We start from the raw sequence: 72,089 nt of genomic DNA, 5'->3' as shown, positions 1-72,089 counted from the left end.
AGTGTCGAGGCTCACATTTCATTACAACGAGAACTATGCTTCCGTTAGTGTTTCATGTTCCCAGTTAAGATGGAGTCTGCAATCTTTATATCTTCAGGCCCCATGCTATAATATAGTGATTAGGGTGGTGAGATATTTCTATTGGAACCTGCTCTGCAAACACAGTTAAGTACATTTTTAATAATACTATCCTTATGATGTTGGAATAGGTTTGGGTTTACCGATAGGCCAAATGGTAACCATTGGAAACAGTACTGTCCAAAACGTCTCATAAATGTCATTAGCTCTTGGGATTTTTTTGCATTTAGATTTGAAAAGAACGTTGCTTTGAAAAAAAATCAAGATTTAATTCTTCCAGCATTGTTATTTTTCATGTCCTGCTTTTTAAGTGAAAGATTGAGGTGCCTCTAGCCATACTGTTACGGTACCAGCTTCCTTTAAAACATGCATGATCAACCTCCTGAATTCTACCAACTAGCTTCATCTCACTCAGTTCTAGTCAAAGCTTCTGCTGATATGAACACTGCACTTCCTTGGAGGTTCAATGAAAATTTTGTCATATCCTTACAATACAATACTACATTATACTGAAAATTGCTGATTTCATGAAGTGGTCCAGATTGAGGCATTTGAGATCATTGTCTGATTCAGTTGCATCATGTGTTGTTTCTCTGTCCCACCAGAGTGGGTGTGGTTTGAACTTCATGAATTGTGACTACACTGAGACCTGGGCACGTGGGTAGTCCTGCTACTGCTGGGTTGTTGGTAATTTTTAAATTCACTTGTGAGACATGAGTGTCAATGGCCGGCCAGCATTTATTGCCTGTCCCTAGTTGCTTTTGAACTGAGTGGCTTGCTAAACCATTTCAGAGGGCAGATGAGAGTCAACCACATTGCTGTGGGTCGGGAGTCAGATGTAGCCAGACCAGGTAAGAATGGCAGATTTCTTTCCCTGAAGGGCATTAGTGAATGAGATAGATTTTTCCAACAATCAACAATGGTTTTGAGGTCATTAGTAGAATCTACTAGATAGAGGCTTTCAAGAAGTCAAGGTGAGCTTGTATATTGGTGTATGTGGTGTTCTGTATTACTGCAGTGTGATTCTGCCAGTGCAGGGAATTGATGATCTGTTGTACAAAGTGAGACTTTCTCTGATAGGTTGTGCCATGGAGCAGTATTAGCTGAGATACATGTTTTCCAGAATAGATTGTGATATGTTGTTGCTATCTCTGTGTCCTGATTTTAACTTTTCATAAGTATCACCCTGCCTTTTTGGGACATATGAAATTAATAGTTGTAAAAGGTATTGATCACCTGATACCTGGTATGTGAGGTTAACAATATGCGAAACTTAGCCATCATCTGAAATTTGTCTTTCACTCGGTTGACTCCCAATTTCATTGATGTTTTCGTACCTGTGAACTTTCTTAACATTTTAATTGTGGCCATTGGTCATCTGTATTTTGTTCTGGGATCTAAGTTGGCCTTTGGAAGCAAATTTCCTACAATACTTTCATACTTGCATCCATCCTCAAGTAATGCATCAATGACATCGCAATTTCTCTTGCCCGGAGGATTCTTCGACAAGGCTTTAATTGGTGTACAGGCAATGACAATGCCAATGAGCCTCTGATAGTTCTTCTTCAGAAAAGTGATACTTTTGCTGCACCATCCTCTGATATAATGGTCAGTACAGTCCTGAAGTTGCTGTCTATTAGAGTTGGAGCCAAGTTAACTTTTGCCCTAAACTAGTCTCCAAGACCTTGTAAGATCCTTTGCAAATCTTTCTGATAATCAATAGAAATATCAAGCATGTTAATTCTATGAAGACCCTCCATGAAAATCATAAGCAAAATCTCCAGAACACTCTGCTTGTGATAACCTAGTACTTCATGTAGATTATGGAACTACATATTGTTTGAACAGTTGTAGTTCAGTAAACATATAATTAGATAGCTGGTCCATAAGTAAATGTTTTCCCTCTGTTTCCTTTTGTATGTCTTTGTTTTTTTTTGGAATTAGACTACAGTGCAATGTTTGTTTTTTGAAAACTGGTTTTCTTGTCTTTTTATGTTTTTTGTCCTTTTTTAAAACTTTTGTTTTCATTTATTTTTCTTTTTGCTACTCCTTTAAACTAATACTCAGGGTTTAAACTAATATGGCAGGGGGTGGGGTGGGTGGGAACCAATGTAGGAAGTCAGAGGAAGTAAAGTGGGGGCAGAAACAAAGAACAGTGAGGAGAAAAGTATAAGGCAAAGAATCCAAAGACAAAAATCAAAAAGGGCCACATTTGACAATGATTCTAAAAGGGCAATGAGTATGAAAAAATGAGCCTGAGGGCTATGTGTCTTAATGCGAGGAGCATTTGTAATAAGATGGATGATGTAATTTGGATCACAGAGACATGGTTCCAGGGCGACCAGGGATGGCAATTCAATGTCTGGGATTATGCAATTTTCAGGAAAGACAGACAGAAAGGAAAGGGAGGTGGGGTAGTGTTGCTGGCTAAGGAGGAGATTAATACAACACTAAAGGATGATCTTAGCCTGTACAATGTGGAATCTGTATGGGTGGAATTACGGAATACCAAAGGGAAAAAGTCATCAATGGGAGTTGTGCACAGACAAGAAAACAGTAATATGTGATGCTAGGGACTGTATCAAACCAGAATTTGGAGATGCATGCAATAAGGGTACATCAATTATAATGGATAGATTGGATAGAAATAGAGGATGTGTTGGTGATCATTTTCCAGCAATGTGTAGTCTCTGGAAGAGTTCCAATGGACTGGAGGTTAGCTAATGTAACTCCACTTTTTAAGGAAGGAGGGAGAGAGAAGATGGGAATTGATAGGCCTTACATTGGTCGTGGGGAAAATGCTGGAGTCAATTATTAAGGCTCTAATAACAGAATACTTGAAAAGCAGTGACAAAATCGGTCCTAGTCAGCATGGGTTCATTAAAGGGAAACCATGCTTGACAATTCTTCCAGAATTTTTTGAGGAGATGACCAATAGATGAGACAATGGTGAATCAGTAGATGTTGTGTGTCTGGACTCTCAAAAAGCTTTTGACAAGCTTCCAAACAAGATATTAGTAAGGGAAATTAAAGTTCATGGTATTGGAGGTAACATATTGAAATGGTTAGAGGGCTTAGTTAGCAGAGAGGAAGCAGGAAGTTGAAATAAATGGGTCCTTTTCAGAGTGCTAGGCCGTGACAAGTGGTGTGTCTCGGTTCAGTGCTGGGACCTCAGCTGCTCACAATGCACATTAATGAGTTGGACAAAGGAATTGAATGCTATATCTCCAAAATTGCAGATGACAGTGTGCAGTGAGGAGGATGCTAAGAGGTTGCATAGTGATTTGGAAAGACTGGCCAACTGGGTAAATACTTGGCAACTACAGCATAATGTGGATAAATGTGAGGTTATCTACTTTGGTGGCAAACATAGGAAGGCAAATTATTATCTGAGAGGTGGCAGTTTGGGAAAAGATGAGGTGCAATGAGATCTGAGTGTCATGGTGAAACAGTCACTGAAGGTTGACACGCAGATGCAGCAGGTATTGAGGAAAGTTAATGGTATGCTGACCTTCATAGTGAGACGATTTCAGTATAGGAATAAGAATGTCTTACTGCCATTACACAGAACCTTGGTGAGGCTACACTTTGAGTATTGTGTGCAATTTTGGTCTCCTAGTCTGAGGAAGGACATTCTTGCTATTGAGTAAGTCCAGTGAAGGTTCACCAGACTGATTCCTGGGATGACAGCACTGACATATGAGGAAAGACTGGATTGACTGGGTTTGTATTCACTGGAATTTAGATGAAAGAGGGGGAATCTTATAGAGACGTATAAAATCCTGATGGGATTGGACAGGCTAGATGCGAGAAGAATGTTCCTGATTTTGGGGAAGTCCAGGACAACAGGTCACAGTCCAAAAGTAAGCTATGAACCATTCAGGATTGAGATGAGGAAGAATTTCTTCACTGAGAGTGGTTAAACTGTAGAATTCTCTCCTACAGGAAGCTGTTGGAGTCAGCTTTTGAGATATAATCAAGAGGAAGTTGGCCATGGCCTTTGCACCCAAAGGAATCAAGGAGAACGGAGAGAAAGCAGGAAAGGGATACTGATATTGCGTGAACAGCCATGATCATATTGAATGATGGTGCAGGCTGGAAGGGCAAATGGCTAATCCTGCATCTATTTTCTATGTTTCTAGGTTTACTGGCCATACACCCTTCAAGAGTGTTGGTTTATGAAATACAGGCCTATTGTTTAAAAGTTGCAGGCTTGTAGTTTCAGTTTCAGTGGCTAAATGGTGTTCATACTAAATAAGAAATTATTGCGTTACATGGACTTTTTTTTCTATCTTGGTGTCAATTTGAAGAAATGAAATCATATAACCAACTGAGATCTGGACAGAGATAATAAAATGTGAGGCTGGATGAACACAGCAGGCCAAGCAGCATCTCAGAAGCACAAAAGCTGACGTTTCGGGCCTAGAGCCTTCATCAGAGAGGGGGATGGGGTGAGGGTTCTGGAATAAATAGGGAGACAGGGAGAGGCGGACCGAAGATGGAGAGAAAAGACGATAGGTGGAGAGAGTATAGGTGGGGAGGTAGGGAGGGGATAGGTCAGTCCAGGGAAGACAGACAGGCCAAGGAGGTGGGATGAGGTAGTAGGTAGGAAATGGAGGTGCGGCTTGAGGTGGGAGGAAGAGGTAAGGTTTCTTAGTATAGAGAAACACATTTTAGTTTCATGAAGGCAGTATTTTGTTGTATGAAAGTTTTGTAGCTGAACTGTCAAGCCCATTTAATTTCCCGTTGTTAAAAAAAATGCAGGCTGTTGGGTGTTTTTGAAGAAGGAGATGGAAAACTCATAGTTATAGTCTGCATAATTTGGATTTGATTGTATCGGTATCTACAGCCTTTTAATATTAAGGGATTCTTAAAATTTCTTAAATCTTGATGGAACTTTGATTTCAGAAAAGAACTTAGTTGTCTCTTCTGGCTGGTCAATGCCTTTTGTACAGATCTGTGTAGCCACCTGATATTCACAGAAGCTGATACTGTTGATTGTTTGAGGTCTTTGATATCCAGGACTTTGCCCAGATGGTCTTGAGGAGTTTTCCAAATGTTTGGCGCTAAGGTCTTAGACCCATTTCCAGCAGGATACCTTACTTGATGCAGCAAAGCTTATGTAATTCCTCATAATGTAAGAAATTAGGCACAGGAGGCTTCAAGTGAAGGTGACTTGTAAATTTGAAGACAAAGGACAAAGCAATAGTGCTTAAGAGTGATGCAGGGTGAGTGTGGCAAACATAGGTAGTTCACCAGCAAACACAGTTAGTGTAAGGAAATGGTAAAAATAAAGAACTAAAGTCTCTTTAACGAGAGAATCTTCATCACTTGTAACAATATTGATGAATTGAAAGTCCAAATAAAAATAAATGAACCTAAGACTGCCTTTATAAAGACATAATTGCAAAGTGACCATGGTTAGAACCTAAACATTCAAAGGTATTTGACATTTCAGAAGAACGGGAAGAAAAGAAAATGGAAATAAAAGAAAATTCTCACCAAACAACTGCACCTCCCAGTTGCTAACCATTTCAACTCCCCCTCCCATTCCTCAGACGACATGTCCATCCTGGGCCTCCTGCAGTGCTGTAACGATGCCACCCGAAGGTTGCAGGAACAGCAACTTATATTTCGCTTGGGAACCCTGCAGCCCAATGGTATCAATGTGGACTTCACAAGCTTCAAAATCTACACTCCCCCGACCGCATCCCAAAGTCAGCCCAGCTCGTACCCGCCTCCCTAACCTGTCCTCCCACCTATCCACTCCTCCCACCTCAAGCCCCACCCCCATCTCCTACCTACTAGCCTCAACCCACCCCCTTGACCTGTCCGTCCATCCTGGACCGACCTATCCCCTCCCTAACTCCTCACCTACACTCACCTTTACTGGCTCGAACCCTGCGTCCTTGACCTGTCTGTCTCCTTTCCACCTATCTTCTCATCTATCCATCTTCTATCCACCTCCCCCTTTCGTCCTATTTATTTCAGAATACTCTTCCCCTCCCCCATTTCTGAAGAAGGGTCTAGACCTGAAAGGTCAGCTTTCCTCATCCTCTGACGTTGCTTGGCCTGCTGTGTTCATCCAGCTCTACACCTTGTTGTCTCAGATTCTCCAGCATCAGCAGTTCCTACTATCCCAGAAAAGAAAATGAGTTGGGTTAATAAAGGATGAGATCAGTACAGTCATGAAAAATTATTTTGATTCAAAAGAATCAAGATGTAGAGTAGCCAAAAAAGAAGTTATTGGTGGAAGTAGCCTATAGATCCTGTGACAGCAGCTACACTGTTGGACAGAATATAAATCGATAAATAATATACACTTACAAGAAAGGAACTACAATAACTGTGGGCTATATCAATCTTATAGATTTAATAAATCTAATGGACAAAGGTAGTATGGAGTATGAATTGAATGTTTTTGGGCCAATATGTCGGGGTAATATGGATCAATATATTCTCCAACAAAGCAGGGAATAGGGTATCTTTGATATGGCGATTATAATGAGGTACAATGATCTCAAAGTAAAGGACTTGCTCAGTAAGAGCAATAGTAATGCAATAAACTTTCACGTTTACTCTGAGGTTGAGAAATGTGAGTCTGATACTTGAATATTAAACTGAAGAGCAATTACAAGGATATGAGGTCAGATTGTTCTAAGATGGATAAGGAAAATAGGTTAATACATAAGATGGTAAGGAAACAGTCACAGACATTTATGGCATTATTTCATGTCTTCTCAACAATGTTACATTTGGTTGAGATAGAAAAATTCTATGAAAGGGCTGTACCATTCATGGCCAACTAAGGAAATTAAGGTCGGCGTAGAATTGAAAGTAAGGATCATAATGCTGATTGGGTTACTGGCAGGTCAGAAGATTATGAGAAGTTTTAGAGACAAGCAATAGAGAACTAAAAGGATAATGAAGCAGGAAAAATTCTTGTATAATGGAGACTTAGCTAGAGAAATTTCAATAAAAATTAAAAGCTTCTAAAGTATTTAAAAAAGAAAACAGTGGCTGAAGTGGGTGTAGTTCCCTTGGAAGTTCGGACTATGGAATTAAAATTGGGAAATGGTAGAAACTTTGAACAGGAAGTTTTGTATCTGTCTCCAAATCGGAAACCACTAAGCATCCCAAAATTGAGAAAATAATCTAGATGCAAATTAAAATAATTACTATCAATAGAAAAATGTACCAGGGAAATTAATGGAACTAAAGTCTGTAAAGTCCCTTTGACCTGGTGGTCTGCATCCTAGGGTCTTTAAATAAGTGGCTACTGAGATGGTGGATGCATTGTGGCAATTTCTCAAAATTCTCTAGATTCTGAAAATGGTTCAGTGGTTTGGAAAACAACCATAACTCTACTGAAGGAAAAAAACAAGATACAGTACAAAAAGTTTGGGTGTCATTGTACATAAATTACAAAACATCGGGATGCAAATGCAGCAAGTAATTAAGAAGACAAATAACAAACTGACATTACTTGCAAGAGGGATGGAACACAAAGTAGCAAATCTTGTTACAGCACATTGGTCAGCTGGAGTAGTTTGTAAATATTTACAGATGGCTATATTTCCTTTGACAGCAGTTCAGAGAGAGCTCACTAGGATAAGTCTTGGGATGAAGGCACTGTCCTTTAAGGAAAAATTAAGTAAAGTGAGCCGCTACTCATTGAATGGTAGAAGAATGGGGTCTGTGGTGGGGCAGTGTGTGGAGCGGTGGTAATCTTAGTGAGATATAGATTCTGAAGGTGCTTGGCAAGGCAGATGATGAGAGGATACAGTGTGGAGCTGGAGGAATACAGCAGGCCAGGCAGCATCAGAGGAGCAGGAAGGCTGACATTTTGGGTCTGGGCCTTTCTTCAGAAATGATTTCCGAAGGAGGGTCCCGACCGAAACGTCAGCCTTCCTGCTCCTCTGATGCTGCCTGGCCTGCTGTGTTCCTCCAGTTGCACGCTGTGTTATCTCAGACTCCAGCACTGGCAGTTCCTACTATCTCTGATGACAGGATGTTTCCTCTCATGCAGGAATCTAAAACTAACTGGTAGAGTTCAGAAATTAATCAATTAATTAGCTTTATTGTCGCATGCACTCAAATGGGTACCGCACCATCTTAGGTAAAACGATACCTAAGTGCAGCTTCTTTAATTGCAGATTAATCACAGTGTAACTAATGTCACCACCACATGGTGCCATTTTAGGTACAGAGTACCTACATATAATCCTTAGTTACACATTAGAGAAATGAAGAAAAAGAAAGCTACATTACAGCTTCACACAGTAAAACAATAGGTCAGAAAAACAAGAAGCAATTTAAAAAGACAAACATCACGGCCTCTCTCGAAGAACCCTCTGCAGCAGTCCAGAACAGGAGGCATTTATGTGGTCTGATGGCTGGTGCCACCACGCATTAGGCTGCTACTGCCGCCCTCCACCCTGGGCTGCTGCCATCATGCTCCACCCTGAGCCGCTGCCATCATGTTGCACCCTGGGCCACTGGTCACTGGCATCCCCGCTCTGGGCTGTCAACCGCCAACCTCACTTCAGAGGCTGGGCATCTGAGGCTGAGAGTGTGAGAAGCCGGAGGAAAAGAGGGAGAAAAAAAGAAAAAGAATGAATGAGCTTTGGATGGAGCGTCTTATGCAACTGCCATCTTGCAGTAAGAAATATGAGCTGTCTCATTTAAGACAAAGATGAGGAGAATTTTTTTCTCTGAGGGGCATTAGTGTTTAGAATTCCCTTCTACAGATCCACAGAGGTTGGATCATTGAACTTGTTCAAGGCTGAATTACAAGATTTTTGATTGAAAGGGGATTCAGAGGTTATGGGGGAAAGATGCGAAAGTGGTGTTAAGGCCTGAATCACATTAGCAACAAAATTATCAAACTGTGGAGCAGACTGGATGGGCTGTTTGGCCTGCTTGGGCTCTTACTTCTTATCTTTTTTTTATATCTTAAATTAGTCTAGTTTTTCTTTCCATTTTGTGTTTACGTCACTCTTTCCTGTATTTTGAGTTTGTTGTTTCAACAGCAAATCATATTAACTATCAATTTTCAACTTCTATAAACTGATATCCATGACTTTCATGTTAAAAAGTTTTCAAAAACAAGAAGTGCTGACTTTAATATGTCCACAGCAATCATCTGACCACAGTTTGAGCCAAGCCTCAATGAAAATGACTGGAGGATAGCAAATGTGGTTCCCCTGTTCAAGAAGGGGAGTAGAGACAACCCTGGTAATTGTAGACCAGTGAGCCTTACCTCAGTTGTTGGTAAAGTGTTGGAAAAGGATATAAGGTCTAGGATTTATAATCATCTAGAAAAGAATAGATTGATTAGGGATAGTCAGCACGGTTTTGTGAAGGGAAGGTCGTGCCTCACAAACCTTATTGAGTTCTTTCAGAAGGTGACCAAACAGGTAGATGAGAGTAAGCCGGTTGATGTGGTGTATATGGATTTCAGCAAGGCGTTTGATAAGGTTCCCCACAATAAGCTATTGTACAAAATGCGGAGGAATGGAATTGTGGGAGATATAGCAGTTTGGATCGGAAATTGGCTTGCTGAAAGAAGACAGAGGGTGGTAGTTGATGGGAAATGTTCATCCTGGAGAGCAGTTACTAGTGGTGTACCGCAAGGGTCGGTGTTGGGTCCACTGCTGTTTGTCATTTTTATAAATGACCTGGATGAGGGCGTAGAAGGATGGGTTAGTAAATTTGCAGACGACACTAAGGTCGGTGGAGTTGTGGATAGTGACGAAGGATGCTGTAGGTTGCAGAGAGACATAGATAAGCTGCAGAGCTGGGCTGAGAGGTGGCAAATGGAGTTTAATGCAGACAAGTGTGAGGTGATGCACTTTGGTAGGAGTAACTGGAAGGCAAAGTACTGGGCTAATGGTAAGATTCTTAGTAGTGTAGATGAGCAGAGAGATCTCGGTGTCCATGTACACAGGTCCTTGAAAGTTGCCACCCAGGTTGACAGGGCTGTTAAGAAGGCACACAATGTTTTAGCTTTTATTAATAGAGGGATCGAGTTCCGGAAGCAAGAGGTTATGGTGAAGCTGTACAAAACTCTGGTGAGGCCGCACTTGGAGTATTGTGTATCGTTCTGGTCACCGCATTATAAGAAGGATGTGGAAGCTTTGGAAAGGGTGCAGAGGAGATTTACTAGGATGTTGCCTGGTATGGAGGGAAGGTCTTATGAGGAAAGGCTGAGGGACTTGAGGCTGTTTTCATTAGAGAGAAGAAGGTTGAGAGGTGACTTAATTGAGACATATAAAATGATCAGAGGGTGGATAGGGAGAGCCTGTTTCCTAGGATGGTGACCGCGAGCACGAGGGGGCACTGCTTTAAATTGAGGAGTGAAAGATATAGGACAGATGTCAGAGGTAGTTTCTTTACTCAGAGAGCAGTAAGGGAATGGAACGCTTTGCCTGCAACGGTAGTAGATTCGCCAACTTTAGGTACATTTAAGTCGTCATTGGACAAGCATATGGACGTACATGGAATAGTGTGGGTTAGATGGGCTTAAGATCGGTATGACAGGTCGGCACAACATCGAGGGCCGACGGGCCTGTACTGTGCTGTAATGTTCTGTGCTCTATGCTCTATAAACTGGAATTAACATTTATTTCAAAAGAGACTGAAGCTTACCTGACATGAAGCAACATGTATCTCCAATTTGATTTTTACCTTTATCAGAAGTTTCCATGCTAGACATTTTTTAAAAAATCATCAACCACAATTATCCCATTTGGAGACATTCGGCCCAGACACAGGGATGCACGAACCAACACATTTCAAGTAAACTGCTTTGGCAGATCCAGGAGACAAATTTGTAACTGGAGTTGGATAACTCTCTCTCTGTTATTTCAGGAATGATAAAGCAACTAGTCCATAAGAGGAGAGATAATGGGAACTGCAAATTCTGGTGAATCCGAGATCACAAATTGTGGAGCTGGATGAACACAGCAGGGCAAGCAGCATCTTAGGCGCACAAAAGCTGACATTTCGGGCCTAGACCCTTCATCAGAAAAAGAAAACTTCAGCTTTCCTGCTCCTAAGATGCTGTGTTCATCCAGCTCCACACTTTGTTGTCTCAGTCCATAGGAAGAATTGGAGAAGTAAGTAAACACTGAGAACCTAAAGAGATTCACAATATTTACACTGTGTCTTGGATACCCTAACCAATGATAGTCTCAGATTAAAATAGAACACCTCAATATCACCTGAAGCACTTTAACCTACATATCACTTTATCTTCCTTTTTGTAATGGACATTAACCCCTTTCAAAGTTTGTACTTGTGTTTATGTGCTTTGTGTTGTGTCCTTCATACTTTAACTTGGGTTGGCAAGTAATAAAATTCATCTTTTTCTTTTGCTCAAAAATCTCTATTTCACCTGGAGAGAAGAATAGTTGCACGTTAGAAAGAACCAAATCATGTTGTTCTGGGTGACTGAGGAGGTTAAAATTGGGGAGCAGATTCACCCTTTCTCACTTGGTTGCAACATTGTGTTAGCATCTGGTTGTGAATGTGCGCTCACACATCCCTGCGTTTCTGTACTCGCATTTTGCAGTTTTATTTAACGTGTCCACTTTATACTTGTGCTTTTACACGAGTGTGAATAATCATGTGTACAAGGGAGTATATATGTGTGTGCAAGTATGCACAAAAGCAACCATGTATGAGACACTGTACGGGTGAGTGCACGTATGGGCATACATGTTTGTGAGTACACGTGCATGAGTGTGAACATGAGTGTTATTGTCCACGTGGAGAGTGAATGTAAGTGTGAATGAGTGTAAATGCACATGATATGCATGTGGAGATTTTTTTTAACCATTGGAGGCAAATCCAACAAAGAGACACTGAGACAAAAGCAAAGTTGCTGGAAAAGCTCAGCAGGCCTGACAGCATCTGTGGAGGAGAAAACAGAGTTAACGTGTTCTGAGGAAGGGTCACCAGACCTGAAACGTTAAATCTGTTTTCTCCTCCACAGATGCTGCCAGGCCTGCTGAGCTTTTCCAGCAACTTTGTTTCTGTTCCTGATGTGCAGCATCCGCAGTTCTTTTGGTTTTTAATAAGACACCGAATATGCAAGTTCCACCCCTTCTGGCATTTCGTCCATGCTCTCGAGCATTGGAAAAGATTAACGTCACGCTGCCTTTAGGAGGCAGCAGGATATGGAGCAGATCAATCCCTTTTTGCCCATGTGACAATGAAGTAGCATCAGGAGTGGGTACTACTGCTGAAGTGCTGGAGTTAAGTGAATGTAATGAGGGTTTTCTAAGCACAGAAAGGAGACACACTGACTGCTTACACACTCAAACATGTTGACATATAGACCCGTATACGCTCTCAAAGTCAACCACGTAGTCTGCACTCACATACGTACTCTGACAGTTTTACACGTTAACAGCCACGGAACAGAGTCAAGTCTGAGCTGGCACGCTGTCCTGTCCTGTCCTAGCTCGGTCTTTCTCTCCCCACCCCAACCTTGGTCTCGATAGTGTTAATTCCTTGTGTTGTGAAGTTAATCCGCTGGTGGATTGACTGTGCACGTCCTATGAATGCGTTAACCATTATCTGCGACTACCCCTGACCATCTGCTGTTGTAGGAAATTCAAAACCCTTGAGATCTACTTATATCCACATCGTAAACGAGAAAAGATGTTTTAATTAAGGGAAATCAGGTTAACTTAGCTCTAATTTACAAGCCGTCTGCTTAATGAATTGTCTGCTGCTCCTCTCTTTGTAGATAGTAAATCTTAGCATCTCATCCGCCACAGAACAGCCAATAATTAGCTAAGCAGGACTTTCAATACCAACTCCAATTTCCTCCAGTAGTTTTAGCTAAAGCTAGACTGGTCACTTGCTTATACAAATTGCCAATTAAATTTGATTGATTTCATGAAAGGGAAATTTATTTTCACTTAACTTATTTCAATGTCTCCCTCTCCCTCCCACCTCCACCTGAGCTCCTTGATCTCTCATCTACACCCTCTGAAGCCGCAAGCGGGAGCTCCCGCGACAGCCGCCTTTGTTTGTGAGGAGTGGCTGTGATTATTAAAATTGAAACGTGTTTCTCCCTCCAACACGCCCCCAAACAAATAGTGTAAGCCCCGGGATGGGGTCAACTAGAGCTGATTACACTTTTGCTTTCCAAATGCGAAAGGAAACCCTCACCGGCGGCTTGCCATGCCAATCTGTTCTCAAATCATTTAATATCGTTCATTATCCATCTGGCTATAATCACACAAACGATTTAATTTGGTGAAGCAGAAAGGGATAAGTGGAAAAGTTACCCAGCGATTGCAGGCAGTGAAATTTTGGAAGTCAGAGAGAGAGAGAGAGAAAAGGGGAGCATCTGATTCAATCCTTTCCGTGCTGCGATTTTTGCAAAGGGCCGTGGAATCTAATCTCCAAGCATAAAACTGGATGCGCATTGAGAAAGCAAGAAGATCTTGTGGAAAAGAGACTCAACACTGCAGTATAGAACCAATAAATACTTTGTACTTTGCATCAACCGCAGTGCAATGTGTCGGAACGGAAACCTCTCCTCAGTTCAATGTTTGTGGGGCAATGAGCATCATGCATTGACCTTAGGTAAAAACCCTAAAACTAAGGCACATCTCATTTATTTACCTGGAGTAAGTGTTGCCAAAGCTCAAGATTGGTTTGAAGTTTTCAAGACTTAAAAGATTACTTCTCAGGTCACTGCTATGCGTGATACTCAGGAACAAAATAAAAATCAAAGTTATGTCTATTTCTTTTATTTCAATATGGTTTATTTGTTCTATAATATTATTGGTGCTGAAGCAAATAGGGCTGTTTCAATAGTAGTCAAGATTAATCCAGTAGGAGCAAATTACTGCAGATGCTGGAAATCACAGCAGGTCAGACAGCGTCCGTGGAGAGAGAGAGACCAAGCTAATGTTTCGAGTCTAGATGACTCTGTCAGAGCTGACGGAGTAGCATTTAGGAAATAGTGGAGGTTAATCTAGTCTAGTAACTAACAGTCTGTTCCTTTCCAGTTGACCACGCAAGGCAGTCTACTGCACGGACGAACCAATGGTGACAGTCGACAGTGTAGGCTCAAGTCAATTGATGAAGTCTCTAGGAACACAGTCAAACAGAATTGGGTCCTTAACCTGGACACAACATCGGGCGTGCAACAACTAATTTGTTCCGCTCTGGGAAACCAAACCATAGTTAAAGTTGATGAAACTTTGATGCAATGCTGTTAATATTCACATTAGTTCATATTCTGACCGCTCCCGAATCCACTTACCGCTGAACAGTCAACATCAGGACCTGGTCTTGTGGCCTTCCCGAAAGCATTCCCAGAAATGCATGATTAAGTGTGGATTCACTAGAACCATTCATTAGGGAATTTGTGTGTTGTTTAAAAAATGAAGAATACGCTGGATTGATGGTAGGAAGCAAATTGCTTATTCGAATAGCCGGTGCAGACACGATGGGTCGAATGGTCTTCTCTGCTCTGGAACTATTCTGCGGTCCTGGGATGTTCCCTTAGCTCCTAAGACGGGGAAACTCCTGAGCACTGTTCAGTGTGATTGACACCGAGTGAAAGGACTGTGTTGTGGTGACGCTGTGTGGCATATCGCGGAACTGCAGGCAACTCCAGGAAATTTTATCTCCAAATTTTACCATTTCATTTAGCTAAGAAACTACACAAGAGGCACGAAAGGAAAAGGATTTGTTCTGAGCTGTTCACATGCTTCCCTCCAGCAAAGAACAATCTCAGAAAAGACCGGAAGAGCTTGAGCACTCCACCACCAACTGAAGAACTACAGCGTAACTTCGCCGAATGCTCACCATGAAACTCTAGTGAGCATTCCGTGACCCGGTTGCATGTTGCTGCAGAGAGGGAATGCTGAACTGGTAGAGGTTCAGTCCTTCAAATGAAACGTTAATCTGAGGCCTCACCTCTCAGATGGAGATGAGAGGTTCCATGACAGTATAGTTCTGTGCACAATAAACTGTCTATCTCAATCCAATACCCAAAACCAGATGGTCATTAATACTATTGTTGCTTGTGGGAGCTCACTGTATGGGAATTGGCTGCTGCATTTCCCACAATCCAACATTACACTTCGCAACTGATTCCCTGGCTGCAAAGCACTTAAATATTGTGAGAAGTAATATATAATTAAATCGGGTCCTTGCTTCTGATGTCCACGGAGATAACAGCTTCCGGGTTTCTTTTCTTTACTGTTCCCACCTGTGGTCTCCTTTCTTTCCATAAAAGGCCGTTTTTTTTTGCCAAGGTACAGTTCTATGCTGATGGAAATGCTCTGTCTTATTAATTACTGGTCTTGTATCAGTGGGAACAGGCCATAAAACCATAGGAGCTGAGCAGGACACATTCCTTGCTTGGTAACTCAGTTTCCAGTTAGGAATCACTGCATAACAGTTTTTGAATAGGATTCTCCGCCACTGAAGCTAAGTATAGCATCCACACCATTAGACTATCTAGAGACTACCAAGCACTGAAACAGGAAGAGACCATTCAGGCCATTTTCAATATTCAACCACTTTATTATACATTTGAGTTTCACCAGAACGGTACAGGACGCTGAGGGCTGAGTGTGTCAGGCGCAATACACCACATGTGGAGTTGGTTTGGAAAACAATGGTCAGATGTTACCCCTCTGGATAATTATTGCTCAGTTATCCAATCTAAAAATCGAGGAGAACCAGCTAGCGAAACCAGACAGTGGTAAATCCTAAATACACAGCCATGCCTGTGAATTGACAATGTGAGAAAATTACATGTGCACAGCTATTCCTGTTGAATGGCTGGCCTCCCCTGGCGATAAGTTAGCATCCAATTTTCACACATATTATAACTCTGGTCAGTTGTTAGGATAAAAATGAATACTTTCTCCTGAATTAAAAATGGTGTCACTTTAATTCTTTAGCATTCATTTCTTTTTCCACCTGCCCAATTTTTTTCTCTCCTCTCCCTTCCATCTGGATCCTATATTGCTGTACTTTCACATACTTTTCTCCTTCACTTTCACACATTCATCAACACCTTTTCAAATCGACATTTCTGCCACTCCCCAGGAAGTACAGAGTACTATTATCTTCTGCTCAATTAGCTTACTGCAGTTTCAGCTTAATTGCACAAAGAGCTGAAATTTGATCTGCACGAGTGAATTCACACTCCACCAGGTTCGCTATCGTCTTATATGTTCTTGTCATTGAATCGCACCTCCCCATTTCTTTCTGCCACAGTTTCTGTTTTACTAACTTTTTTCTGTTCACCTTTTTTAAAATTGTCTCTGCATTCTCCTTTTTTCTCTGTTTTCCTTCTGCAAAGTCAGAAGGTTCAGGTTCAAATCCAATTCAGACAGCCTGAGTCAATACAGACCAAAACTCTGGTTAGTAGCATATTTGTGTTATATCCCACACTGGATATTATATACTCCCCTTACATGTTGTGTATTCTAGGCTTGTGACTGTTTAATCTCCAAAAGTATGCTGCTTATATCCATGATAATGGGAACTGCAGATGCTGGAGAATCCGAGATAACAAAGTGTGGAGCTCGATGAACACAGCAGGCCAAGCAGCATCTCAGGAGCACAAAAGCTGACGATTCGGGCCTAGACCCTTCATCAGAAATGAATCATCTGATGAAGGGTCTAGGCCCGAAATGTCAGCTTTTGTGGTCCTGAGATGCTGCTGGGCCTGCTGTGTTCATCCAGCTCCACACTTTATTGTCTTTGTTTATATCCATGGTCTTTTAGTGCAAGAACTTGTTTTTTTGTTAAACTGTGGGTTGTTTCATACATTATATTCATAGGAGAAATAACAAATCTGCCCATTCTTTCCTTTTCTTCATTCTCAAGTGACTAACATCATAGTTGCATTATCCTTCTAATCCAAAACCCATTGCTCTGCACACAACTTTGCTTGTTATCCCCACCCTGCCTGTTTTATACACCATAGTTTGTTAAACCCACACTGAACTGATGCACACACCCTCTCTGACTGTTGCACAAGCATTGCTTGTTACTGTTGTACAATCCATCACTTACACTGGCTGTTGTACACACACTTGCTTGTACACCCACCTGGACTACTTGTACACAGTGTCACCTGTGATACCTGTCCTGAGTGTTGTACACAGCCTGGTTTATCATACCTGCCCTGACTGTTCCATGAACATTGCTTATTGCAGCCCCTTTACTGTTCTACTCAGGCTTGCTTCTAACATCCTGACTGTTTTACACACCATCGGTTGCCACACCCATTCTACTGTAAACAGTTCAGCATGTCACGCCTGCTCTGACTGTTACACAGCATCACGAGTTAACCTTGCCCTGACTGTTGCATACACCAGCACTTGTTACAAACCCTCTGTTTTCAACAGCCTCACTTCTAACACCCACCCTGACTGTTGTACACTGTTACACACTAACTGTTGTAAACTGCCTCACTGTAACAGCCAAGATAACAAGGTGTGGAGCTGGATGAACACAGTGGGCCAAGCAGCATCTTAGGAGCAGGAAAACTAATGTTTCAGGCCTAGACCCTTCCTCAGAAAGTCATTCTGTATTCATCCAGCTCTACACTTTTGTTATTTCGGATTCGCCAGCATCTGCAGTTCCTATTATCACTGTAACAGCCAACCTGACTGTTGTAGGCAGCATCAACTGTTATCCAGCACTGACTGTTGCACACAGCCTCTTATTATTTAAACAGTCAAAGCGACTGTAAGAAGTGAGGCTGTGTGTAAATGGTCAAGGCAAGTGAATACGTGAGGATATGTACAACTGTAAAGGTGGAGTGTCACTTATTACACATGCTATGAATATTGTACACATTTACCATTTGACACCCCCATCCTGACTGTTGTACATTGTCTCGCTCGTTACCCCTGCACTAATGTCTGTAGAGAGCTCTGATGCCCACTCTGACTGTTCCACACAGCCTTATTTGTTACACCGAACCTGACTGTTATAGACAGGCTCACTTCCTGTACCCGCTCTGATTGCTGCACACACCATCACCGGTTACACTCCCTCTGACTGGTGTACACAGTCTTACTTGTGAGACACTTCTGACAGTTGTACATAGCCTCAATTGTTACACACATCCTGAATCTTGCATATAAACTGATTTGTTATTCTTACAATATCTGTTGTACATAGTTTCGCTTGTTACACCCATCCTGACTGTTGCACACAGCCTCATTTGTTAGTGGCATCTTGACTGTTTTATACATCAGTGGTTGCTATACACACTGTGTTGCACAAATGTTGCTTGTTACACTCCACCTTTACAGTTGTACATATCCAAACTTATTCACTTGCCTTGACCATTTACACACAGCCTCACTTCTTACAGTCACTTTGACTGTTTTACACACCATCACTTGCTACACCCACACTGACTGTTGTAGAAGGGTCACTTCTTACATCTACCCCAACTGTTGTTCACAGCCTCACTAGTTAAACTTGCCCTGACTGTTGCACACACTATTGCTTGTTGCAAACCCTGCGACTGTTTTCAACAGACTTGCTTGTTACATCCATGTTGACTGTTTCAAACACCACCACATGCTCCACCCACTCTGACTGTTGCACACAGCCTCAAATGTGACACCCACTCACTTTTAACACCTGCCTTTACTGTTGTACACAGCTTTGTTTGTTAGACTTACACTGGCTGTTTTACACATCCTCACTTGTTACACCTGCCCGATTGTGGAATACACCTTCACTTGCTACAACCATTCTGACACTTTTCTCCAGCCTCACTTGGTACACCTGCCCAGACTACTATGCACAGCTTTACTTACCACATCCGTCTTGACTGTTTTACACCCTATCACTGACTATACCTGTTCTGACTGTTGTACCCACCTTTACTGTTGTTCACAGCTTCACTTGTTAACTTTACACTGGCTGTTTTACATAGCCTGACATGATGCACCATCCCTGACTTTGTACAAGTGTTGTTTGTTACACCTGCCTTTACTGTTGCACACATCCTTGCATGTGAAATGCACTCTGACTGCTGAACACACTGATGTGTTATATCCGCCTTGACTATATTACACATGACTGGTTGCTACACCAACATTGACGGTTGTAAACTGTTTCAGAAGTCTCAACTGTTCTGACTATGGCACAAGCTTTGCTTGTTACACCCACCTGTACTGTTCTACCCACAATTGCTTGCTATAATTGACTGTTATACACATCCCCGCTTGCTTCACCCACCCTGACTATTGTAGAAGGCTTTATTTGTTACCCTGCCCTCATTGTTGTAAACACCATCACTTGTTACAACTCCTGTCTATTTTAAACTATCTCACTTTGTACAACCACTCTACTTAAAAAAACTTTGCTTGTTTCACATGCTCTGACTATTTTACATGCCATCACTTGCTCTAATTGTTATACACAGCCTCACTGGTTATTATTGTGATGGTACTGTGCCTTTAAGAAAGAACTGCTCTGTGCTGTTTTGCTTGAGAGAGGTGTTGCTACAGTAGTGCCAGAATATCTGTGTCAGAAGCAGTGGATAAACAGTTCGGAGCTCATTGAGTGTTTTTTTAAAATTAGACTAAAGAAGCATGAGTGAATGAAGTTAGGTTCATACAGATCTAGGGTTTTCGTTTTGTTCACAGTTGTGTTTGGAGCTACTAGATACAGCTGTCTCTCTGCTGCAGCAAAAAGCTTGAGTTCTCTCTCTGCTGTTAGAATGGTTCTTTCAGTGTTCATTTCTCCTGGACTGGAGGAGATAGCACATGAGAAAAATCTGTTTGCTGAATTTGCCTTTGCCAAGGGCATGTTCTTGAGATGTTGCTATATTGGAACAGTTGATGATTAGATTAAAATAATCTATTATTTTATTAACTATTTGAATAGAGTTATGCCAATTCATTTTTAAAATGTGTATTTAAGCTGTGTTGCAAGAATAAAGTGTGCTTTACTTAAAGCCTAGTGGTGGACAAATCAAATCATATCTGGAACACAGCACCTACATTTGGCACTAAATAAATAAAAAGTTAGGGGCAAAGCTATCTCCTTGATGTATTTTGAAAATGTTTGCTCTGGTCCATGATAACATCCATTTTTGACTATTTTACACACCATTCCTTACTACACCTGCTCTGACTGTTGTACGCAGCTTCAAATGTCATACCCACACTGATTATTTTATATGTATTCTTGTTACACTCACACTGACTGTTGTTTATATCCTCACATTAAACGTGCACTGACTCTTGGACTCAGCTACCTGTTAGATCCTAACTCTGCCTGTAATATAAACCTGTGCTTGTAACAGCCACACTGACTGTTGCATACAGTCTCACTTGTTACACATGTTCTGATGGCTTTACATATAGCCTCACATTGCCACACCTACACTGACAGTTGCACAAGCATCACTTGTGACAGCTACACTGACCGTTACACACAGCCTTGCCTGTTTCATTTGCGTTGACTATCGTACACGCCATTGCTTGCTGTACGCATACACAGGCTGGTATGTGAAACCTGCCCTGATCTTTGTACAAAGTCTCACTTGTAATACTCGCCCTGACTGCTACACATAGACTCATTTGTTACATCCACCTTGACTGTTTTACACACCATTGCTTGCTCGACTTGCTCTGACTGTTGTACACAGCCTCAGATGTCATACCTGCCTTTACTGTTGTGCAAGTGTTATCTTACAGCCGCCCTGATTGTTGGACACTTGTTACAACAGCTCTGCAAGTTATACAAACCATTGCTTGTTAAACCCATCTAGAATGCACTACACACCATCACTTGCTACACCAGTCCCGAATGGTATACATCGCCTGCTCATTGTGCCCCATTGTTTTAAAACTCAAGGTGTAGTGGTTGAAATGGGCAAGTTGGGCTTGAGTTTGGGTCAACCACTCTGTAAAAGGATTATTTATTGTAGGTTAGTGTTGCCTCCTACAGGTTTGCTGCATTATGGATTAGATTAGATTAGATTCGATTCCCAACAGTGTGGAAACAGGCCCTTCAGCCCAACAAGTCCACACCACCCCTTGGAGCATCCCATCCCCCATAACCCACACAACCCTGAACACTACGGGCAATTTAGCATGGCCGATCCACCTAGCCTGCACATCTTTGGACTGTGGGAGGAAACCCACGCAGACACAGGGAAAATGTGCAAACTCCATACAGTCAGTCGCCCAAGGCTGGAATCAAACCTGGGTCCCTGGCGCTGTGAGGTTGCAGTGCTAACCACTGAGCCACTGTGCTGGCTGGTAGTTTCCTAATGATCTTTGTTGTAGTACAGCGTCTCAGATCATGCACAGTGTCCCTCAAATCCCAGTCCAATCAAACCCACAGAAACTCTTCTCCACGTTAGCTGCTACATTGTTGAATATGTCCTAATTCAGAACAGCACAATATGTTATAAAAGCAAAACCTGGAAATGCAAAATAGAAACAGAAAATGCTGGAAACACTCAGCAGCTCTGGCTGCATCGGTGAAGACAGAAACAGAGTTAATCCATGAGGTCACTGACCTTTCATCAGAACCTATAACAGTGCAGCACTCACAAACTACCACAAAGTAGTGTCAGCCAAAATTGTTCATGAATCCTGGACGTGGAACTCAAAAGTATAATTTTCTAACGGCAAAGCAACAGTATTATTATTGAGCCTGGGTAATATACTATATAACTGAGTGACATATTGTTTTGAACTTTATATGTGGCCCCAAGACTCTATGCTACACGTGTGCAGACCTCAAAGGTGAGAAACATGTACACACCCTGCCCTCCAGGTTCATGTGTTGCTCAAAGTAGCTGTACTACAGTTGTTGGTGTCAGGATGGCAATTGAACAGTAGCTCCTTCAAGTTCATGGTCATCATTTAATGCCTAAGCTATTTCTCTCAATCAGTTCTGATCCCAATCTGAAATTCGGCTTTCATGAGCTCAGCTTTGAAATCAATAAGCCTGTAAATAAATCATTACCACTTATTGTTTTAAAACTCAACTTGTTAAGTTAAGCATTTCCACGTTTTTGTTTTTAAATCTGGATTTACTATTAGAATAAATTATCTGAAATAAATGCAAATGTTGACACAAAAATAGCTTAGATTAAGTGATCTGTTTGAACTCTACTGACTATGCATGTTACTGTTCTCTGAACATTATTTTCAGTGTGTTCAATATGTATTCCTTCTATAAAGATTTGGGTTTTTGCTGGCTGTTACCATGGTTACGCCTGTGTTATACCCTCTCCAGGTTTATCTGTGTTACTGTAACTAGTAGTCATGCAGTTTGCTGAGGACACCTACTGGCTTGATGTTTTGCTCAATTGGTTACACAATCTATGTGGATTCCTTAGCTTGGTTGCCTGGACACTAGCTTGCAATGTAGAGTAGTGCCAAAAATATGGGTTCAGTCTCCCCACCAGCTTAGGTTTACCGTAAAGGACTCTTCTCAATCTCTTCCCTCACCTAAGGTGTAGTGAGCCTTGGGTTAATAGCTCCAATGAGAGTGATTTTTTTTTAAGCCCAACCCAACTGCTTTTTGATTTATGTGCAGTAGTTTCCATAATTAAATCCAGGTATCAGAAGGCAAACGTGTGAAACAGATTTCCCTGGATGTTGAAGCATTTATTGCTTACTTAGCTCTGGATTCAAATAACTGCAAACTTTTCAAGGCCACAGCCTCAAACTTTGAGAAAGATTGAAAAGACAATGTGGCAGAAGTTTGGAATATAGACTGTTGAATGAGAGAAAAGTGACTGTAACAGCTGTCAGAATGGCTCAATTGCGTTCTTATTTCTCTGCAAGATGATTATTGTTTTAACACCAGTCCAGAAACTTGACAAAACAAAATCAGAACTTTGCAGCACAGTTTGCATGTGCTAACTGAACATGGAACTATCCAGCATGATCCCATTTTCTAGGTCTTGGTCCGTAATCCCCAGGATTTCAGCACTTCAAGTATATAACCATGTGTTCCTTGTTTAATAAAATGACCATTTCTATCCATAGCACCCTTTCAGGCAATGAGTTCCATACACCCACCAACCTCTGGGTGTAAACAAAATCAACTCTATTTGAATCTTTCTACCAATTACTTTAAATGTACTTCCCTGATCATTGACTTCTTTGTTAGGAGAATTAGATCCTGCATAGCTGTTCTATCTAGACCTCTCAAATTTTATACAGCTCAATTAAATCACCTCTTCTGTGCCAAAGAAACAATTCTAGCCTATTTAATCTTTCCTCATAGCTAAAACATCATTGTAAATCCTTTTACAATATAGGTAAACACAAACAAAGAAATTTTAACCTCTATATCTGATTATTATACCCAAAATCTTACATGGGCTAAAATGGTTTTTTAAAAGGACAAATACTCACCTAAAATTGCTGCCACGATCAGCTGGACAGATCGATTTCCTGGACATGCCTCAATGTGCAATAAACACAACCATCGCATAAAAATGACCATTTTATCTAAAGATATTGAACCCTGGCAATTGTGTCAGTATCAAGAAATTTGTGTCTCCTGTCTTAATTCACACTTGTATAGCAAGTAGACATACTGGAATTGAAAGCTGCCTCAATGGCTTGGCTTTCAAAGATAATGGAGATGGGTTTAGGAATATACAAATAATCCATATTTCAATAGCTGGTTTTAAGCAAAAGAACATGGGGGGGGAGACATAGATTGGTGACAACAAGGAGTGAAAGACCCTTACTCTCGTTTATCATCCCAGAAGCCAGCCTGGTGAAAAATGAATTGTGAATCAACCATTCACTACAAACTGAAAAAATATCTACGTATTCCCTCACTGCCATAGATATGAGTCAGCAAATAAACAGCAGTGGTCTCAGATTAATAATCTAACATCTTAAAAACCTTAAGAACTTTTAAACTGTACAGCTTATACATTTTTCTGACTGTACCACACTTCCCTTTTTCAACTTACTGTCTGTGTGCGTGTGTATGATGTTACTTTGTATTACTTCTGTTCCCTTGGGGTTGGTAGGTAATAAAATTCCTCTTTCTTACACTGAAAACAATCTTACATTTGGCTCCCGCATTTGGATTTTGTTAACTACATTTTAAATTGATGTGATAGCTGCATGGTGAAAAGAAATAAAAATATTGGTTGCCTTCACCTAAGGGTAGTTAAAAAGAGGGGAGCTAAATCACCGTTCCTCACCAGATTATAGCAACTTCCTCTGTACCCTCTTTAGTGAGCGCATACCGTTCCTGCAATGCAATAAGCAGAAATCGACAATAGCTGTGGCCTAACTTTATTAAAAAATGTTTAACTTCGTCTCATAAACCATACTGCATATTTTAATGCACGGCCTTACCTATTTCCCCTACGATCTTTTGAATCCTGCGAATGAGTAAGCTGCACAGTCAGAATGAGGGAGATATCGCCTGAGTGAGACACAATGTATCTAGGAATTTAAGTCAAAGTAAAAATTTTGGACAGGAGGGGGAGAACAGTAAATTAATTAAGATCTACCGCAAATAAAGTGTCCAAAGTGAGAAGTGAGCTGGAGACGAAATAAGACGTGAACCAAGAGGCCTTCTGCACTCAAGACCCAAAAGCATGACATCCCGCAGGAGCATATTGGAGAATCATCTAGACTCAAAACATGAGATTGGCTCTCTCTCCAGGAATGCTGCCTGACCACTGTGATCTCAGCATTTGTTGTTTTCAGCATGAGGTCCAGAGTGCAGGGCAAGCAGATGCTTAGATCTTAATCTTCAATCCATAAAGTGTAGGTTGAGTAATTAATTTATGTTTAAATTACTAGTCACCTTTTCTCTCTCTTTTTGACAACAGGCTTGTTAAGCTTTCATGGTAAGTTCATGCTTAGCCTAAAAGTAACAAATAGTTTTTAACAGTTACAGGATGGCAGGTCAGAACAGCCCTATGGAATGCATATCCTGCAATATGTGTGAAGTCATGGACATACCATCTGTGCTATACACTGGCTGCAGAAGATGTGCTTCCGGTTTAGGAAGCTGAGCAATGGCTGGGGTCAGCATTGTCTTCCCCCTGGATGCATGACTATGGGGTTTGTGCATATAGGAAGGTGGTCACATTGCATATTATATGCATACAGGCAGAGAGGTAATGGGTGATCACCAAGCAATCTAAGAAATTCAGGCAGGTAGTGCAGACATTTCCAGAGTCAACCATGTTTACCAACCAGGATTCTTTTTCAAAACTTGGTGACGGAGATGAGCCTTTAAGACGGTGCAGCCAGAGTAAAACCCATGGTATCATGGGTGACTCAGCCACATGGGAAGAAGAAAGAAGAACGGAATGGGATTAGTTAGAGGGGATTCTACAGTCAGGGGATCAAACAGATTTTTCTGTGGCATTAAATATAACTCCAGGATGGTGTGTCACCTCCCTAGTGCCGGTGCTGTCAGGCAGTGGCTGGAAGAAATGTATGAAGGTACAGGGTGGGTGAAAAGCATTAAAGTGTTCAATCAAACATGGTCATATTGAATGGTGGGACAAGCTTGATGCCTAAAGGCAAACACTTCCTTTATTGCTCTATGTATCCTACAATTTAATTTGCTTTTGCTTGTCCTGTATGCCCTCCTGAAATGCATTACACAGGACATAGGAGAAGGTGTACTTTTAAGACTGCACCACCATTCAATAAGATCATTGATGGTCCAGCTGTGATTTTAGCTACAGTTTCACGTTTGCACCTCTGATCCCTGGATTCCCTCGTCCATCAAAAATCAAAATCAAGCCTAGAATAAATTTGAACTTATTGGTCCACAACTATCTTCAGAAGAGAATTCCACACTCAAAATGACCCATAGAGAAAATAAAATCCCCACCTGTCTTAGTTGGTCTCCAACAACCCCTCCACCACCACGAGGATCTGTTCCTCCGAGTTTCTACCGTATCCAGTTGCCTCAACATCTTAGATACTTCAATAAATGACCTTACACTTCTCTGGATGAAATTCCATTTGCCATTTTTCAGTCACTTGATCATCCATTGATACCATCAGGCAAAAAATTTAAGCTGATTCAAGTGCTGTAGTTTGTATGAAGTATTAAACTAAGATTCTGCCTACTTTCTTAGATAGACTACAATTCAAAAGAAATCAATTCATCCTGGTGGCTAAGAACAACATTTACACCTCAGTCATTATAATTAATAGATTATTTGCTCAACATCTTATTGCAGTTTATGGGATCTTCCTCTGTGCAAATTTGCTGTAGATTCTTACATTACAATGAAAACTCATTTCTCTTTTGAGTTCTAATATGGGTAGCTTAAATCATCCTATTATATTTGTCTAAACATTGTGTAATATCATCAAGGGTTTTGGGAATGACAGAATAGGATGAATCTTCATGCTAAAAACAGCATTGCTAACATTGTGAATTACTTTTGAGAAGTCGAGGTGCAATGCAAAATGGGCCTGAATGGGCCTTCTCTTCCCAAATTACAAGACTTAGTGGTAACATTTGGACATGGAAAGGGTGACTGGGTTCAACCCTATCATGGAAGTAAACTACAATACATGGCCAACATTCCTGTGAAGGAATGTAAACATGCCACATGGTTAGAAAAGTTCTTTAAGGGAAGCCATTAATTAAGGCTGCACTTAGATATTTTCCTTCATTCAGAGAACGAATGCTGTAGAATCTGTAGATTCAGGAGATGCTCTTTCAGGAGACTGGGTGAATTTCCACAGTGCATCTAGTAGATGATACAAGTGCTGATCATATGCACTGGTGGTGGAGGGAACGAATGGTTGAGAATGTGCAGCCGATCAAGCAAACTGCTTTGTCCTGGATGAAACTAGGCTTTGAGTGTTGCTGGAGCTGCATTTTCCAGCCAGGTGGGGAATACTCCATCACAAACAGTGGACAGGCTTTGGACACACAAGATTAAAGATTAGAAATATTCCATATGTCCTAACCAACATTAAATTGAGCGATCTCTTGATGTACTCAAAATTAAATAGCTCTTTTTTTGAACATCGAAGCATTGCTGAGAAATACGAAGAATGCTCAACGTAACCCCCAGAAGATGCCCACAGAGATCAAATTTTATTCTTTTAACGGAAGCTGTTGGTCAAAGTAAGTGAGTCGGTCATATTAAATGAATCAGTTTATAATTCATAACTAAAATGCATCAATAACATTTCACAAATTGTAATAAGTTACTGTCAGTAATGGCTTACTACCCATGTAGTGACTTCACCAGTCACTAGCATTCTATTTGGTTCAAATTAATGACAATAGCTAAAAGGCACACCTACCAAATGTGAAGAAACTAGTTCACCCAATTTTTAAATAATTGAAAATGGGAACATTATTCTAGCACAAAATTAAATAACCAAAGTGATAGTGAAGAAAGGTTCCCTCACCATGAATACAGAAACATCTACTTAAACAAATCCAATCAAAAAATCAGTACACTTGAAGATGTAGTTAAACAATTCAATTTAACATACAGAAAAATTCAAACAATTTCACTTCTGTCAAGAGTGGAGATTGTAGATGTGACTATTCAGATGATCCAACTTTAACAGGTTTCAAATGAAACTTTACTGATAAAGTTAATTGGATAAATCAATCCGGGAAGTGCTTTCTTTGAAGTTTTTTTAAAACACAATAGTATTAAATTTCATCCTCTGAAATACCCAGAAGTGCTGCCAGAAAAAAAAAATCTGCAAATAGAAAAAGAACACAGCACAGTGTTAAGTTAAAAGGAACTGGGACAGAGTTAAGATAGCAATATCAACTTTTGGGTAGAAGGTGTAAGCACAAGAGTGCTACAAGGGTAAACTGTAACCCATTCCTGGGTGGAAGAGAAAATTAGTGGGGTGTACAAGGAATCATCTGTTTGCTGTCACCCATAGCGCGATTTTATATCTAATCTCTCATCAACTCCTACGATGCCCAAGAATGGTAGAAGACTGATACCAAAAGGATCCATGTTCAATTCCCACTCAGTGACAAGTTAGCACAGCAGTGAAGTTAACCAAGATTCTTACTCGAGATCATTGTCAAGAACTTATCATCACCAGCCTAGGAAGCACGTGTGGAATAAGGGCTGGATGGTGCTTCTTGCAATGTCCTGAGGTGAAACACTTTCGACATTCATTTGTATACATAAAATGGACACTTTCGGAGCTAAGACTAGGAGCCCACTTCCAGCCAGAAACGATGGGATACACCATGTCCTTTCTTTATACACAACTCCTTAGGTAAAGATCCTATTGACTACAAATTCATTTACACAGCAAATTTTAAAATATTTTATTCTTAGAAACAAATCAAATACCATATGTAGGGCATGATTAAATAGAATGGCTGCACCTTGTGCACTCTTACACTATACATAATGTTCAGCTTTGGATTATTCAATTGCCTGTGCTTATAAATTTACAAGAATACAACAGAAAAGCTTTGATTTGACCAAAGCTTTGACCACTGAGCAAAGGGTATTTATTTCCTTAAACTGGAAGCCAAGGACATGGATTAAGAAATCGAAAACAAGGTCGTGCTACAAAGTCAGATTGCCAGAGTCAGGATAGTTTACAAGGCAAGGACCTGGAACTTCGTTGCTGTGTCTGAAAAGAAAAGGAAAAAGTCAGCATCCATGTGCAGAAAGAGCACGGAAAATTAACATGCTGGGTAGCATACTTGCCCATTTATCTATGAAAAGCTGGTACGAAATCCAGAAAGCATGGAACAGGAATCCCTAACTCCTGTTCCCATATGTCGAACATTTTTAATTTGCTCAGGTTTTCTGCTGCATGAGATACTTTGTAATATTGCTCAACTCTGAGCTCAAACCATTGGATTTGGCTCATTTTTGTTAATGACTTTGCTTTTGCTAATTGCAAATAAATTATTTTACATAAACTTCTCCAACTTAGGCAATTAATATTCCCATACTGTTTTTCCAATTATCTCTTGGCTATCAAATCATATAAAGCAAGACATAGCAAGGTTACTAAGATACAGAAACAGTACAGGGGAATTAATGGTCATTCATAGAGACAATGGGATCTTTTGTGTCAACCCAACAGAAAGTAGGCAAGTAGTTTAACATCTCAATTGAAGATGGAACCTCCAACAGTGCAGCACTCCTTCAGTTGACAATGTTGGCCTTCATTCTGTATCCAAGTCTCCAGTGGGACTTGGACCTATGAACCCTGTCCCAGTGGTCCACGCTAGCCACTGAGCAAGAGCAATTTTCTTTTATTAAAAGATAGCTCTAGCTAAGACCAGTACCGCAACATTATGTTACCAATTACCTGTAGACACGTGAAAAGTAAACATCAACAAATATCAGCATTACAGGTAACACATGTTCATTTGAGATTTTTGATAAAGAATCCTCCTCAGATAGAAAAATAATGGGAGAATTTGAGTGGGGTGGACTCATACAGTTGTTCCATTGCTCACAATGTTGCAGTGGATACAGAGAGAGAGGGGCATTTCAAATATTGAAGTAGGGCATTCTACAAAAGAAATGTCAATGGAACACAAGGCGCTCTGATAAAACCCCCCGTCTCTAAGAGCTCTCCGTCCCCATTATATATGGAGAATGAGAGAAGAATTGAAAGTTAAAATTTGCCTGCTCCTGAAGTCATCTGAAATTCAAACTAGACTCCGTGATTTTATTAATTTAACGCTTCAGTGAATTTCATTGATGTCAGAGAGTTATCAGACGCAGTTGACAGGCAGCTGGGGCAGCTTAGCAGGAAATCCTTTCATGCTTTACACACACAAAAAGAAAGAGCCTTCATATTTTGCCCCCCCTTCCATCAATGTTTTTAAATGTGGCCCGAGTCTCAATCAGAGCCTTTTAAAAAGTAATTAACTTCAAGATTTGTTTCGGATTATTTTTGTTCAAACCGTGGTTACCAATTACATAATAGGAGAATTGGGTAGGAATTAAGAGTCCAATTGTGGCAGAGGCCTGATCCAGTCATTAAGGCAACCAATTGAGTGTTTTAGTGATACTGCCCACATTACCTTATAAATTTAGCAGTCGCAAATGTTCAGTAATTCAAAATCAGTTCTCCCAATTACATAGAGCCCATGATTTTAATTTAAAAGAATAGAAAAACTACTGAATTACATTTAAAAATAAAACTGGCCGAAAAAAATCTGTTCGTTGCAACTACAGTAATAGAAGACGATAGTATAATTTGTGTTAAGAGACATCTGCAAAGTTACCATGCATTCCTTCAGCCCAAAGTTACCTGCTGCTGTTGCCTGCGGAATTCTTCTTCGCTGGCTGCAATAGCCCGGGCCAGGGCCAAGTCTTCCTGCTCTGCATGGCTAATTATAGGACAGACAAGATTGGGGGAGAAAATGTAGAATTAAATCACCTCTACATGAAAAAAAAATTGCAATCAAAGCTAACAATTGTCAGATTCCGACCAAATATTGAACACAACACATGTCTCTTGATACCAGTCGGAATATAAACACCTTAAATAGAATTTCTAGCACAGAAACAGACTTTTTGGTCCAATTGATCATTTGGGTGTTTAAGCTGTACTTTTGTTACAAAAGCTGAAGTTCACATATTGCAAAGAATATCTGAATTTGAGTGGCTGCAGAATCACTGAAAATCATAATAAGCAGCTGAAGCAAGATGGCTTCAGCCTTATCTTCTTTATAAGCCTGCTCCAGCTAAGAGAACAAACCAGTGCTGGATACAGTGTCCAATAAAGCAGTCAGCTGAAGATACATAGCAAGGGCACAAGGCAGAAAAGATTCGCACATTTTCCAAGGATTGGCAATCTCACTCCATTCATTCCAACACAATGAATGCTCCACATTTCTGACAAAAGACATGCATCAGGGTTCCTTTAGAAATGTGGAGTTGAACCTCTATTTTGACAGGTCCCGCGTAGCATAGAACAGACAGGGCAAGACAAACCACACCCCCTTGGGCAATCAGCTGCCATACTCTAGTCTTTAAAGGCCAAACATCCCAGGCAATTTGACAACTGTTGTGAATTAAGGAGTACGTAAAGTTATGAGAGATTAGGGTGCCGGGGGTAAGGAAAGTGATGGGAGTGTTTAAGGTTGGTCAGGGTGGGTGGGAGATACTGAGATACTAGAGGGTCAGAATCCAGCAGTGACGAAACGATCCCCAAGTGCAGCTCCCAACTATGCTTCAGAAACAATTATCTAGCTTTCAGAATATCTAGGTCTAGATTTCCTTATTTATTCAGTTATTCATTCACAGGATGAGAGTTTCACTGGCTAGGCAGCATTTATTGCCCATGCCTAGTTGCCCATAGAGCAGTTAAGAGTCAACCACATTGCTGTGGGTCCTCACTAACATGTAGGCCAGACAAGGACGGCAGTTTCCTTCCCTGAAGGCAATTGGTGGACCAGATGGACTTTCTTTTCTGACAAGTGACAATGGATTTGTGGTTGTCATTAGACTTTTAGAAACAGATTTATTTTTTATTGAATTCAAATTCTACCATCTGCCATGGCAAGATTTGAACCTGGGTTGCCAGAATGTTACCCGGGTCTTTGGATTAATAGCCCAGTGATAATACCACAAGGCCACCATCCATCCATCCATCCATCTCCTCCTTCCTTGGAGACATTCAACTTAGTGTTCAATGGAAAATACAAAACTAGGGAATAGGATTCTTTCCTTTCGGGGCTCAACTTGCATATTCCAAAGTCGTCACATTTTGACCTTTCAGAATGCAGTGTACTGGGTTCCCACACTTTCAACCAACAAGACTGAATTCCATTGAACACAGGCGTACAGTTTAACTTCATTGCAGTGTCAACCAAGAATATCAGTTACTGACTGAAACAGCTCTTCATCTTCTGTTTGAATTTTGCGTCTCGTCCATCTCATCAACTACCAAGTACCTTTCATTGACTTTATGTCAAGTCCACAATCCCACACTGCGTTCTGTTTGAGGTATATTTGAACATGCTGGAGCAGTGTGATGGGACTCAGATTCAAAGCTATATAACAAGCTCCTGGTTTCAAATGTGTGAGATAGAGTAAAAACTGCAGTGTACAAATGCTCCATTAAAACCACAGGCTCTTTCCCTTTGCTTTATGGATACTGGGCACCATATTACTATTTTGCTTCTACAGTTTCCAACCTTAAAAGTAAAGAGGTGGATGTAGTTGAGCTGTACCAGCTTATCAATCCACAAATAAAGGCTAAGATAAACATAGAATTATATATCTATAAAACTACCACAGATAGAGCCACAAATATTGTAGGCCATGGAATAAGGAAAATTGCACATCACAGGCTAGACTTATCACTGTTGCATCTTTATCCTTTTGCTGACTTTCGTTTCTAGTTGTTGCAACTTGTCATGTCATTTTAGTTCCCTGAAAATTTGTTTTTGAATCCGCTGAGGCTACACAAGATAAATGTTGCTGTTTAACGTTCCTGGTACACGTTTTCACAGCTGCAAATCCACTGACAAAGGACACCGAACTTGCCAATGATTAAAGCTGCAGCTTTACAATGAGTATGAACCACAGGGCTCCAGACCCCAAATGCAGGGGATTCTGGCTGCTTCAGAAACCAACTACACTGTCTCTCTGATAGCTTATTTTGAGTAGAGTATTTATGTTTAATGAAGTCATCAAACTAGGAACACTTCTGTTAGGCTAAAGTGCCAATTCAGCTCAATAGGATAATGATCAGAGTGCAATGAGTGCTAGCAATACTTTTAGGTCAAAGAAGTGAGGGACAAGAAGCTCTATGTGATAAGCATGACATCAATAACCTTTTTAGAAAACATATCACTTTATTCCAAATGTGTGCAGGGAACTGGCAGAGCCACATTTAGCTGTGATGTTCCCACAGACCAATAGCCTCAAACTCGATCTTGGCTAATATAGGTTAATGCCATGTGCCCTGAAGAAAGCAATAACCAGCAGGACCATAGCATAGATTTCTATGTTTAATTATGAATAATATGAAATTGAGAAACAGAACCTGACAGCTTTATGAATAAGCCTAAACCAAAACTTTCAACAACTCTCATCAATTAAAATTCCCAAGAGGTGGGCAGTAATAGATCTCAAAAAGCCCCCAGAGCTTTGCTTTTTACCTGGGAGGTGCATTCCTTGAAGTTTCAGCTAATGATCTCTCCAAAGCTCTTTGCAGGGCTTGCTCTTCACTCTTCCAAAAAAGAAAAATTTCACTCACAATAACACTAGTTTATTTTCTTATTGAGATACAGATTTAGTGCACGGTATTCCATGCAAGTTCTACAGCTTCGTCATAATATAGGCGAATCAGAACTGAATTTCTTTATTAAGGCAAGTACTTAAAAAATGGTCTGCATTTACTGCTGGAGTTTTCAAAGCCATATGAATTATAAAACTGCTTACAAGTCAATTCCATTATTTTCCCAATTTACTTGTACTGTGGGCTGATCCAGTGACCACTGAACTGTGCATATTATATGCATGCAGTTAGCACAAATTTTGCAATCTGCTTTGATCTCTATTGATGTCTTGGGGAAAATTGAGAAAGGTCAGTAACAATGAAAGCACAAAGCTGGCCTGCACAAAATGGACTGAGTTTCATCTGTCCACAGCCTGATCTGTGGCAGCAAATCTTACATACATGCCCATATCTGCAAATACAGCTGATGATTGCGACTACTTGGAGTCGCTTTTGTTTAAATATTCATTCACAGGATGAGGGTGTCACTGACCAGGCCAGCATTTATTTTCTATCCCTAATTGTCCAAAGGGTAGTTAAGAGTCAACCACATTGCTGTGGGTCTGGAGTTCACATGTAGGCCAGGCTAAGTAAGGACGACAGTTTCCTTCCCTAAAAGGGCACTACCGACCCAGATGGCTTCTTCTGACAATCGACAATTAGGAAAGAAACGCTTGTCTGAGGCAGGTCTTGGCGTGCAACTGTATTTAATGCCAGTTAATTTGCTTCATGTGACAACTTAAAGGGCACTCTTGCAAACAGGGCTCACTATGTAAGTTAAGCTGGATACTGCTCGGGCTGTGCTGGTTACAAGGATCGATTGCACATGTACACTTCTTCATAGCAGATTTTAAAACTACCTGTGACACAACTGTCCATGCCTTTTCAGTGTTCTGATTTAAAGTAGTCCTGGCATCAAATTAATTCACAAGGGACTACATATACCCATAAAATAGCCATGCACTTGTGTTATAAATAAGCTATTTATTCACATGTAGCTGTTACTCTGAGTATAATTCGAAAGGTTTGTAGCAGCTCATTGTCATAATGCCCTTGGCTAGATAACAAACAGCCAGACTACAGAATGACTAAGCACAAAACAATACTGGGTCATTCCTGTTCTGGAAATAGTTCAGCCCATTGTTAGGCCACACTCACAGAGGCATTTTCAAAGAGATCCACCAGATTAGGACATAGCCTAGAAACTGAAGCTCCCACCTAATATCAGATTCAAACCCACTGCAATTTCGCCTGACATCAACAAGCATGCCAAGGTTCAGGAATAAAATACAGACACAGATCAGTATCTTCAGGTGGAAAAGTTAATGTTTTGGGAGTGTGAGCATATTTCAAGAAGGAGTCTTGCTGTGGATTTTTCTGATTGCCAAGACTGATACTAGGTCTTTTAGAACTCCACTCTACTGATAAAGTGTGGCATATGTTTTTACCTAAATACACACTATTAATTCAGGTTGCACCTACATTTCCAACATGAGAATCATGTTCTTGTCAGGCGCTACAAGGCAATGTATTGGGGCCAGTGATGCTGTTCAGTAAAGTTCAGAAGTTTCTGAATGTCCTTTCAATGATTTTCACCAATTTTCTCTTTAAGCAACAGGTATCTAACGAAATGTACCCAATCACGATATCACCAGAACACAAACATCCTGCTCTCATTGCTTTAAAAAGTTAATCGCACACTGCTTCGGACTTACCAATCCTCCTTGCAGGGATGCAGATGGAGGGACAGGTCTCTGTGATGATCTTGGTGGGTTACTGTGATTAAAACAAAAGCAAGAATCAATCAATTTCTCACCTCAAAGGCAACTGGTTTCCAAAAGTAACACCAACTAACTTCAGACATGACCCAGTGTCGCCTCTATAAATTCTCCCCTGTCATTATTGTCTACTGCAGGACCAAGTCAGACCATTCTGGAAAGTCCCAAGCTTGATCTGTGATGAACAGCTGATATAAGATAGGACTGCAGTTGTAAGTCCATAAATACCCATCAATATTCTTTAACTGGGAAAGGGTGGAATGTGAGATACAGTGCAACAAGACAAATAACAGTCAGCAGCCTACGAGTCACATGCAAACGTATGAACTCTGCATGACTTTGAACAAAATATCCAATGATCCAGCAACTGCATTCAAAATACAGAACTGTCTGCACAACAGGCATTGAATTTGAAAAGATATTGGAAGAATCCATTGGTCATCATTCCCATTATGTGAAGGTAGATGGGAAATAAGTGGACAGCAAGTATTTCAGCATACTGGAAACATGATTTAGCAGGCAAATAAGCGACAATATTTGGTTAAGTCCATTAATTATTTATCTATAGGGAAATGACGTTGATATTAGGAATGAGAAGCACATATTGCTACAAGTTTGTTCCCCAACATTTTGTGAAGAAATTTAAATGTAAAACAAATCTGCATTTGAAAAGTGCTTTTCACAACTGACATCTCAAAATACTTCACAGCCACGAAGTACTTATTTTTTAAGTATAGTCACTTTTAGAGTGGGAAGAGTGGCAACCAACTTGCACTCAGCAAACTAGGGAAATAACCTAATAAACCTTACGTTGATTTAGAGATAAATATTAACCAGGGCACCAGGGATAATTTCAATGCTCTTCTTCGAAGTAGTGATATAGGATGGTCCACATGTATCCGGGCAGGCAAATGAGGCCTCAGTTTAATGTGTCACCTGAAACATGGCAACTCCAAATGCGCATTCCTCCCTCAGTACTTTACTGGAATGTCAGGCCAGAGTTGTGCGTTCAGGCCTTGGAGTGGGACTTGAACTTGGCACTTTGTGACTCAGAGGCAAGATTGAAGATATTTGAAGACGACTGTGTGTATGGCCTAAAAAAACAGGCTGAATTGTTTCCACCTGGAACAGCAATGATCCAGTATTTTTTTTCTGGTCATTCAGTAGCCTGGCTGTTTATTTCAGTTAGCCACAAGAATATAGCAAAACGTCCAAATACACTTTATAAGGCAGTTGACAAAATTTGATATCAGACATATTAGGAAACTTTGGCCAAATTAGTTTTAAAAAGAATCATAATAGCAAATGAAAGGGTAGTCCCAGAGTTGAGAACCCATGTAATAAAAGACAAGTCTGTCAACGTTGGAGTGGTTAAAATTGGGAATCAGAATGAATCAGATGAGCGGTACAAATCCTACAGCTGTAGGATGCTATCGACGTAGAAATGAATTAAACTTAAATCTCTCTACTTGGTCTAGCTTATGGTATCACATTGTCAAAGCATTTACAATAAGAAGTAATGGTTTCTAAAAACATCAGCATCATTTGCAGTCTGTTAGCAGGTAATTATGAAATGACGTTCAAGGCCCAGAAGCATAATGCCGTAGTTCTCTCAGGCAGGTAAACGCGGGATTGCAAACAGCAAGGGCAACAGAAGATGTTCAGTCAGATTTCAAAACCTCTTTCCACAAAGAAAGGAAAATAAGTGGCTCACTTACAACACTCCTCTTTTACAGGCAAGTGGATAACTGCTGAGGTAATGCCTTTGAGTAACACCTGCACAAACAAATGTTTCCTACAGGTGCGAACCTGAACAGGAGTTGGTCATTCAGGCCCTCAAACATGCTCTGCCATTCAAATTCATTATGGTTGAGCTATATCCACTTTGGTTGCATATTCTTTGTTTTTCATACCCAGCTAAAAAGTAATCAACCTGAGTCAATTCAGTACACAGTGTGTTGACCATACCTATTATAATGTGAGTGTACTGCTGCATTAAATCCATTCGGCCGACTGCTAGATGCCTCTTTGCTTGTAGATGGCGTTGCATTGGATTTCAAAGTCCCCTGTGCTCTCATAATTGCAGCATTACTTTAAAAACAAAAAAGTTAAATTACAGTATTATTGCTTTTAGAGCCATGTTGCTTTAACACATGGTCACATGCATTCTAGCAGAAGCAAGCTAGAAGTCAGAAACAACCTTTATTTATAACTGCCAGTTTAATCTGGAGCTGTTACATAGACCTCCATGAAAGTTTCAAGTAAACTAATCTGTGCTACTTACTCTGCGCTGCTTACAAATAACACAAGAAATATAACAGGGTAATCAGTAGTGATTTCTCTTATAAAGCAATGTAGTGATCGACTTTGAAAACTGCTGAAAAAGGCCTCAGACAGAGTCGAAGTATTGCTGAAATTACACTTACACCAGGGCCCAGCACAAACTAAAATAATGACAGAAATTCAGTGCTTCATTTAAGAGCTGTTGGCTGCAACTAAACTTAAGAAAATAAACGAAACACAGCACCTACATTGCTGAATCTCCACACATGGTAACCTTATTGCAACAAGATTGCTATAAATCCCCTAGTCGTGAACAGCATTTGCAAAGTCAGGAATATCAAAGAGGACTATCAAATTTTCTAGCATGAATTGAAAAGCCACATACATCCTATTAAAATCGGCTCTTTAAACAAAGAATAGAACTATGCTTTTCAAATTTAGCAATTACAGAATCAGGTTGAAAAAAAGGTCACTGGAAATGCATCGAGTCAACAATTCAGACCTGTCTCAAGAAGACCTGGGAAATCCCAAGCTAAGGGAAATGCTAGAAGATCAGCTTCATACTTAAGTAAACTTTAAAATTCATCGTCTAGAGCTGGTGTCTCACAGGAAACGGTCATAAGGGTCAACTAATCAGTTTGTCAGTGACAAGGCAAGAACTGAGTTTTCAGAGGCAAAGGAATCTGGGAGAAATAACAAAGCTAGTCAAATCTTCAATGTCTGTCAAAATTTTCGAAAAGGACCCGTTGTTAAAAAAAAAGTCATGATATTGACATAACAAGGTGCATAGCTGGATGAACACAGCAGGCCAAGCAGCATCAGAGGAGCAGGAAAACCGATGTTTCAGGTCTGGACCCTTCTTCAGAAATAGGGGAGAGGAAGGGGAATCTATTGAAAGGGATTATGTTTTGGTTATTATTGCAGAGAGAAGTGCGAGGGATGAGATTATGAAGAAGGTTCAGACCCGAAACGTCAGCTTTCCTGCTCCTCTGATGCTACTTGGCCTGCTGTATTCGTCCAGCTCTACACCTGGTTATCTCAGATTCTCCAGCATCGGCAGTTCCCACTATCTCTCACAACATTGACATATTGCTTAAGAATGATAGAAAATAAAAAAGTCTTTATAGCCAGACAACAACATCTGCAAGCATTAAGTGCAATAATCAGAAGTGGCACAATAGGTCGGATGCAGAAAGCAATCAGGCTGTGCAAAGTGCAGTCTGTTGCACCAAACATGTCCTACACATCAATACATTTGTAAGTCATGCAAGCAAAAGGATGTGATCAAACACAAGTAGGAGCAGCGTCCTGAGAGAAACAGGGGATGCACCAGAGACTTGTATAAATGCAATCATGTTCTTGCAGTTAGCAGCAAGTCTGACCAGGGTAAGGATTTACAATAAAAGAACTTCTGACCAGAAGGTGAAGAGGAACATAATGAAAGTGTAACACTGCGCAGATGAAATCAAACTTAAGCATCTTTCACTGGTAACATCATATGTCTGGAAAAAAACTGGCAAGCACTCACTTAAAACCAAAGGCGATAAGGGAGCACTGAAATTATTTGGTACAAACACCTAGACTTTTAGTAAAAGTACAAGGCCAAGACTTGAATGTCTGCTACAAACTTAGTATCAAAATGGTTACCTTGAACACATTGAGTAGAGTGCCAAATTTTAAATCCCTTTGTTTTACATACAGACAGTATAGGAAGCGATATGGAAGGTCAACTGGATAAATCTTGATCAGCACAAATGCAGTCAACTTCAGGAACAACTAATGATCCACAAATAAAGGCATTATGGAAAGTTATCACAAAAAGATAGCCTGATGTAATAAAAGAGGTCCCCCACACACACACACTTTTAGCTGTAAGACATAAACTATGTATCTCAAGAGGCAAAATGTTTAAAGGGAAACAACAGTGTGTACTCAAAAGTACTTTGACAGAAGATACTGACACAAATACCTCAAGGACAAGAGCATAGCATTGGTCAGGGATTAACAATGGCAGTGAAGACAATGAGGATATGCCAGTCATGCCAGAGCCACCAACCACAGCAACACAAAGAACCTCTACACCCTCTTGTGATTCCATTAGTCCCCTGGCCCACAGCCACTACACATTTAGTTACTTAATATGGTGATAGCTTTTCATTCCAGCCACTGACTACTTTATTGATTTTAATTGTCAATTAAAGTTTTGAGCTGCATACGACAGACATAATGAATACAATAGTCAGTTCCGCTGAAGATATGATACATGAAAATAGGTTACAGTATACAGGCAGATCTTTCAAGCACGCGTGTGTCAATTGGGGCAAAAACCATGGACACCCTCTCCACATTATTCCAAATCGAATGGTTTGCATTGATAAAGCAATTATAAAATTCAGGGTGACAAAACAAGATTTTTGTATTGCTCTGTACACCTAACAGCTACGCCTGTTAAACCAATGTTCCCTTTAAGCAGCACACACACACAGACAGAGCTGCTCCAGAGTTTTGCAATGGGTAGCGCCTAGCGCCACAATATGCTGCTGTGCATGGACCCTCAGAGGCCTGAGCAGCCAGTAAGAGAATTACGGGAAGTACTGTTTTCAATGCAAGCTTACCGTCACTAACTGAGATCATGTTTAGGTGGTTTTAGGACAACCTTGCTGAGCCATCACCTGTCGAATTCCTCAGAGACACAGGACAAACTTCTTGATTAACAAGGCAGCATGAAAACGGTGCATGACTGAAATTCAGGTGTGGAACCATCCTGCCTAACTGATGTGCAGGATAGAAGGTCAGATTCACAGATCCCACACAGAGAACCTAGCTATCCGTAGACGTATGGAAAGTATGTAGTCAGCCTAGATCCTACGAAGGCTCAACACTGAAGTAGCAACATTGAGGAACAGAAGCCAACTCAAGGAGTTGCAAAATATTCCAAATGTGCATAAAACACAAAAATAAGTTTGAATAATAGAGCATGAAAGATCATCACAACAATCAACAGGTTAACATGCAAAAATCCAACACACTTACACCTAAGTGTAAAATCTAGACCTCTATAAATGATACCATTACAAGATCAGAAAGGACTGTCAAACAACCTATACATTATAAAGACAATTAGATTCAAATTTTTCAATGATTGCTTCATTGTAAACAGTTTTGAAACTACGCTAATCTACACACATTCATTCACAGTGTGCAATTTTAGAAAACAAGTCAGATGTTGTGTCATTGCTTCAAGAGCTGTGTTTATTTGGCAGTTATAGTGCCTCCACCTCTGGGCCAGGAAGTCCGGACTCAGGTCCTACCTATCTCCGAGGTGGGTCATAATGTACCTGAAGAGGGTAATTAAAATTTTTTTTTTAAAACTTTCTTTAAGATCTGCACAGGTTAATGAGACAAGGGCCCTGATAAAACATGAATTTCCCATGCAATTTAAGGAAAGCATCCTCAAGTCCTGACGTTTACAAAATACCTTAGTGCAAATTACAGACAGATTATAAAATAATCCAGTATCAGAATTTTTCAATTAAACTGTTTCCAAGTTATTTAATCAGTGTGACTTACCAATACAACAATAAAAAAAGTCAAAATAACATTTACAGTACTTAGCACATTAAAAATTCAGTTGTCACAATTGCTGCTTTAGCTTCAACTAGAACACTTGTTAGAAGTCAGAATACAGGTGCCAAACAGCACGAAATACAAATGTCATTTCCTTTTTTGGTGTAAGTAGTCACTGTAGATGGAGAGATACATTTCACATTAAAGCTGCAGACTGAATTGTGTAATTCAATGCTAGGGATCTACAGCCTGACCCCATTTCACAGAAGATATTCACATCATACAAAAAGATTCCAGCTCTCATAAAAACAGATCTTCCAGCATTTGCGTTTCCCCTCAACCAGTGTAGAATTCCAGGCCCTCTTCAGCTGATGTTTTCCATATTTTTCCCCTAATTTTATTCCTGTGTCGTTTGTTATTGAATTAATTATCCAGTTCTTTTTGGAAAGCAACAGTCAATTTGGCTTTGATTATTTATGGCTGAATAATGGTTTCTGATGCAGTTCATGGCATAAAAGAGATGGCAAACACCATTATGTTTGGACACTGTATACTAAAATCAAATATTCTTACTTCAACAAAGACCTGATTCAATATAATACACTAACTCGATGTACACACCTAAGCTGTAACAGAGTAGCCAAAGGAAAGTATACAATAAAAAGATTCAACATGAAGCTACTGAGTCAAATGGCAAAATAAGTCCATACTAAACAGATACTGCTGTGCTTCTAGATTAACTGAACTATTGCTAAGAGATGTCATTTCTGAGGGTAACACCCTTCAGAGCTGTTGCCAATTGAAATCGATTTAACTACATCATCTCATAACCTGAGTTACTCATCGAGTCCAAGAGAAAAGCAAAAACTCTGAATGGGAGATTAAAACAAACCTAGGACTGTCATGCAGCAGAGCTAAAAGATAAGATTGTTATTTAAAGAGAAAAGGGTACACTTTTAGCAGAAACAATTCCAACCCTAACTACACATCTCTTAGCAACTACCAACTAATTATTAACAGCAGATCTCAGGGACAAGAAGTGTTAAGGGATAGGGGGCTATAAGCAAATTCACCCTCAAAAGTCCATGCAAATCAGTGATGATATGACAGTCAAGAGAAATTTTACCCAAGTTCATGAGATACACAATGTGAAGAACTGCTGCTTCAATTTCAGATTCTGTATCTCCAATGTTCACTGGCTCAGCTCATCCAACCACAGGTTTGTTCTCAGCCACTCTTGCTGTCCCTCAAGAGACAGAATCTATCATTAGAAAAACAAAGACAGGATAGAGGAAACCTGTGATTGGGGAGCTAGAGTGGTTATTCTAAATGGTCCCATTGTCTCTAACATGTTGAACACAGCCGCACAACCACCAAGATGAGGGTCAACAGGTTAGCATCTAGCAGCAACTGGCCTCACTCAACAAAACTCATCCAAGGTCAGCAGCTGCAGAACTTGAGCTGGGTCTGGGACCTAACTCAGGTTCAGGGGACGGACAGTACAAAATCACAGATGTGGGTGAAGGAAGTGAAATAGCAGCAGCAACAGAAGTAGCTGGAGAAACAGTAGTCATCTGAATGAACTCTACCGTGTGGCAATCAGTTTCTTTAAACATGTAGACCTTTGTCTCTGCACAGACATTCTCAAGAGAACAATTGATTGTGACTGGCAATGCATAGCAGGAGTATTGCTACATTCAGAAATAAGGCTGCTTGGAAGATTTACTGCATAAAACTGAGGGAAATTAAGAGTGGTACAAGCAACATTCTATCTCATGGAAGGTGTGGGTGCTTGGTGAATTAATGATGGCGCTACTACCTACAATGGCGCTAGTGTTTTTTTGCCGAGCTTTTAGTTTTGTATTTTACTTAAATTGAATGCATAATATTATGGCTTTAAGAGGAGTATTTTGACCTGACTTTTCATTTGAAGAGAGGCTTTAAGGCAGAGGTGCCTGGACTGAAGATTAGCCTGTGAGACAATCTATTTTCCTGAATTTGCCTTTGACCAGGGTGTGTTTATGGGATGTTACTATATTGGAATAGTTATTATTTAGTAGTGAAATAACTATTACTCTGTTAAGTGTTCCAATAAGTTAAGCTATTCCAATTTCTTCTTTCTGTTGTTGTATTTTAACTGTAGTGTATAAATAAAGTGTGTTCAACTTAAAATCTGGTAGTTTGACCAAGCGAATTGCATCCGGAATGCAACCCTTTGCATTTGCTTTGAAAACAAGAATGAGTTATGATCTAGGCTGTATTCTTAATACATTTTGAGGGGGTTTGGTCTGGGCCATAAGATGTAAGCTTACTTAAATTTAGTTTCTGGCTTTAACGTAAGATCCTTAATAATTCATTAATAATGAGTTTGAAAAATTGGGTAAAAACAGAAAATTTCAATAATAGTGTGGAGCTGGAGGATCACAACAAGCCAGGCAGCATCAAGAGGAGCAGGAAAGTTGATGGTCCAGGTCAGGACCCTTCATCAGAAAAATCCCTTTTTTTTTTCCCGAAGAAAGGTCCCAACCTGAAACGTCAGCTTCCCTGCTCCTCTGATGCTGCCTAGCCAAATGTATTCCTCCAGCTCCACACTATGTTATTTCTGACTCCAGCATCGGTAGTTCTTACTATCTCTCATTTTCAATAAATTATCTTCTGCCAAGGAGTTAGAATTCTCATTTTGGAAACTAAGTATTGAAGATTTATTTATAATAAATTAAGAAAAACACCCTTCTATTGCATTTCAAGTTAAAGTATTTATCACATATACACACCCTCCCACAGGGTTTTTAAATACACAGAGAGTATCTGGTATTTGAGCTCCCCTATCTAAAGAGGGAAATCTTAAAAGGATCTACACAAATACAGACAGAAATGTTATTACCTGACTGCATCACCTAATATAAAAGTTATTGAGAATGGAAAAGCTAGCTCTTAAGAAGTCTTAAGCACCCTCAACAAAAAAGTATTTCTTTAGTTACCCCTGACAATTCGTGTCATCATACCAGATCAACAGTTCATTTGATGAGGAAAGACACACTGTATAAATTTTGCATGATAATGCCTGCAAGCATTAAACTATATTTTGGAGCACAACGAATGCCACTTCACAGAATTACCAGTATTCCTTTTTATTTCCTTTCTCCACTGAAGCATGGTATTGGCAAAAGCTTTGCTTTGCATTTCCTTACCCTGCTTTGGAGAGACGTTGTCCATCAGCCTTGCATTCATGATCCAAAGGGTGTCTATGCTTTAAGCAGAAGTTTAAGTGACATTGGTCACATGTCACTTTGATCATCTCTTTCTGTTTGCAACCAGTCTTCGAGCACCTGTTTGTAAAAATCTGAAACACATTCATTTGTGAGACAACTGAATTAGCAGGAGATCACAACTGCTCCTGACTACACAGAATACATAGCTGATCCTTGGTACAAAATGGCAGCAATGGCTACAATCGAAAGCCAGCATGCTGAAATAAACAATGGGACTTCTTGCTTCACAGGATAAAGATTTTCTTGATTTGGCATTTGGAGAGTAACAGTCCAACAGCAGAAAGGTCAGCTTTGGTATTCAAACTCAAGATGTCCAAAAACCTAACATCACTAGAATGATTTGGGCTGAGAAGCTAGAGATTGAGAAGAAAGGTTAATGCATATTTTAAAGTTATTGTTTTTCTCCTCCTAACTAGCCCCCATCGCCCTAAATTGTACCCAGATTTTAGTTTATTTTGGATACCTTCAGATCTATCACTTTTGCAAGCAAATGACTTACACCCATCATACCAATATAACTCTAGTGGAAAGGCACTACAAATTAGGAGCAAGTACCCGTTCTCAGTCTCTTTGGTTGGTGAGAGAGATCCAGATTTCACACCAGTGAGTCATCATTGGAAAGCAAAGTATACATATGCTGATTCATCAGCACCATTTTGGAAATGTTATTGCAGTTACACATACATTCACATACAGGATACACAAAATACATCAGCTGATGTAATGCTGAAACATACAGACAAGACAGATATTAGTTTTGGCCACAGATAACTCATCGAAATGAGGATAATTCACATATTTGCCTCACAACAAGGCAACTCGACGACAGCAAATTTTTCACAATTAGGTTTCAACCTGTCCTCAAGGAAGATCCACATATTGTTGTAAAGCAACCAGGAGCAATGGTTCTGCTTTAGTCTGGCCATCTTAATATGAGTGGGAGTCAAGCTAACCGAAGCATAAGAAAACTCAGCCAGACCAGGGAAAATCATCTGGTTTAGTTGGCACATATAGTTCCATTATGGATAAGATAAACCCAGCAAATGGCAAGCTTGTTCCACTGCTATGCATAATGTCAGCTGATCCAAAAAGACAACAGTGGGTTGCTCTAATTGGCATGCAGAATTCCTGCCCTACATTTTTAGGGTTGGGGTGACTGAACCCAAACAACCAGAATTCCTGCATTCCATCCTTTGCCGATTTTTTTTCTAATCAACCCGTTCAAAGATGTTACTACATACTTTTGGAGCAGGTGGGACATCAACCCAGGCCTCCCGGTTCAAGGGGTAAGGGCAAAACAACTGTGTACCATAAAACAGCTCCCGCCATTCAATTTTTAATCTAGTATGCTGTTGTGGAAGGACGTGCCCATCAAGTGAGAACAAGATTAGCCCCAGAGTTTTGTGAATTAAGATAAAATATAACAAAAACTGACATTTAAATGACGTATTTTGCAACATCTGAATATGTTACATTATGAATGATGTTACAAGTGCTTCACATTGAAGAACCTTTGAGGTACAGTCACTACAATAATGCAGGAAGTGCTGTGCCATAGTTTGTTGCTTCAAAGTCCCACAAATATCAGTGAGATTAATGACTAGACAAACTTTAATTTTTAAGCTGACAGTTCGGGCCTAGACCCTTCTTCAGAAATGGGGTTCTGAAATAAATAGGGCAAGAGGGGGAGGTGGATAGGAGGTGGATAAAGGAGAAGATAAGTGAAGAGGAGACAGACAGGACAAAGAGGTGGAGATGGAGCCAGTAAAGGTGAGTGTAGGTGGGGAGTCAGGGAGGGGATAGGTCCGTCCAGGGAGGTCAGGTCAAGGGGGCGGGATGAGGCTAGTAGGTAGGAGATGGGAGTGGGGCTTGGGGTGGGAGGAAGGGATAGGTGGGAGGAAGGACAGGTTAGGGAGGCGGGGACAAGCTGGGATGGCTTTGGGATGCAGTTCAGAGGGGAGATTTTGAAGCTTGTGAAGTCCACATTGATACCAGTAGGTGTTCCGCAAAGTGATCCCCCAGGCTCTCTCTCGCACTAAACAACTGCACCTCCCAGTCGCAAACGATTTCAACTCTCCCTCCCACTCCTTTGATGACATGACTATCCTGGGCCTCCTGCAGTGCCACAACAATGCCACCCGAAGGTTGCAGGAACAGCAACTCATTCCACTTGGGAACCCTGCAGTCCAATGGTATCAATGTGGATTTCACAAGCTTCAAAATCTTCCCTCCCCCAACTGCATCCCCAGCTTGTCCCCGCCTCCCTAACCAGTCCTCCCACCTATCCCCTCCTCCCATCTCAAGCCCCACCCCATCTCCTCCCTACTAGCCTCATCCCGCCCCCTTGACCTGTCCATCCTCCCTGGACTGACCTATCCCCTCCCTAACTCCCCACCTATGCCCACCTTTACTGACTCCATCCCGGCCTCTTTGACCTGTCTGTCTCCTCTCCACCTATCTTCTCCTTTATCCATCTTCTATCCACCTCCCCCTTTCGCCTTTTTTATTTCAGAACCCCCTTCCTCTCTCCCATTTCTGAAGAAGGGGCTAGGCCCGAAACATCAGCTTTCCCGCTCCTCTGATGCTGCTTGGCCTGCTGTGTTCATCCAGCTCTATGCCTTGTTATCGCTGTGTACTCAGGATTGGGACTGACTTTATCTCACAAACGTTTGACTAAGGGTGTGTTATCAACTGAGCCATAGCTGACAACTTACAAGCGACCCAAGCTCTCTGATGAAGAACGGCACCTTCTATATCACACTGGGTAACGAGCAGTATCATTGCACCATACATCAGCTCGAGATGGGAAAACAAAAGGGAAAGAAAAGAGGAAATACATGGACTTACCTTACGCTTTTTCTGAGCAGGGTCAGATTTACACTCTCTGTCAATATGTTCACCAACCCGGATGTCTGGCATTTCTCCCCTTCTGACAGGAACAGGTGTGTTACACAGCGGACACACAGGTACCTGTATGTCCTGGAAATAATCGAGTGAACATTAAGTATAGCGAAAAAAAACTTGCCCTTTCAATCAAAAGCCATGGGTGGTGATACATTGTGTTCTTTCTTTGTGACCACATCAAAATCCCAAAATTCCCTAACTATCCAGGGAACATGAGATGACAAGCATAACCTGCCCTTATTCTATGCGTGTATGTGCCCAATCTCCTAATAACAATTTCCAGGAATGAAACATACACCTCAGCTAGATCTGCGGCTTCATTTATGAACCAGTGCTAAAGTTCAATCAAAACATGGAAAATGGATACATATAATTTCTGTAACAGACTGTCTAGCTCACAGGAAGAATTATTTGGCAATATACAAGAGGGCTGCCGGAACCCATGGTTGCAACTCCAGCAGGGGTCAGGAAATTAAAATGTGAGGAAACTGAAAAAAAAGCCAAAAAGTTTATCTTGCATTTTCTGAACTTATTCCAAAGCGAACAGCCCTCATTCAAGTTGGGACATGTCAGATTTCAAATTAACATACATTCCATTGTCACACATAAAACATACAAAGCACATAGTTAAAAATGGTACAGAACCTTTTTATAGGACGATGTACACTTGTGCTGCTCATAATTGATGTGATCCTTGCAGAAGATTTGTGAACATGCATCACATTTCATGGGAAGAAAATCTGAAAGACACAAGAAGGTCCTTAGCAGGTCTAAAGTAATGACAGGAAGAAACTGATTAGGCACATGAAAGGTACTACATAAATACAACTTTAACAGAACAGATTTTTATACAATAAAACATTCCAAAGTTCACTTACCCGGTAAAAATTAACATTGAGTGAGGAGATGAGATAATAAGACATATAACAAAACATGTGAACAAGGAGGTCGGTTTTAAAGTGTGCCTTAAACAAGTAGACAGATGCAAAGTTCCAGAAGAGAATTCCAGCTATGGTGGGACAAAAAGTGCTGGAAACACAAAAAGACCAGTTAAAAGGTTGGACTTGTTAAGCTTTTATCCTTTGTGGTTCAGAAGATTAAGATGCAATTTGATTGAATAGTACAAGTTCCAGAAAGGACTTGACTGGGTAGATGTCGACAGGATGTTTCCTCTTATGGGTGAATTGAAAACTGGGAGTCACTGTTTAAAAATCAGGATGCATCCACTAAAAATGGAGATGGGCCAATTTTCTTTCCTCAGAAGGTCATGATTCCTTATAACTCTCTTCTTGAAAAGGTGATGGATGCAGAGTCGTTGAATATTTTTAAGACAGAAGTAAATAGATCTTGTATAGAAAGGTGCTTAAATACCATCATGGGTAGGCAGAGACGTGAAATTTGATGTCAAAATCAAATCAGCTATGATTTTATTGAATGACTGAACAGGCAGAAGGGCTGAACAGCCTAGTCCTACTCCTGGCTCTTTTGACCATAATGCAGAGTCTTTGGAGAGCTGCAACTCTGGGCAAGGTTAAAGAAAAAGGAAGGATCAAGGCCATTGAAAAATTTAATCACAAGAATAACTGTAAAAGCAAAGCATTGGTAGACCTGTAGCCCAATGTTAATTGGTGAGCAAAGGCCACAGGTAAACAAACATGGCATGGATTAGCATTCAGCAGAGTTTTGGAGCTTTGCGCATGGTGGAAAACGGGAAGCCAGCCATTCAGAAATCCATAGGAATTGACAGACTATATGTAACAAAGGTATGGTGGAGGGCATCAGCACTAGACATGCTGAGACGGGAATCAGTACAGGTGACGCCGGAGGGAGAGGCAGGCAGTCTTTGTAATGGAGAGGATATAGGGCCAGAGCTCAGCAAAAGATCAGAAAGGGCAAAGTTGCAAAGGGTTTGAATCAGCATAAAACAATTTCAGAAAGTATGGCCACAAACTTGTTCAACAGAAATGGGGTGTTGCAACAAGCTGCCTTTAAAATGCCATGGGCAGTTTTAGTCTCCATATTTAAGCAAGGAAATAGTTTCATTGCAAGTGGCAGAGGGAAGGCTCATTTGACTGGACCGGAGGATTGAATGGATGTCCCATGATGAGCGGGTGAGTTGATTATGCCTACCTTCTCTAGAATTGAGGAAAGAAGTCATCAAATCAAAACCTAAAAGATTTAGAATGGACTTCAAGCTACGTCCCTCACGCTTGCCATCACCATCCGAGGAAGAAGGCTCTCACTGTCCACCCTATCTAATCCTCTGATCATCTCGTATGCCACTATTAAGTAACCTCTTAACCTTCTTCTCTCTAAAGAAACAGCCTCAAGTCCCTCAGCCTTTCTTCATAAGACCTTCCCTCCATACCAGGCAACATCCTGGTAAATCTCCTCTTCTCCCTTTTCAATACTTCCACATCCTTTCTATAATGAGGCAACCAGAACTGTACACAATACTCCAAGTGCGGCCGCACCAGAGTTTTGTACAGCTGCAACATCACCTCATGGCTCCGAAACTCAATCCATCTACCAATAAAATCTAACACACTATACGCCTTCTTAACAACCCTATCAACCAGGGTGGCAACTTTCAGGGGTCTATGCACATGGGCACCGAGATCTTTCTGCTCATCCACAATACCAAGAATCTTACCATTAGCCCAGTACTCTGTATTCCCGTTACTCCTTCCAAAGTGAATCACCTCTCACTCTTCCACATTAAACTCCATTTGCCACCTCTCAGCCCAGCTCTGCAGCTTATCTATTCACTCTGTAACCTGCAACATCCTTCCACACCATCCACAACTCCACCGACTTTCGTGTCATCTGCAAATTTACTGACCCATCCTTCTACGCCCTCATCCAGGTCATTTATAAAAATGACAAACAGCAGTGGCCCCAGAACAGATCCTTGAGGTACACCACTAGTAAGTGAACCCCAGGATGAATATTTCCCATCAACCACCACCCTCTGTTTTCTCACAGCTAGCCAATTTCTGATCCAAACAGCTAAATCACCCTCAATCCATATTTTCTGCAATAACGAACCGTGGGGAGCCTTATCAAACGCTTTACTGAAATCCATATATACCACATCAACCACTTTACCCTCATCCAGCTGTTTGGTCACCTTTTCAAAGAATTCTAAGGTTTGTGAGACACAACCTACACTTCACAAAACTGTGTTGACTATCCCTAATCAAATTATTCCTTTCTAGATGATTCTAAATCCTATCTCTTATAATCCTTTCCAACAGTTTACCCACAACCGAAGTAAGGCTCACTGGTCTATAATTACCAGAGTTGTCTCTACTCCCCTTCTTGAACCAGGGGACAACATTTGCTATCCTCCAGTCTTCTGGCACTATTCCTGTAGATAATGATGACATAAAGATCAAAGCCAAAGGCTCTGCAATCTCCTACCTAGCTTCCCAGAGAATCCTAGGATAAATCCTATCCGGCCCAGGGGACTTCTCTATTTTCATACTTTCCAGAATTGCTAACACCTCCTCCTTATGAACCTCAATCCCGTCCAGTCTAATAGCCTGGATCTCAGTATTCTCCTTGACAACATTGTCTTTTTCATGTGTGAATACTGATGAAAGATATTCGTTTAGCGCCTCTCCTATCTCTTTGAACTCCATGCATAACTTCCCACTACTGTCCTTGACTGGCCCTAATCTTACTCTTGTCATTCTTTTATTCCTGACATACTTATAGAAAACTTTAGGGTTTTCCTTGATCCTACCTGCCAAAGACTTCTCATGACCCCTCCTGGATCTTCTTAGCTCTCTCTGTAGGTCCTTCCTTGCTAACTTGTAACTTTGAAGAGCCCTAACTGAGCCTTCAAGCCTCATCTTTACATAAGCCTCCTTCTTCTTCTTGACAAGAGATTCAACTTTTTTAGTAAACCACGGTTCCCTCACTCGACAACTTCCTCACTGCCTGACAGGTACATACTTATTGAAGAAACGCAGTAGCTGTTTGAACAAGCTTCTGGAGTCAGTCCGTTAGACATAGGAACAGGAGGCAGCCATTTGGCCCATCGATACAACTCCACCATTCAAATCCAAAAAAGATCTAGAACGTCAGTGTTAATGGGAACTGCGGATGCTGGAGTATCCAAGATAACAAAGTGTGGAGCTGGATGAACACAGCAGGCCAAGCAGCATCTCAGCAGCACAATAGCTGACGTTTTGGGCCTAGACCCTTCATCAGAGAGGGGGATGGGGTGAGGGTTCTGGAATAGATAGGGAGAGAGGGGGAGGCGGACCGAAGATGGAGAGAAAAGAAGATAGGTGGAGAGGAGAGTATAGGCGGGGAGGTAGGGAGGGGATAGGTCAGTCCAGGGAAGACAGACAGGTCAAGGAGCTGGGATGAGGTTAGTAGGTAGGAAATGGAGGTGCGGCTTGAGGTGGGAGGAAGGGATGGGTGAGAGGAAGAACAGTTAGGGAGGCAGAGACAGGCTGGGCTGGTTTCGGGATGCAGTGGGGGGAGGGGATGAGCTGGGCTGGTTGTGTGATGCAGTGGGGGGAGGAGACGAACTAGGCTGGTTTTGGGATGCACTGGGGGAAGGGGAGATTTTGAAGCTGGTGAAGTCTACATTGATACCATTGGGCTGCAGGGTTCCCAAGCGGAATATGAGTTGCTGTTCCTGCAACCTTCGGGTGGTATCATTGCGGCACTGCAGGAGGCCCATGATGGACATGTCGTCTAAAGAATGGGGGGGGGAGTTACATCAGAGTGTCAGAAGAAGGGAATGATCACATAGAATCAAGATATGGAGAAACTTCCTCACTCTAAGACTAATGTATCTATGGAGTTCTTTACCTCTGATGGTTGTGGAGGCTCAATCAACAAACATCTAAGGCTGAGATAATGTAATTTTGGTCTCTCAAGGGGAGTGGGAGAGAAACTAAAGAACAGTCATGGTTTTACTGAATGGTAGAATTAGCTCAATTGGCTAAATGGTCTACCCTTGTTCCTAGTTTTATGAGAATTAATTTTTGGAGATGTGAGCGTGGGACAAAAAAGTTAAGAGTTGGAAAATTAAAATTAGACGCAGACGCTTAGGAAAGCTAAACATTAACTTGATGCTTCTCAAATTGATATCTTTCTGTCTTAATCTACTAAGAAAAGGCAGCAGTGAAATGTTCGCAAGATGATCAATACTTTGATAATGATTTCACCCTTACCCAGCCTTTTGCAGGAATTCTCTGAACAATGTTGTCCCAATTCAGGAAACTCCATCTTTGGACATGTATCCAGTCAGTATTATTGCTTAGGCACTGGTGTGTTCAAACCTGACTTTTCTGTTCTTGTTACCTGTGATGGCATACATGAGTTTGATTATTTGAAGTTCTATACACATTGTATTGTGACAACTCGCCACTGTTTGCAGTCAGCAAATGCACCATTGTTATAGAGGCAACATGCATTAATAACTTGGGATGAACGTTGTGACCATTGGGAAGTTTGTCAAGAAGAATTTAAAATTGATTCAAGATTTGAGATCACTTCAGGTTACACAGTGTAAACAAAAACCTGGAACTGTCAGTATTTTGAAGTGTTTGATTTCCACACCTGCTACCACAGGATCATAAGACATGGGGCAGAAATAGGCTATGTCCGTCTGCTCTGCCATTCAAACAGATCACCACTGATCTGATCGCAACATCACCTTCCTGCCTTATCCCCATCAACCTTAAATACCTTGCTGATTAAAAATCTCTCTATCGCAGCCTTGATTATGCTTAATGACTCAGCCTTAAGCAGCTTTAGTAAGCAATTCTAAAGACTGACTACCCCCAGAGGAAATTTCCCGACACCTGTCTTAATTGGTGGCCCTTGGTCCTATATCTCACACAGAAGGGTTTTGTCTTTGCCTGTAAAATGTTTACTAAACAGTAACTGTCAGTTTAGTAAATAACAGATCAGTACATTGTACTACTGGGTGTTTAGATTTGTGTGAGATCATCACAATTTCAATGAATATGTAACGCTCCATTTAACATTTCCAAATAGACAGAACCTAAAAATAAGTACCTACAATAAATGTGCATTGGTATCTGCATGAATATCAATCTAACAGTTACTGTTATCACCACCCCTGTAATTCTATTTCTGATATGACAGCAAAATGCATACAAGTTACAATATATGGAGGGTAATATCATGCACACTGATCATGAGAAGTCCCAATCTAACTGGAACCATCAAGAAGCAATGGAGTGTACTTAGAGAAAATAGTGCATACTTTGTAATAGCCTATGAAATACATTACAGTTTATCCCTATTCCTCTTAGTCATAATGTGTACTGCAGGAAGAATCCAAGCCACTAGTACTGTAGCATAGCTTTGAGCAAGATGAACACTACTTGTTGTTCCAAAAACCACCCCCATACATGGTGAGACAGAGAAACTGACACACAAAAATATCTGAGAGAATATTCAGAGATAGTAGGAACTGCCGATGCTGGAGAATCTGAGATAACAAGGTGTAGAGCTTGATGAACATAGCAGACCAAGCTGCATCAGAGGAGCAGGAAAGCTGCTGTTTTGGGTCTGGACCCGTCTTCAGAAATTTTCTAAAGAAGGGCCCAGACTCAAAAAGTCAGCTTTCCGGCTCCTCTGATGCTGCTTGGCCTGCTGTGTTCATCAAGCTCTACACCTTGTTATCTCAGTGAGAATATGGTGCTTTCCTACTGATATATGAAGAAGATTAGGCCACTCCGCACTTTCAGCCAACTGTCATTCAATCAGATCATGGCTGATCTGATTTTAATCTCAACTCTACATTCCTGCATGCCCCCAATAATATTCCAATCCCTTGGTAATCAATGTACCTTTGCCTTAAAAACATTGCACAATATATTTCCAAATACATTCGACCCTCTGAGAATTTTTTTTTCTCATCTGTCTTAAATTGGTATCTCTTATTTTTAAACCAAGACTCCTAGTTCTACATTCTCCCACAGGAGGAAACATCCTTTCCACATCCAACAGATTAAGGCCCTTCAAGATTTTCCATGTTTCAATGAAGTCACCTCTAACTCTTCAAAAGTCCAGAGGAGAGAGGCCTAGCACGTCTACCTTATCTTCATAGGAAAATCCGCTCATTCTAAGTGGTAGCATGAGGGGCAATTGCAGGCCTAGACCCTTCAGGACGTGTTTCTTTGCAGGTCTGGGAGAGACAGAGAAGGTCTGAGCTGGGGTAAGGTTGACTGTAGTGCCAGAAGATGCAATTAGTCCTGATGAAGAGTCTAGCCTGAAACATCGACTCTCCTGCTCCTCTGATGCTGCCGGACCTGTTGTGTTCCTCCAGCTCCACACTGTATTCACGCTCATTCTAGTTATTAGTCTCGTAAACATTCTGAATTTCTTTCAACTCATTAACACCTTCAACTAAGTACTGTGGCCAGTTATGTACATGATACTCCAGATTTGGTCTTACCACCTTCCTTGACAAATGAAGTATAACCTCTTTCCTCTTGCATTCAATTCTCCTTGTAATAAAACATAACATTCTTCTAACTTTCCTGACTACCCATTGTACTTGCAAACAAAACTTCATTCAGACACCCAGATTCCTCTGCATATTAGAGCTCTACAATCTCTCACCACTTAGATAATATGCTTTTTTAAAAATTCTTTCTGTCAAAATGGACAATTGCACACATTTCCACATTATACTCCATTTGCCAGATCTTCGCCCAGTCAAACTTTGCAGGCTGCATTTATCCTCTACACAACTCACTTTCCTACTTATCTGTATCTTCACAAAAGTTAGCTACTATACCTTCAGCCCCTTCATTCAAACCAATTTTATAAACTGTGAAGAGTTCAGACACCAGCGGCGCACCATTTGCGTCATCGTACCCCTGAAAAAGACATTTATTCCTACTCTTTGCTTCCTATTAGCCAGCCAATTTTCTATCCATGCCAATTTGTTACCCCCAACACTATGAGCTTTTATTTTCTGTAATGACCATTTATGTGGTGTCTTATCATATGCCTACTGGAAATCATAGTAGAATACACCACTGTTTCTTCTTAATCCATACCACAAGTTGCTTCTTCAAAAGAACTTCATTAACTTTATTGTAATGAGGGACATGACAGGAGACTCTATAGTCAAGGGCAAGACAGACGTTTCTGCAGCTGACAGCAAGACATCAGAATGGTATGCTGCCTCTCTGGTACCAGTTTCAAGGATGTCTCAGAGCGGGTGCAGCATATTCTCAAAAGGCAGCTTGACTAGCAGAAGGTTGTTGTACATTTTTGTACCAACGACTTAAGAGGAGAAAGGGATGAGGTTATGCAGAGAGAATACGGAAATTAAGCAAGAGGTTAAAAAGTAGGTCCTCAACAGTAGCAACATCTGGATTACTAGCACGTGGCACCAGGAGTACAAACAGAATTAGGAGGATAGGGCACATGAATGTGTGGCTGAGGAACTTGTGCAGGGGGCAGGGATCCACATCTTTGAATCACTAGGATCTCTTCTGAGGCAAAAGTGACTTGTATAAGGAGGGTGGGTTGCGTCTGAATTGGAAGGGGTCAAAAACCCTTGCAGGGAGAAAGGAGAAGTCTGAGGCTAGTAGAGAGGAGAAACAAATTAAATAGTCATGGCAGGCAAGAATGAGGTAAGATTGATAAATTAAACTGCATTTATTTCAATGCAAGAGGCCTGACAGATAATGCTGACGAACTCATGGCATGGTTGGGAACATGGGGCTGGGAGATCATAGCTCTTGCAGAAATGTGACTAAGGGAGAAGGAGGACTGGCAGCTTAATGTTTAGGATATAAGATGCTAAAAGAATAGAAAGGGGGTCAAGAGAGGAGGTGGAGTGGCATTTTTGGTTAATGATAACATTACAGCTATACCTCGGGAGCATATTTCTGCAAAGTTATATGGATGAAACTGAGAAATAGGAAAGGGATGACCACTTTTTTTGGGATTGTACAACAGGCCACCTAATAGTCAGCAGGAAATTGACGTGTAAATATATAAGGAGATCTCAGTCATCTGAAGGATATTAGGGTTGTAATGGTAGGGGATTTTAATGTTCCAAACATACAGTGGGACTACCATAGTGTTAAAGGCTTGGATGGAGAGCAATTTGTTAAGTGTGCACAAAAAAAATTTCTTATTTAAAATTACATTTTCGTATGTGGATGGACCTAGTAGAGAGGGAACTAAACTTGGCCTTCCCTTGGCGGCGGCGGTGACATCACGCTCAGTGAAGGAGGTTATCTCAGAGTACAACGGGACCGCAATCAGATCGGCCGAGGAATGGCAAACTGAGTTTAATTTAGATAAATGCGAGGAGGTGCATTTTGGAAAGGCTCACAAGGGCAGGGCTTGTACTGTTAACAGTTGGGTCCTGGGGAATGTTGCCGAACAAAGGAACCTTGGGGTGTGGGTGCACAGTTCCTTGGAAGTGGAGTTGATGGTAGGGTGGTGAAAGCCTTTGACACACTTGCCTTCGTTCCTCAGAACATTGAGTATAGGAGGTGGGACTTCATGGTGTAGCTGTACTGGACATTGGTTAGTCCAATTTTGGAAATTTGCTTCAATTCTAGTATCCCTGCTACAGGAAAGATGTTGTTAAACTTGAAATGGTTCAGAAAAGATTTCCAATCCCGGCAACATCCTTGTAGAGTTTGAGCTTTGTGAGACGCTGAATGGGCTGGGACCTTTTTCCCCTGGAGCGTCAGAGCCTAAGTGGTGACCTTATGGAGATTTATAAAACCCTAAGAGGCATGGATAGTGTGAATAGCTAAGGTCTTCTTCCTCACGATGAGGGAAATTCAAAACTAGAGGGCATAGGTTTAAGATGAGAGGGGAAAAGATTTAGAAGGGCCCTGAGGGGCAACATTTTCACGCAGAGGGTGGTGGGTGTTTGGAACGAGCTGCCAGAGGTAGTAGTGAAGGCTGGTACAACAACAACATTTAAAAGGCATCCGGAAGGGTACATGAATAGGAAGGGTTTAAGAGGGTAAATGCTAGCCAATGGGACTAGATCAGTTTAGGATATCTTGTCGGCATGGAAGAGTTGGACTGAAGGGTCTGTTTCCGTGCTGTATAACTCTATGACCATGGCTCTAAATTAGTTAAATCATCATTTCCCTTTGGCAAAACTGTATTGGTCTGGCTAATGACTTCAAACTTATCCAAGTACACTGTTATAATGTCTTTAATAATAGCTTCTAACATGCTCCCTTTGACAGATATTAAGCTAACTTGCCTCGTTTTGCCTCCCTCCCTTTTTGAATAATTTGATTTATTGTCACGTGTATCTTGTTACAAAATACAGAGGAAAGTGTCGTACAGTGTCGCCACTGTCCAGCGCCATCTTTAAAACACAGAAATAAAACAAGGTAGAACATAAAGGCAGAAAAATGAACAAAGAAAATGTCCAACGTTGCAGTCCTTCTTGTTAAGTGCTCTGTATGGGCCTGGTGGCCAGGCACCGAGTCCCCTTCACTGTGCCTCTGGAATGAAAGTCACCATTCTTTGGTGTCTTCACACCTCCACCAACATAACTGGCACCATCTTGGTTACGCACTCGATTACAAAAACGGAATAAAAAGAAAGCAGAAATAAAGGAAACAAAGCCAAAAGGAATGAAAAGCACCCAGATGTTAAAGTTTTATCTCCAAGCAAGGAACCAAGCCAATCCACAGCCTTGAGTCTCATAAGGAGGTGAGTGTTTGCTACCGCTGATTCTACCAGCTTTGATCTCCTGCTGCCACCGCCAGCTCCAATTATATAACTACTGGTGCCGCAACCAGGTCCCAGAACTTGCTCAGGCCGGGCCAGCTTGCAACCTCCAATCACCAGATCCCGGAACATGTTCGAGAAAAGGAGTTACATTAGTTACTTTTCAATATAAATGAGAAGAACCCTAGGATAAAATTATCAGGACCCAGGTACATGTGAACTCTCAGTTTCAATAATTTACTCAGTACTACTTCCCTGGCAATTGTGATTTTCTTGAATTCCTCCCTCCGATTCAATTCCTGGTTTACAGATTTTCCAAATGTTACTTGTATCGGCTCTGGTAAAGACCAATGCAAACTACCTGTTCAATTTGTCTGCCATGTCTTCATCCTCTTTTATTGTCTCCAAGACCCGTTTTCCAAACTATCAACATTTTACTTGTTAAGTTGGCTTCCTTAAATATCTGAAGAAACTTTTCCTATCTGTTTTTGTAGTTTTAGCTAGATGTATCTTATACTCAATTTTTTTTCTCCATATTTGCCTTTTAGGAATTCTGCTATATTTTACATTCTGTCCAATCTTTGCACAATTATTTATCTTTTTGCTTTTGATATATCTTTGACATTTTTAGTTAACCAATGATGCAGAGCCTGTTCCTTAGAATTTTACTTGTTGAAATGTATCAATTCTGTGATTTTTGGAATATCCCGTTAATGCTCGCCACTGCATTACTACTGACCTACTGCTTCCCCTAAATTGCCAGTTCACTTTTGCTAACTCTGCTTTCATGACCTCATTACTGTCCTTGATTAAATTCAAAATAGTACACTTAGACCTATCTTTCTCATTCTTAAATTACATGTAGAATTCAATTATATTGAGGTTGCTACCAGGGGCGTTTTCATTATGAGATCAGTAATTAATCCTATCCTGGACAAAACCAGGCCTGCTGTCTGGTTGGTACCAGAACATACTGGTCCAAGAAACTGCAATGAATGTATTCAATTAATTCCTCACCCACAACTACTTTTTCCCCAATGACTTTCCAGTTTATACAGGTAAAATTCCCCATGGTACCTGCTAGACCACTTTGATAAGTTCCCATTATTTCTTCCTCTGTCCGACCATGTGGTTACTGTTCAGGGGTCTGTACACAACTCCCATGTGACCTGAGATAGTGGGAACTGCTGATGCTGAGAATCTGAGAATAACAAGGTATAAAGCTGGATAAACACAGCAGGCCAAGCAGCATCAGAGGAGCAGGAAAGCTGATGTTTTGGGTCTGGACCCTTCTTCAGAAATGGGGGAGGGGAAGGGGATTCTGAAATAAATAGAGTGAGACAGGGAGGCAGATGGAAGATGGATAAAAGAGCAAATAGGTGGAGAGGGGACAGACAGGTCAGTGTGGACTTCAAAATCTCCTCTCCCCTGACCGCATCCCAACCCCAGCCAAATTCATCCCTGCCTCCCTAACCTGTCCATCCTTCCTCCCACCTCAAGCCCCAACCCCAGCTCCTACCTACCAGCCTCATCCCGCATCCTCGACCTGTCCATCCTCCCTGGACTGACCTATCCCCACCTACACTCACCTTTACTGGCTCCATCCCCACCTCTTTAATCTGTCTGACTCCTCTCCACCTATTTGCTCTTTTATACATCTTCCATCCGCCTCCCCGTCTCTCTCTATTTATTTCAGAATCCCCTTCCCCTCCCCGATTTCTGAAGAAGGGTCGAGACCCGAAACATCAGCTTTCCTGCTGTGCTCATCCAGCTTTACACTTAGTCATCCAAAAAGTGACGTCTTATTTTTATTATTCCTCATCTCTACACAGACTGCTGCTATATCCTAGTTTTCTGAATTTGCGTCATCCTTTTCTATTGTGCTAGTATCTTTAATGAACAGTCACTCCTCCACCCTTCCCTAGTTTCCTATCCATCCTAAATACCTTATAACTTTCAATACGCGGGGGTCAATCCAGATCATCCTGCAGCCAAATTTCGATAATGACCACTAGACTGCACTTGTCTCAATTTGTACTAGTTCAAGTGTTTTGTGTCAAATGCTATTTGCATTCAAGTACAATGCTTTAAGTTTTGTCCTTTCGTTATTTTAGGACTTTTCTAGTGTTGTCTGCTAAATTGCTCTCAGATCTGGATTCTTCAACCCTTTTTGTCATTGTCTTATTTTCGACATTAATTCCTTCCTCTGCTGCCGTTTTCCCACTCTGATTCATTGCTATTTCCCAAATGTGGGTCATTTCCCCACTATTTACTTTAAAACCCATTCTACTTCCCTAGTTACGTACTTTGCAAGAATACCAATGACAGCACAATTCATGCATTGATCAACATAACAGTACAGATCCCACTTTATTAATCCTTGTGTTCTTCCACCACAGATGGTATCTAGTATTCTCTTCCACTTCATGGTTACTGCACAGGGTCACAGTTTACAACCACCTAGGTGGCACCAGTAATAATCCCTCCTTCCCAAATAACCAGGGAATATTTGGTAAAACTGTGTGCAGGAAGCACATTCACTGGTCTACAATGGGCATCACTGCTCTACAGCTGCTCAGTGCTCTCATAGCCAAATACACAACCAATCCACTGGGTATATGTCAAAATATATTTTTCATGACATACAAGCTTACAGCAGCATTCAGTGGCAACTCCCAAGGGCAAATTACATCAATTTAATGAATTTCATTTTTGTTGTTTTAATTACAATAAGAATTTGTTAATTTTGCAACATCTATGGTAATATTAAAAGGGCAGAAGCAAAAGGAGAGTTAGGATTTTAGTTTCTAGCACAGAAAATTCACAAAGTGAATAATCTTTTTTTTAAATGCAATCGGCAATTTTCCCCTCAAACTACATCAGGTGCACATACATATTAAAAGAGCTAATAGTAAGATTAATTTTCACATACAATTTCAGGAAGATTCAGATAACTGGAGGGCAGAATAATCAAATTATGAAGAGTCTTTGGACTTGAAATGTTGATTCTGTTTCTTTTTCCACAGAAGCTACTGGATCTGAGTTTGTCCAACATTTTCTGGTTTTATTACAGCAGAAATACTTCCTTGTTGATTGGCTCTTACAGTACTATTCAGGTTTAAGCAAACACACTCTCAAATTTGAGTTGAAGCAAGAATTGATGAGGAGGCAACATTGCTCTGCGGAGCAGGATATATCACAACATGTGAGACTGACTCAGCGATAGTAAAAACTGCAGATGGTGGAGTCAGAGATAACACAGCTCATCTGATGCTGCCTGGCCTACAGTTTTCTCCAGCTCCACACTGTGTTATATGTGAGATTGACCATTTCTGATTGAATGATCCTTGCTCAGATGATTTCTAACAGCTTATTATGTCAGCTTTGAACAGATAAGGGGTAACCATCTGAGGGAAGATCAAATATTGCCATGAACCAGGTTGATTAGATAACAAGATAAATATACCCTTCTTTGATGCTAATCCTATTTCATTGACAGGTACCATACATTTTATAACAACTGTTGCACATTTTAAACTAATTTAAAATTATTTCCTATGGTTGGAATGAATCATGACACCAAATCACATGGCCAAAATTAGATCCAAATAATACACCAACTGCCTGCCTATCAGTTGACGCACAGGAACATGGGTTAGAGGGGACAAGAAGAAACACAAACCAATGTCCAAATTCTCATTTGTTATTGTAAAAGCCATGGCCAAGACCTAGACTTGGGTGAGATATTCTTGCCTCCAATGTCAATAGTGACAGTTTTCCACCTAAGCTTGCATGTGAACAGTGAGAACTTGGAAGAGGCACCAGAAGGTAAAGCAGATCGACAGGTTATGCTCATCAGCTTTTGAAGACAATTTGAGTTTTAATATTTACTTTACTTGCCAGGAAAATAAATTTAAACTGAATTTGACGAAGTCAATGGCAACTAACCTTTCAACTTAAAAACATGTTTACATAAATTCTGGAGGAATACTGGTGAGCCATGTGCTAGAAATTCCCACTGGAATAAAAACATGTTTACTGGATATAACTTGAAATCAATGTGCCTACAAGATGTTGTGCTAAACTGGATTGATTAGCAGTTAAGTGTCAATACACTTAGTAACAAATATTTTTGTTTCTAGTTCTCTTAGTCTGCATCACCGCCAGACATCTTTATACCAACCCCATACCCCTTCTACTGCAGCGATATGGAGAAGTTATTCAACAGAAATAGCTGTATTGTTTTCATATTGGAGAAATACACAAAATGTTGGCCTAAAGTTTCTTCCCAAAAAAGATTGTCATTTTGGATGTTGACATGTTATATGCTTTTCCAGCCCTTGATTCTGAGATCTTCCTTTGTCAATGATTTTCTTTATCAAATGATTCACAATGTTCTATATTTACATTTAACTTCAGGCACCAGGGAGAAAGGTGACAGGAATGGTGTAGTTCTGTTTACACTCCAACCTATTATGCCACAAAATGATCAAGCATTCATCTGTACCTTGAGTGTCTATACTGTGGAAAATATAGACGACAGTCAGGAACCGCAAAGGGAGAAAGTATGACTACACAATTTGGGCCAAAAAGCCAGGATACAGCTCATCGTATTTATAACAGTGTGAATTTTCTTTAATATAGCAAAAATCCCAAAGAGTTTTACAAAGCAACATTTGACAGAGCCACACAGTCTTAAGAAGTAAAAGAGGTAGGATTTAGGAAGCATCCTAGAGAAAGCAGGGTGATGCAGAGAGGATGATTAAGAGTTTATAGTCAAGACTGCCAAAGGCACAACTGTCAATGGTGCTATAACTAAAACTAGGACGTGCAAGAAGCCAGAACTAGAGCTGTCCAGATACATCAAAAGAGTTGTGGAGACAAAGCAGATTACAGACAAAGAGCAAAGCATCACCAGTTTGATCAGCCTGAGAACAAGACTGTGGAGTCTGAATGTTGGTTTCAGACAACAGTACATTTGCGATACTGAGAGTTACTTGGATAGTGCACTATTTTAAGAAGTGATCACCCTGCAGCTTAGGTGCAGTCAGAAGAACAGTAGTAGACAGGTAGTAAGGAAAACCCCAAAGTTCATCTCATTCAAGAACAGATCTTGTGTTAGAAAACGGTAAGAGTGGTACGTTGCAAAAATGAGTGACGGGGAGGGGTTTTTGGCAGTAGCAGGAAGTGAGAGGGAATATTAGTGGTAGGAAACTCAACAACGAGGGATACAGGCATTTACATGGTTACAGACACAATTCCAGGTTGACAATTTGCCTCACTGCAGCCAGGGTCGAGGAATTTTCTTAACAGCTGCAGGGCATTCTAAAGATGAAAGGGCAACCGGGCAGTGATCATGGCTTGCATTGAAACCAACAACTTGGGTAGAAAGAGGGATGAGGTCCTACAACAAGAATAAAGGGAGCTAGGCAGCACGTTAAAAAGCAAGACCTCAGAAGTTGCAATCTCTGGACTCCTTTTGATGCCATGTAGCAGTGAGCATAGAAATAGGTGTATATAACAGATGATCGCATGGCTGAAGAATCGCAACAGGAGGGAGGGCTTTAGATTCCTGAATCACTTAGGTGCATTTCAGGGGAAGGTGAGGCCTGTACATTCCTCTAATGTCTGTAATTCCTCTAATTGCTGGGTGAATAATCTATTTGGCCTCTTCCAGTGGTTCCCATCATCTCAGATACCAATCTTCAGCTGACTCGATTCACTCCACGTGATATCAAACAAGTGCTGGAGAAACTCAGCAGGTCTGGCAGCATCTGTAGCAAGAAACACAGTTAACATTGAGTCCAATGACCCTTTCTTAGAACTGAAAATAGTTGGGAAAGGATGTTATTTATGCTGATGGTTGTGCTGGGGAAAGAGACAGTGGAGAGAATGCATGTAAACACTGCTCAGAGAGTGAGAGAGAGACAGACAGAGGCAGACCGAGCGAGAGACAGAGATGTATAGGCAAACAAAGAGCAATTATCAGCAATCTCTTTGCCTACATATCCCATTTATGCTCTCCTGCTGGATACCACCTCCATTAGCTCTACTCACTCTCCCAACTCATCACAGCATGGACTCGAAACATTAAAAGCAACATATGTGGCCAAACCTGCTGGGTCTCTCCAGCACATTTGGTTTTTGTTTCAGATTTGTAGCACCCACAGCTCTTTGCTTTATTTGTTGGTTCAGGCAGGCAAGGAAGCTTCACATAGGGAAAGATGTCCCAACTGCTCAGCCAGTTTAGAAGCATATCAGCCAAACAGCTATTATACCCATGCTACAGGTTGTTTTTCCTACATATTTTGGAAACATACTAAAATTAACAGTTTGCACGAAGGCAAAGTTAGCTTTGATCTGCAGTTGCCAATGCAACAACTGTTTTAAATGATGAAAGTGGCAAATATTTACATAAATTTACAAGTGAGCACTTCAGGTTCATTACTGAGACAGCAAATGTCTGCACTTCACACTATATATGGTGGAGCTAGCATTTCAGCAAGGATTATACCTTCTCAAAACCATGACAAGACACACAAAGACAGGGGAAGGGTCACATGTAAACCTGAAGTGCTACACCACCACTTTATTATGAGTTTCCAGTTACAACAACCACAAACGTAACATAAATTTTATACCAATGTGAGGTAAATGAGGCAGCACTTTCAGTGGACCAATTCAAGGTCTAACTTTTTTCTAACTTCTAGGGAATGTCCCATTCAGAGAGTAACATGGAAGGGCTGACAGCAATTCTTATTAAAGAAAGGCTTTTTTAGATTAGATTCCCTACAGTGTGGAAACAGGCCCTTGGGCCCAACGAGTCCACACTGCCCCTTGGAGCATCCCACCCAGACCCATCCCCCTATAACCCACTCGCCCCTGAACACAACAGGCAATTTAGCATGGCCGATCCACCTAGCCTGCACATCTTTGGATTGTGGGATGAAACCGGAGCACCCGGAGGAAACCCATGCAGACACGGGGAGAATGTGCAAACTCCGCACAGGAGGCTACCCGAGGCTGGGATCGAACCCAGGTCCCTGGTGCTGTGAGGCTGCAGTGCTAACCACCGAGCCACTGTGTAGCTCTGGTGATCAATCTGTCCATACAAGCTGATGTTATAGCCGTGTACAAATTGCCCCAAACCTCCGGGATAGGTAAACAGTTGTTCTATGGTAGAATGGTGCATGGTCAAACTCAGACAGACAGTATGTTTGCTGAATGATCACAAGACAAAGTCTGGTTTCACAGTACTGACCCCCTTACTATATTAAAGACAGCTTCATCAGCTTCCTCCCTGTAGTGCAGAGGTTTAGTCCTTACTCTGAGGCATTATAAGTTTGACAGTAGGGCTTCCCAAAAGCAATTAAATATTTTTAATTTTCCTTTTTCAAAAAGTAAAACTGGCACAAAACAGAAGGGGCCCCTGTCGCACCAACAGAACTTCATGACAAAAATCAGGAGTGTGACAAAATACTCTCCCCTTGTCTGAACAAGCGCAACTCCAACAATACTCAAACCGCTCAACTCATTCCATTCAGAAGAAACAAGTGCACTTGATAGGCACAGTGGAGTCATCTGCCATCTTTAACATTCACTCCCTCCACCAACCCAGTAAACTAGGGCTGCAGTTGTACAAGCTAAAAGCTTCATGGCACCTTTTAAATGAGGGGCATCAATTGCCTCAAAGGACAGGGTCTCACGTTCATAGGAACGCCACCATTGTGTTCCCCAAGTCACACATCATCTCAATTTGAACCATTTTGCTTTTCCGTCATTCAGTTCTGGAGCCCCCACCACACACCCCCCCACGTTCAGCACCATGTGCCCAACTTCACACTGACAGCAGTGGATCGAAAGTCACTTTATTAGGGATGGACAATTAAGATGACCCATGCTCAGTAAGGAATCATATAAAAAGGTCCACTGTGACATTAAAAGCGACAGTTTTTCTATCTCCATGAGTTGCTGAAGATCCTTCAGATCACAACTGAACTTTACAAAGCAGAAAGATCCTTTTTCATCCCTCAGCTACACTTAAGTAGGACAGTAGTAGGGCTCCTATAATTAACTTAATCCTGGAGATTAGGAAGGAAAAATTCGGAAGGGTTCCTGATCTTTATCACAAGCCAGTTATCCCTGTTACAGAAGCAAGTTATAAGTGAGCATGTACAGAATCCACACTAGCTTACCTAAGAAAACATCATACACCTTTAGGCTATAGACTTAATCTGTTGTTGTGATATTTTGTCAGAGCCCAGGTTTTATTGATTCAGAATCAGCTTGTGGCAACAATGCTACAATTAACTTAACGTCGCTGGGTTTGAGGAGGAATATGGCACTGTTTGAACAGGTCAGGATTGGCAATGATGTTTCTCATTCTCAAACATCTTGCCAACAGTCATTGTCTGAGCTCACTAAATGAAACACATACACCTGCTTGAGAAGTCAATAACTGTGTAAACATCCCAGCATGGGGGAAGTCATAGTGCTACTGTTGCAAGGCGTGGAAGCTCAAGTCTGTCATGCAACAAGAGTCCCACTTTTTACAGCAGAGAAACTAAACAATTTTTGTCATTACCAATACCTAATCTGCAGTGATGGATCAACACAACAATCAAGGTTTAGAACAGATATTAAACTCTGCACCAGCCTACAAGAAATGTGCTCAAAAAAGCAGATATCATTCTACATGGGCTGAGTTCACGAGGCAAGTATATTTATTTCACAATGATATATCCATAGATTGTTAGGGATGAATCATTCTCACCCAAAGTGCAAGTAGACACAATCTTTACTCAGTCTTAAAGTGCAGCTTTCAGCTCAAGTTTGTTTAAATCAATTCTCACTCAAGCTTGCAGATCATCAGTGATACTACAACAGCACTGGATCTTTGGATATATTTTGAATACAATTACAAACATGTACCACTAAAATCAATACTATTGAGGTTTCCTTGAGTCAGATACGCCAACATTTTTGAATTACTTGCATGACGCAAAAGAAGACAGAACCATCAATCACCTATGCCAACACACTAGCCTGAATTACTGACAGCCTCCAAACCACCCGTACTCCCTGATGAACCAATTTTATGAAATAACTGACAGTCCTAGGATACAAAACACGATGCCAAGCACATCCAGAGAAGTAAAACTCCAGACTATTCTGAGATCCATCAAGATGCTTCCCATCTCCTGAATGTAGTATTACTGGCATTTGGACAGATTTTGGTTTGTAATGCCAGGAGGAGAACATGACAAGAGCTGTCACCTGGAAAGAAACAAGGAAGACAGGTGTAGTCATAGAGAGCTTTCTAGCAAGTTAAGGCAGCAAGGCCCAGACAGCTGAAAGCACAATCAACAGCTTCTACATAGAGTGATACAGCTTGGAAACAGACTCTTTGGTCCAAATAGTCCATGCTGACCATATTTCCAAGCTAAACTAGTCCCACTTGCCTGCTCTTCACTCATATCCTTCAAAACATCTTTTACACTCTACACAGAACATACATTCTCTTTTTTCTATCCCACCTTTCTCCCCAGTCTCTCTCGTGCCCTCACAGCACTCGCTACCCAACTCAGCTCTGCCTGTTGTCCTGCTCCCCTGCAATGTGTACACTTCCTCTCTCCAGTTCCCCTGGGCTGCCTCACTCTCTTTATATACACCTGACTTCCCCAGGAGCTCTCGCAAGACCAATCCTTCCTGCCATGCCAGCCTCCTATCCCATCCCGCTCACCCAGGGTTGTTTCTCTCTAAAACACCCTCCCACCCAAAGGCACTGTCTCTGAAAGCGCACACACTATCCCTCAGTCTCTCACGCTCTCTCAATTGCTCTCTTCCAATTTTTCCCATCTCCCGGTTCTCTACCTCCCTTACTCTCCTCACTGAGAACAATCCACCCCTCCCCACGACACCCCACTTCCCAGGGTCGTGTCTTTGTCTCCCCTACACTGCCCCACCAGAGTTCTCTCGATCTTAGTTCTTTTTATCTACCCCATTCAACAACCCAATTTGCTCCTCCTCCCCAGAATCGCCCCTCTGTCCTTTCACCATCTTCCCCCCACCCCCCTCTCTCTCTCTGTCTGTCTCTCCCCACTGAACCCCTCAAAACCCTGAATTCCCTCACAACCCCTCTCTCTGTCTCCCTCTCCTCCAGCCAGATTTCCTCGCCACCCTCTGCTCGCTCTTTCTTCCTGGATTTCCTGAGCCACACCACTCTCTCCGGATTTCCTCACCAACACCTCCCAACCCCTTCTCTTTCCACACCTCCACTCCTGGTTTCCTCAACATCTCTCTCTCTCTCTCTCTCTCTGTCTCCCCCTCACCCTTTGGATTTCTTCCCCTCCAAATCTACGATGCCACATCCAACCTCCCCAGCCTGCTTCTCCCTCACACCCCACCTGCCCAGATCCCCAGCCCGCTTCTCCCTCACACCCCACCTGCCCAGATCCCCAGCCCGCTTCTCCCTCACACCCCACCTGCCCAGATCCCCAGCCCGCTTCTCCCTCACACCCCACCTGCCCAGATCCCCAGCCCGCTTCTCCCTCACACCCCACCTGCCCAGATCCCCAGCCCGCTTCTCCCTCACACCCCACCTGCCCAGATCCCCAGCCCGCTTCTCCTGCACACCCCACCTGCCCAGATCCTCAGCCAGCTTCTCCCTCACACCCCACCTGCCCAGATCCCCAGCCCGCTTCTCCTGCACACCCCACCTCCCCAGATCCCCAGCCCGCTTCTCCCTCACACCCCACCTCCCCAGATCCCCGGCCCGCTTCTCCCTCACACCCCACCTCCCCAGATCCCCTGCCCGCTTCTCCCTCACACCCCACCTCCCCAGATCCCCTGCCCGCTTCTCCCTCACACCCCACCTCCCCAGATCCGCAGCCCGCTTCTCCCTCACACCCCACCTCCCCAGATCCCCGGCCCGCTTCTCCCTCACACCCCACCTCCCCAGATCCCCTGCCCGCTTCTCCCTCACACCCCACCTCCCCAGATCCCCTGCCCGCTTCTCCCTCACACCCCACCACCCCAGTTCCCCTGCCCGCTTCTCCCTCACTCCCCAGATCTCCTCCCCGCTTTTCCCTCACTGCCCAGATCTCCTGCCTGCTTCTTCCTCACTGCCCAGATCTCCTGCCCGCTTCTCTCTCACTGCCCAGATCTGCTGCCCGCTTCTCCCTCACACCCTACCTCCCCAGATCCCCCTTTCCCCATCTTCCTCACTCCCCAAGTCCCCAGATTTCCTGCCCGCTTCTCCCTCACTCCCCACCTCCCCAGATCCCCCTGCCCGCTTCTCCCTCACTCCCCACCTCCCCAGATCCCCTGCCAGCTTCTCCCTCACACTCCACCTCCCCAGATCCCCCTGCCAGCTTCTCCCTCACACTCCACCTCCCCAGATCCCCCTGCCAGCTTCTCCCTCACACTCCACCTCCCCAGATCTCCTGCCCACTCTCCCTCACTCCCCACCTCCCCAGATCTCCTGCCGTTGTTTCCTCACTCCCCACCTCCCCAGATCTCCTGCCTGCTTTTCCCTCACTCCCCACCTCCCCAGATCCCCTACCGCTTCTCCCTCACTCCCCACCACCCCAGATCTCCTGCCCGCTTCTCCCTCACTGTCCAGATCTCCTGCCCGCTTCTCCCTCACACCCCACCTCCCCAGATCCCCTGCCCGTTATTCCCTCACTCCCCACCTCCCCAGATCCCCTGCCTGCTTCTCCCTCACACCCCTCCTCCCCAGATGCCCTGCCTGCTTCTCCCTCACACCCCTCCTCCCCAGATGCCCTGCCTGCTTCTCCCTCACACCCCTCCTCCCCAGATGCCCTGCCTGCTTCTCCCTCACACCCCTCCTCCCCAGATGCCCTGCCTGCTTCTCCCTCACACCACTCCTCCCCAGATCCCCTGCCTGCTTCTCCCTCACTCCCCACCTCCCCAGATCTCCTGCCATTGTTTCCTCACTCCCCACCTTCCCAGATCTCCTGCCCGCTTCTCCCTCACACCCCACCTCCCCTGCCCGCTTCTCCCTCACACCCCAGATCTCCTGCCCGCTTCTCCCTCACACCCCAGATCTCCTGCCCGCTTCTCCCTCACACCCCAGATCTCCTGCCCGCTTCTCCCACACACCCCAGATCTCCTGCCCGCTTCTCCCACACACCCCAGATCTCCAGCCCGCTTCTCCCTCACACCCCAGATCTCCAGCCCGCTTCTCCCTCACACCCCAGATCTCCAGCCCGCTTCTCCCTCACACCCCAGATCTCCAGCCCGCTTCTCCCTCACACCCCAGATCTCCAGCCCGCTTCTCCCTCACACCCCAGATCTCCAGCCCGCTTCTCCCTCACACCCCAGATCTCCAGCCCGCTTCTCCCTCACACCCCAGATCTCCAGCCCACTTCTCCCTCACACCCCACCTCCCCAGATCCCCTGCCCGTTATTCCCTCACTCCCCACCTCCCCTGCCTGCTTCTCCCTCACACCCCTCCTCCCCAGATGCCCTGCCTGCTTCTCCCTCACACCCCTCCTCCCCAGATCCCCTGCCTGCTTTTCCCTCAAACCCCTCCTCCCCAGATCCCCTGCCTGCTTTTCCCTCAAACCCCTCCTCCCCAGATCCCCTGCCTGCTTTTCCCTCAAACCCCTCCTCCCAGATCCCCTGCCCACCGTCTGTCTCCCCCCAAAGATATCCTGACCACATCCCAATCTCTCTCTGCGCCCCCCCCCCATCCACCAAGATTATTCTCTTTCTCTTCTCGGGTTTTCTCACGTTCTCTCTCTCTCTCTCTCACCTCCAGTATCCTCTCCCTCAGACTTTACTCCCTGTCCCCTGGACTGACTCACACTCTGACTTTTCTCACCTTCTCTGTTTCTCCAGCCCTGCTTCCTCTCGCGGCCTCGCCCGTCAATGCCGTCGGGCCCTGATGATGTCACAGCCCCGGTCTATATATAAACACCGGTTCCTCCCGCCCCGCCCCCACATTCTTGCCATTTGCCCCTCTGCCCTTTTCTCAGACACGCCCCACTTCCTCCTGCTTTGTAAAGTCTCTGACTCTTGCCGGCTTCATTTTCTTTGAAGCGGCAACGCAATTCCGTTGGTCGCGGCTAAATGACCTAATACGTCTTGTGACGTTACACCGTTACTGATGACGAATTCAGTGACGTCAGTCTGTGTCTCATTCATAGAAACATCTGTGCCGCCGGCAGGGGCCTGTCGCTGTCCCTCTGCTACCATGTGGGATCACAGCCTGGACTTTACCCCAGCGCTACTGTCGTCGTCATTAATGTTCTACATTTCTTACAATCGATTTCAGAAAAATGCATTTTTATTTCCATATAGTAGAGAAATAGGCAGCCTTTCCCATGGCAACGCAGAAATAAATGCACAGTCATTGTTTACACAATTCAATCGAAATAATGCACAGTCATTGTTTATACAATTTCATCGAAATCATGCACTGTCATTATTTGAACGATTTAGTTGAAAACATGCATTGTCGTTGTTTATATAATTCAATTGACATCATCTACTGTCATTGTTTAATGAATTCAACTGATATCATGTACTGTTATTGTTTAAATAATTCAATTGATTTACATTGTCATTCTTTATATAATTCAACTGAAATCATGCACAGTCATTGCTTACAGATGTTAGTTATTCTGCACTGATGATGTTTCCTGAGCATTTCATTAGCTTCAAGTCATCTTGTGATCATGAAAAAAACTTCTTTTATACAGTATATATCCCAATCTTTCTGTTGTTACGCACTTTACAAGTTGTGTAGTCACTGTTCCAGTGTAGGAATTGTGACAACCAATTTCCATGCAGTAATGAGTTACACAACTTGTAATAACAAAATAATTTGCGGAAGGTCAATGGATAAATATTGTCCAGGGCAGACCCCTGAGATGAGGAGTAATCATATGAAGAAACAATTAATATGTTTGGCCTCTGGCCATTAGTAGCTGGATAAAGGAAAGGCAATTTTCATACAACATAAACGAAGGAGATTTAATCTACTTAATGTTAAGAAACCGTTTTCCTTTTTGAGAGGGACTAGAAGTAAGTGACAAGTGATAAAAAGCGAAGGGACATACACAAATTACAGCAAAAAAGATGTCTATTCAGTCCATGATATCTGTGCTGACTCAGTTGCCTTGTGGCAATCTGGCAGTTTCATGGTCACCATTATTCATTATTATTTCAGACATGTTTAATTAACGAAAGTTTAAATT

The 72,089-nt window shown here is 41.9% G+C and overlaps 1 protein-coding gene across 1 annotated transcript; it reads right to left on the bottom strand.

Annotated features, from left to right (window-relative positions):
• Positions 1–28,380: 28,380 nt before the first annotated feature.
• On the bottom strand, positions 28,381–70,877 carry zfand2a (zinc finger, AN1-type domain 2A). The gene is made up of 10 exons (XM_048552543.2): positions 70,712–70,877; positions 52,332–52,461; positions 47,782–47,876; positions 47,080–47,211; positions 44,152–44,303; positions 37,079–37,201; positions 35,048–35,108; positions 33,214–33,284; positions 30,354–30,432; positions 28,381–28,709 (listed from the first exon to the last, which is right to left on the bottom strand). The coding sequence occupies exons 2-10, from the start codon at positions 52,384–52,386 to the stop codon at positions 28,665–28,667; spliced, it is 813 nt and encodes a 270-aa protein (XP_048408500.1). The 5' UTR covers positions 52,387–52,461; positions 70,712–70,877; the 3' UTR covers positions 28,381–28,664.
• Between the last annotated feature and the right edge of the window lie 1,212 nt (positions 70,878–72,089).

The sequence above is a fragment of the Stegostoma tigrinum genome, chromosome 23 (assembly GCF_030684315.1).
Source record: "Stegostoma tigrinum isolate sSteTig4 chromosome 23, sSteTig4.hap1, whole genome shotgun sequence".
NCBI classification, from domain to species: domain Eukaryota; kingdom Metazoa; phylum Chordata; class Chondrichthyes; order Orectolobiformes; family Stegostomatidae; genus Stegostoma; species Stegostoma tigrinum.
This window is presented reverse-complemented; position numbering and strand designations above follow the sequence as displayed.

Bases quoted from the DNA above. Each gene is read 5' to 3' on its own strand.
- zfand2a (XM_048552543.2), bottom strand. From the start codon at position 52,386: ATGGAGTTTCCTGAATTGGGACAACATTGTTCAGAGAATTCCTGCAAA. The intron at 33,285-35,047 runs GTAAGTCCGAAG...CTTTTTTGGAAG, and splicing joins CATCCCTGCAAGGAGGATTG to AGTGAAGAGCAAGCCCTGCA. The intron at 30,433-33,213 runs GTAAAAAGCAAA...TCCTATAATTAG, and splicing joins TCAAGGAATGCACCTCCCAG to CCATGCAGAGCAGGAAGACT.